Source organism: Lithobates pipiens, unplaced genomic scaffold (genome assembly GCF_037356315.1).
Source record: "Lithobates pipiens isolate NorthernLeopardFrog02 unplaced genomic scaffold, aLitPip1_a1.2 Scaffold_66, whole genome shotgun sequence".
In the NCBI taxonomy this organism is placed as follows: Eukaryota; Metazoa; Chordata; class Amphibia; order Anura; family Ranidae; genus Lithobates; species Lithobates pipiens.
The window spans coordinates 1,931,267-2,001,067 of record NW_027507888.1 but is presented as its reverse complement, the minus strand read 5'-3'; the positions used below and the strand labels follow the sequence as shown (position 1 = coordinate 2,001,067).

At 45.5% G+C, this 69,801-nt stretch overlaps 15 pseudogenes; all 15 read left to right on the top strand.

Moving 5' to 3' along the window:
- The first annotated feature begins 20,727 nt into the window (after positions 1-20,727).
- On the top strand, positions 20,728-20,846 carry LOC143959099 (5S ribosomal RNA; annotated as a pseudogene).
- Positions 20,847-21,182: 336 nt separating this feature from the next.
- Positions 21,183-21,301, top strand: LOC143959024 (5S ribosomal RNA; annotated as a pseudogene).
- A 106-nt stretch (positions 21,302-21,407) lies between these two features.
- LOC143959012 (5S ribosomal RNA) lies at positions 21,408-21,526 on the top strand (annotated as a pseudogene).
- A 545-nt stretch (positions 21,527-22,071) lies between these two features.
- LOC143959096 (5S ribosomal RNA) lies at positions 22,072-22,191 on the top strand (annotated as a pseudogene).
- A 348-nt stretch (positions 22,192-22,539) lies between these two features.
- On the top strand, positions 22,540-22,658 carry LOC143958998 (5S ribosomal RNA; annotated as a pseudogene).
- A 109-nt stretch (positions 22,659-22,767) lies between these two features.
- LOC143959052 (5S ribosomal RNA) lies at positions 22,768-22,886 on the top strand (annotated as a pseudogene).
- Positions 22,887-23,220: 334 nt separating this feature from the next.
- Positions 23,221-23,339, top strand: LOC143958983 (5S ribosomal RNA; annotated as a pseudogene).
- Positions 23,340-37,863: 14,524 nt separating this feature from the next.
- LOC143958967 (5S ribosomal RNA) lies at positions 37,864-37,982 on the top strand (annotated as a pseudogene).
- A 108-nt stretch (positions 37,983-38,090) lies between these two features.
- LOC143959046 (5S ribosomal RNA) lies at positions 38,091-38,209 on the top strand (annotated as a pseudogene).
- Positions 38,210-38,540: 331 nt separating this feature from the next.
- On the top strand, positions 38,541-38,659 carry LOC143959009 (5S ribosomal RNA; annotated as a pseudogene).
- A 311-nt stretch (positions 38,660-38,970) lies between these two features.
- Positions 38,971-39,089, top strand: LOC143959026 (5S ribosomal RNA; annotated as a pseudogene).
- A 341-nt stretch (positions 39,090-39,430) lies between these two features.
- Positions 39,431-39,550, top strand: LOC143959095 (5S ribosomal RNA; annotated as a pseudogene).
- A 109-nt stretch (positions 39,551-39,659) lies between these two features.
- Positions 39,660-39,788, top strand: LOC143959030 (5S ribosomal RNA; annotated as a pseudogene).
- A 108-nt stretch (positions 39,789-39,896) lies between these two features.
- LOC143959004 (5S ribosomal RNA) lies at positions 39,897-40,015 on the top strand (annotated as a pseudogene).
- A 109-nt stretch (positions 40,016-40,124) lies between these two features.
- Positions 40,125-40,243, top strand: LOC143959002 (5S ribosomal RNA; annotated as a pseudogene).
- Positions 40,244-69,801: the final 29,558 nt, after the last annotated feature.

Here is a 69,801-nt window from a genome sequence, read left to right as displayed (position 1 = left end):
CGCCCACATATGAAAACGGTGTTCAAACCACACATGTGAGGTATCGCTGCGAACGTTAGAGCGAGAGCAATAATTCTAGCCCTAGACCTCCTCTGTAACTCAAAACATATAACCAGTAAAAAAAATTGAAATCATCGTCTAAAGTAAGTGAAGGGTACACATTTTTTCTTAATTTTATACATTTATTTTTCTTTAAAGATGCATTTAGCTTTTAACTCCAGGGCACGTTAATCCCATTGGTGGTCAATGGGCAGCATGTCTCCCCTGGGTGGTCAATGATGGGCAGCATGTCTCCCCTTGGTGGTCAATGATGGGCAGCATGTCTCCCTTTGGTGGTCAATGATGGGCAGCACGTCTCCCCTTGGTGGTCAATGATGGGCAGCACGTCTCCCCTTGGTGGTCAATGATGGGCAGCACGTCTCCCCTTGGTGGTCAATGATGGACAGCACGTCTCCCCTTGGTGCTCAATGATGGGCAGCACGTCTCCCCTTGGTGGTCAATGAGGATTCACTATTGAGTTGGCCCACCCTTTTGCAGCTACAACAGCTTCAATTCTTCTGGGCAGGCTGACCACAAGGTTTAGGTGTGTGTCTTTGGGAATGTTTGACCATTCTTCCAGGAAGAGCATTTGTGAAGTCAGGCACTGATGTGGACGAGTAGGCTTGGCTCGGGATTCTCTGCTCTAATTCATCCCAAAGGTGTTCTATTGGGTTGAGGTCAAGAATCTGTCCAGCCCAGTAAAGCTCCTCCACCCCAAACTCGCTCATTCATGTCTTTTATGGATTATGCTTTGTACACTGGTGCACAGTCATGTTGGAACAGAAAGGGGCCTTCCTCAAACTTCCCACAAAGTTGAGAGCATGAAATTGTCCAACATTTCTTGGTATGCTGACACCTTAAGTGTTGCCTTCACTGGAATTTAGGGGCCAAGCCCAACCCCTGAAAAACAACACCACACCATAATCCCCCTCCACCAAGTGATTTGGACCAGTGCACAAAGCAAGATCCATAAAGACATGGATGAGCGTGTTTGGGGTGGAGGAACGTGACTGGAATGCAGAGTCCTGACCTTAACCCAATAGAACACCTTTGGGGGGAAATAGAGTGAAGGCTGCGAGATGGGCCTTTCTCGTGCAACATCAGTGCCTGACCTCACAAATGTACTATTGGAAGAATGGTCAAATATTCCCATAGACACACTCCTAAACCTTGTAGACAGCCTTCCCAGAATAGTTGAAGCTGTTATAACTGCAAAGAGTGTGGAAACTAAATATTGAACCCTATGGACGAAGACTGATATTCCATTAAAGTTTGTGTGTGTTCGTGTGTAAAGGCAGGTGTCCCAATACTTTTGACAATATAGTGTATGCCGAAGGGGGCACTCTGCCACACTCTGATGCAAGGGGGCGATACTCTGCTATAAAGTGGGACTCTGATGTAAGGTGTTGTGGGTGATGCAATGGGCTTTGGGGCGATTCGATGTTCTGGGGAGATGTGATTGGGCGATGGGATTCGATGTGTTGGGGCGAAGCGATTCGATGTGCTGATGCGATTCGATGTGATGCGACCTCAACCCAATAGAACACCTTTGGGATGAATTAGAGCAGAGAATCCCGAGCCAAGCCTACTCGTCCACATCAGTGCCTGACTTCACAAATGCTCTTCCTGGAAGAATGGTCAAACATTCCCAAAGACACACACCTAAACCTTGTGGTCAGCCTGCCCAGAAGAATTGAAGCTGTTGTAGCTGCAAAAGGGTGGGCCAACTCAATAGTGAATCCTCATTGACCACCAAGGGGAGACATGCTGCCCATCATTGAGCACCAAGGGGACGTGCTGCCCATCATTGACCACCAAGGGGAGACGTGCTGCCCATCATTGACCACCAAGGGGAGACGTGCTGCCCATCATTGACCACCAAGGGGAGACGTGCTGCCCATCATTGACCACCAAAGGGAGACATGCTGCCCATCATTGACCACCAAGGGGAGACATGCTGCCCATCATTGACCACCCAGGGGAGACATGCTGCCCATTGACCACCAATGGGATTAACGTGCCCTGGAGTTAAAAGCTAAATGCATCTTTAAAGAAAAATAAATGTATAAAATTAAGAAAAAATGTGTACCCTTCACTTACTTTAGACGATGATTTCAATTTTTTTTACTGGTTATATGTTTTGAGTTACAGAGGAGGTCTAGGGCTAGAATTATTGCTCTCGCTCTAACGTTCGCAGCGATACCTCACATGTGTGGTTTGAACACCGTTTTCATATGTGGGCGGGACTTATGTATGCGTTCGCTTCTGCATGCGAGCACATGGGGACAGGGGCGCTTTAAAAAAAAAAAATTCAATAAGACCCCGCATCTCACCTCTAAGCTGGGAAGCCTGAAAAAAAAAAAAAGATTCTGGCTTTGATCGTATTGGCGAGTCGGTAGAAGCACCAGAGGGCGGCGGGAGGGGGGGTGTCTATGGGTATCACCGACTATGGCTGGGTATGGCTGGGTATCTCTGAGTATGGCTGGGTATCTCTGAGTATGGCTGGGTATCTCTGAGTATGACTGGGTATCTCTGAGTATGACTGGGTATCTCCAAGTATGACTGGGTATCTCAGAGTATGACTGGATATCTCAGAGTATGGCGTTGCAGAGTATTGCATTGCAGAGCATTGCAGGGTATTGGTGGGTGTTGCAGAGCATTGCAGAATGTTGTAGGGTATTGGCGGGTGTTGCAGAGTATTGCAGAGTGTTGCAGGGTATTGGCAGGTGTTGCAGAACATTGCAGAGTGTTGTAGGGTATTGGTGGGTGTTGCAGAGTATTGCAGAGTGTTGCAGGGTATTGGCGGGTGTTGCAGAACATTGCAGAGTGTTGCAGGGTATTGCAGAGTGTTGCAGGGTATTGCAGGGTGTTGTAGGGTATTGGCGGGTGTTGCAGAGTGTTGCAGGGTATTGGCGGGTGTTGCAGAGCATTGCAGAGTGTTGCAGAGCATTGCAGAGTGTTGCAGAGCATTGCAGAGTGTTGCAGGGTATTGGCGGGTGTTGCAGGGTATTGCAGGGTGTTGCAGGATATTGGCGGGTGTTGCAGGGTATTGGCGGGTGTTGCAGAGCATTGCAGAGTGTTGTTGCAGGGTATTGCAGAGTGTTGTTGCAGGGTGTTGCAGGGTATTGCAGGGTGTTGCAGGGTATTGGCGGGTGTTGCAGAGTGTTGCAGGGTATTGGCGGGTGTTGCAGAGCATTGCAGAGTGTTGCAGAGTATTGGCGGGTGTTGCAGAGCATTGCAGATCATTTCAGGGTGTTGCAGAGCATTGCAGGGTGTTGCAGGGTATTGGCGGGTGTTGCAGGGTATTGGCGGGTGTCGCAGAGCATTGCAGAGTGTTGTTGCAGGGTATTGCAGAGTATTGCAGCAGAGTATTGTAGAGTATTGAAGCAGAGTATTGCAGAGTAATGGCAGGGTATGATGGGGTTAATTTTCGATGAGCAGCGATGCGGGCACTGCAGATGCAGCCCACAGCGCTGCTGACACCGATCTCTTCCCCCTCCGCTGTACCGATCGGTTTGTTTACAAGTGATCACTCCGTCATTTGATGGAGCGATCACGTGGACCCGACAGACAAGGATGCTCTCGAGTGCGCGCCCCAGGGGGCGCGCGAGAGCGGAATTCTGGGAGGACGTCATATGACGGCCTACCAGAGTTAAACAACCGCCCTGTAGCCGTCATTCGGTTATGGGCCGGTTGTTAAGTGGTTAAAGACTCATTAGCAGAGCTAATTCATACACCTCCCTCCCTGCAAGACACGCTTAGGGGTCAAACGTCAGAAATGACTAACCAGGGTCAATCATCCGCGGACCCAGCAGGCACTTCTTCAACCCCGCCTCCCTTATCTGCTGGGGACAGTGCCGAGTCGGAGGATTCCTCAGATGAATCAGAACCCTCGGGGTTTAATTTTTCATTAGTACAACCTTTTGTCTTGGCGGTTAAACCAGCTATCTGCTGGGAAGAGGTGGAAGAGCCTCCTAAAAAGACAAAAAACTTTTTTCCATTTCTGAAAATGAAATTCATTTTTTTCCCTTTCTAGAAGAATTAAAGGATTTAATAACTATTTGCACAAAGGTCCTTCTAAGGACTGGTAAGGTATAGCGTACTACAGTATATAGGGTTGAGTGAGGTACAGTCTGCTAATCCTTAAGGACTGGTATAGGTCCACAATATATAGGGTTGAGGTGCACTACTGCTGACTGCTGCCCAATTCTACAGCAGTCCTTTTATCAGTATAGGGACTGAGGTACAGTCTGCTAATCACAACCTACTAGTTCCACAAAGGTCCTTATAAGGACTAGTAAGGTATAGTGTACTACAGTATATAGGGTTCAGTGAGGTACAGTCTGCTAATCACAACCTAAAAAGCACACCGTACTATATGCTCGTACCCTCCTGTTTGAAGAGGTTGAGCGGTGTCATATTTTTGGGGCCCAGCAGCAAGTTGCTGGTATCAATGCTGCTGTTAGTGCTCTCTATCTCGGTGCTGGTGTCAGTGCACTCTATCACGGTGCAGGTGTCAGTGCTCTATATCACGGTGCTGGTGCTGGTGATCATCTCCTGCACCTCTTCTTTGCCTACCCTGACCTTCCCTCGACTCCATTGTCTCAAGAGTCCTGAATTGTCAGAATTTCACATATAAAAAAAGAATGCTTGTAGTTGTCGATCCCAGATTCACCTCATACATGTGTTATGTCATGGTGCTGGTGTCAGATCGCTCTATCACGGTGCAGGTGTCAGTGCTCTATATCACGGTGCTGGTGATCATCTCCTGCACCTTCTTCTTTGCCTACCCTGACCTTCCCTCGCCTCCATTGTCTCAAGAGTCCTGAATTGTCAGAATTTCACATATAAAAAAATTGAGTACTGTCCGTGATACTTTTTTTATTTGCACTAACATACAATTTTTCAGGACAAGCTTTCGGGTATGTCCCCTTCTTCAAGGTCCAAGCAGTACTGATTTACAAATTTTTAAGCAGAAAAGTAAAAACAAAACAAAAAAACAAAACAAAAAAAAACGAAAAAAAAAAAAAATACCTCTGAGGGAAAGAACAACAAAAAAAAACATACAAATCAATGGCAATAAAGATAAGAGAAGAGTTAGTGAGATAAGACAGAGGGAGAGCTATGGAATGGAGGGGGGGTTGCTAGTCACAGAGGGGGTTGTAAAACTTTAGTATAATGAGTAAGGAAACCTATATCTAAATTCAGGCCATTATTTTTTGTGTCAAAGAGAATTATCATTCTTAGTTCAAATGTTTTCCTTTCCTGGATAGTTCTGAAATTCCCTTTAAGAACTAAAACATTGAGGTCTTCTATAGTGTGGTCCGGTTGTGAGAAGTGATGTCCCACAGGTGTACATAAACTGTCTTCTTTATGTTCCTTGATGGTATGTCTGTGTAAATTCATCCTCGTTTGCAACTTCTGTCCTGTTTCACCAACATAAGATCCTTTGCTGCACCTTTTGCATTGGATGAGGTACACAACATTGCTGGAGGTACAGTTGTAAGATCCCTTGATATTGAAGGTCCCGTTTGTGTGTGTGACACTTTTGGATAGATTGATCTGGTTGCATAGTTTGCAGCGCTTTTTATTGCAGGGTTTGCTTCCATTATTTGTGTCATCATAATCAGAGTGAAGTTTCCTGCTGATTCGTTTGTGTCTGAGGTTGGGTGGTTGTCTGAAAGCCAATAATGGGGGTTGTTGGAATATTCCTTTCAGAGTGTCATCCTCTGTTATAATGGGTTGTAAATCTTTGATTATCTTTTTGATCCCTTCTAGTGTTGGGTTGTATGTGGTGACCATACTTCTTGTTTGATCACATAACTCTAGCAGTGACTGTTTACAAATGTTAACAGCCCCCAAGACCTCCTTCAGCGTCGGTTCTTCTTCACCAACTATTGAGGGCTCCTGCATGGGGTTTATCTCAGATCTTCCGGCTACACCCGTACTTTTGTTATTTGTATGTTTTGTACCCACTTGTGTTTCGACTGCCCTTGACTCTTTCTATCCATAGGAGGTTTCACTTGACTCCCCTGTCCCCCCTTAGTTGGCGTGTTATCGGGAGTATGAGCATGAGCATATTTTTCCAGCTTGGCTGCTGCTGATATCCCAGCTGTTGTTGCACTGTACTGGGGGTCTTTTTCCTTATCTTTGTCCTTGGTCGATCTCAGTGATTGTGCCCCAACATTTTCCTGCCTAACATGCTCCTCCCCTCTCCTCCTTGCAGACATAATTCAAATCCGCAAGTGTCCCGCGGGGACTCCCCTTCCCCCTTTATCTTACACTTTACCTACTCTCTTTAAGGAAAAAAAAAAGGGGGGGGTAATTTTTCCTGGGCCAGGGCAAGAGAAAAAAAAAAAAAAAAAACGGGAATTTTCACAAATTTCAGCTACTCCGCAGCTGCTCCACTGTATTAAAAATGAGCCGGTTCCTTCCTTTTACTCCTCTTCATCCCCTTTTTCCAGCAGTTACGAAAGATAGCCGTCATTAAATTACCATTTACATATATTTCTTATTATTGCACTTTTCCCAGAGATACTGCAACGTCCACAGCAACCCCCCCTCTGCTTCTCCTTTAATTCGGTTCAGTTAAGCTCAAAAAGCAGTAGTAAGGGATCTGGTTGTAGCTGTGACATTCTATCCCGTCTCAGTACTGCGGCTCATCTCGAACGGATTATACAGGATCTCACCGGGAGCTGAGAGTCCTCTCCTCCGCCCTCCGCACGCTGTCAATGGAGGACTCGAGGGACCCCACCGCTCCGCCGTGCTCCACCGTGCTCCGCCTGCGCACGCACACGCCACCACTCTCACCAGGCGTTCAGCACCGGCCTCCGTTAGATTCCACCGGTCCACCGATCTTTAAAAAGGCTAGCAGGTTTTAGATCACAAACTTTGTGCTGTCCCAGCTTCAGTCAAAAAAAAAAAAACCTTTAAGAAGGGGCAGTGACCCAACAGATCAGAAGGGTTCTGACAATAACAGCTACACTTGGGTTTGATATGTCCCGACAAAATACATACGAATAAGGTGAGCCAGCAACTCCTCCAGGAAACTAAAGAAAAAACAAAAAGCTCTACTTCTTTAAATTGTTACTTAAGCCATCCGCTTAATTATCTCCCTGGAGATGCAATAGATACTTCTCTTCACTCCCCTCAGCTGTTTCTCAATACTTTATTTCTGCTTATTTCACCAGTCTTATTTTTCTAAACAGTGGCTGTGCAGCAAGCTTAACATATACCAAATACCTCTCAGCCTTAGTGTTGCTCCGGTCTTAGTCCGCAATACAGCTACTTCACAGAGGGGGATAGGAGAGGGGGAGAGGAGAGTGTCCCTTCTTTAATGGTGCACCTGCTGCCATTTATGGTTATGAGTCCCACCGCAGGACGGAACAACCAGCATACAAAAAAGAGGAAGAATGTCCATTCGGCGTGAGGTCCATAGCGATCGTAGGTCCCACCACTCGAAAATCACCCTCCTAGCCACCGGAGGAGACGCCGCTCAGCGTGGAGGCGTAGGGGAGGTCAGCGAGAGAAGACGCCGTACAGCGTGGAGGCATAGGCGGGGGGGCCAGCGGGAAGAGACGCAGCTCAGTATAGCTCAGTGTAGAGTCATGGGGAGGGGAGCGAGACGCCACTCACTCACACACGCTCATCCTCCTCGCACAGCATCCGGTCACACCCCCGCATGCCGATTACATTTTTATCATTTTTTTCCCACAAATAGAGCTTTCTTTTGGTGGTATTTAATTACAGCTGGGAGTTTTATTTTTTGCTAAACAAACCAAAAAAAGATGCAAAAAAAAAAAAAAACATGTTTAATAGTTTGTTATAAAATTTTGCCAACAGGTCATTTTTCTCCTTAATTGAAGTGCACTGATGAGGCGGCACTGGTGGGCACTGATAGGCTGCACTGGTGGGCACTGATAGGCATAGTTAAGGCGGCACTAATAGGCACAGATAAAGTGGCACCGATAGGCACAGATAAGGCAGTACTGATGGGCACAGATAAGGCGGCACTGATGGGCACAGATATGATGGCACAGATGGGTGGCACTAATAGGTACCACTGATATATGGGACTGATGGGCACTGATAGGTGGCACTGATAGGTGGCACTGCTGGGCACTGATGGGCGGCACTGATGGGCACTGGTAGATGACACTGATTGGCACGGATATGTGGCACTGGGGTGCAGCACCGTTGTTGAGGCAGATTGTGGGCACTGATGGGTGGCACTGTGGGCACTGCTGGGTGGCACTATGGGCACTGCTGGGTGGCACTGATGGGGGGCACTTTTTTATTACAGAGGTGGCACTGGCAGGGGGCAGGTGGGTACTGGTAAGCTGGCCGTGATCGGGACTGTTGTCCCGATCACGGCCGCGGTGATCGGCTCTTTTTTTTCTCCTCGCGCTGTCAACGCGAGGAGGAAAAATAGCCGATTACCGGCTCCATTGTATCACATGATCATCTGTCATTGGCTGACAGCTGATCACGTGGTAAGGGGTCGGGATCAACCCCTTGCTTGGATCTGTGATCAGGCGAGTCTCGTAGACGCTGTCTATTGACGTCGTCCCGGCAAAGGGGGTCCGCGCTGTAGCCGTCATTTGGCTATAGCACAGGTCTCTACTGGTTAAACTGAGCCGCAGATCTAAACCATTCTGCAGAAACTCCAAAACTACTGAGGTGGACGGAGTGGTGGGGTCCCACTGCTTACTTTCTGCAAATGTTTTAAATGTATTCCATATTTTAGAATAGATAAAGTTCGTGGAAGGTTTCCTAGCCTTCAGGAGAGTAGAAATCACCCCCACTGAGAATCCTAATGAAATTCTGCCGCTCAAGATCCAAAGATGTAGATTCAGTTTGTGAGGAGCTGGGTGCACCAATTTCCCCTGTGAGAAAAGCTGCGGGAACACTGGGATCTTGAACGGCGGGGCATACGCTGAGGAAACGCATATGCGGTCTCGCATCGCCACAGACTCGAGAGGGCATCTACTGTTTCTGCACGGGGATGAGGCAGACGGGATGGAAATCTCGGCAGCTTCGCATTCATTGGAGAAGCAAAGAGATCTATTTCTGGTGGCTTCTGCAGACTCATGATCCAACTGAACTCTGATTGGTGCACTGCCCACTCGTTGCTGTCTGGAAAACAACGTGATGGGCGATCCGCCTGCTGATTCAAACGGCCCGAAAGGTAAACTGCCTTTAAATCCAACAAATTTCTTTCCGCCCATAACATAATGGGCTCTACTTCCTTTAATAATGTGATGCTGTGCTTTCACCCCTGCCGTTATACTCAAAACATATAACCAGTAAAAAAAAAATTAAATCATCGCCTATGGGGATTTTTAAGTAGAGGCGCCATTCCACAAGCGTGTGCAATTTTGAAGAGTGACATGTTAGGTATCTATTTACTCAGCGTAACTTCATCTTTCACATTATGCAAAAATTGGGCTAACTTTACTGTGTTTTTTTTTTTTTTAAGCACAAAACAGTTTTTTTTCCAAAAAAAAAGCATTTGAAAAATTGCTGTGCAAATACCGTGCAAGATAAAAAGTTGCAACGACCACCTTTGTATTCTCCAGGGTGTTTGCTAAAAAAACATATATAATGTTTTGGGATTCTATGTAATTTTCTAGCAAATAAATGATGATTTTTACATGTAGAAGAGAAATATCAGAATTGTCCTGGGTGCTCCAGAACGCCTGATGGCGCTCCCTGCATGTTGGGCCTCTGTATGTGGCCACACTGTGTAAAAGTCTCACACATGTGGTATTGCCATACTCGGGAGTAATAGCAGAATGTGTTTTGGGGTGTAATTTGTGGTATGCATATGCTGTGTTTGAGAAATAAACTGATAATATGACAATTTTGTGAGAAAAAAAAGTAAAAAAAATCTTGATTTTGCAAAGAATTGTGGGAAAAAATGACAACTTAAAAAAACTCATCATGCCTCTTACTACATACCTTGGAAGGTCTTCTTTCTAAAAAGGGGCCATTTGGGGGGTATTTGTACTTTTCTGGCATGTTAGGGTCTCAAGAATTCAAATAGGCCGTCAGTACTTCAGGTGTGATAAATTTTCAGATATTGGCACCATAGCTTGTGGACTCTATAACTTTCACAAAGACCAAATAATATCCACCAATTTGTACTTATTTTTACCAAAGATATGCAGTAGTATAAATTTTGGCCAAAATTTATGAAGAAAAAATTACTAATCTGCTAATTTTTTTTTTTTTTCCATTCAAGAAGAAGTTTATTTGCAAATTAAGATACAAATTACATGGGTAAACAATCGACACTACAAAATCAATACAGATCTTAACAAGGCCAGAATCGTGTCAACACTGTCTTTCAAACAGCAACAGAGGTGTTATATATTAAGAACCAGTTTCCTCCATTATGGGCCCATCAAGGCCCTGGAGGGTAAATCATTGTCTAACACCCCGAGTCTGAGTATATCCATTTGTTCCCAGTAGATGGTAAGAAAACAGATTGGAGAAGAGTAGCAGTCTATAGAAAAAGCAAAATTAAAGGGATAGGTAAAGAAAGAGAAGGAAAGTAAAGAGAGTGCCTATTCCAAAAGGTCCAAGAAAGTAGCACAAGAACTGTCAGTGTGGTACTGAGATGAAAGAGAACACAACCCCTAAGACACGTTTAAAAAAGCTAAAGTATCCCATCCAAGATACAGATCCAGGTCCGACCTCCGATCTCTGGACCTAAATTCCTCCTGGACTCATCTGATCCCTGAAGGTCTGGGAGTACCTAAAAACGAACCACGGAGACCAGGTCTTATGATAGCTATCCACTTGTTCATTGGATTGGGCCACCGTATCCTCCATCTCACATATAAAGGCGACTTTAATCAACCATTCCTTCAGGGTGGGGATTGTTTTAGATTTCCAGTAAAGTGGAATGAGAGAATTGGCTGCATTTAGCATATGCCTGGAGAGTGAGTTCTTGTATTTCCTGAAGGAGGTGTTAGAAATATGTAGCAGACAACACGCGGCATCTATCCTAAGGCTGGTCTCCGTGATCTGAACGATCAAATCCCGTACCCCTGACCAGTATGGTTGCAGTTGCTCACACTGCCACCAAATGTGGAGCAGCGTACCCTCCTCTTTATCACATCTCCAACATCTGTCGGACGAGTGTGGATACCATTTGTGGATCTTCTCTGGAGTAGCGTACCGATGAGTCAACAATTTGTAGGACGTTTCTTGCATTCTCGTGCTCAAAGAACATTTGTGTGAGAGAACGCAAGCCCTGTTCCACTGGTCATCTGAAATCGGTGTTCCCAGAGCCTGAGTCCACCTCTCCCTGAGTCTGTGGTCCTCAAGCGGACCTAGAGTTTATAGCCAGGCATATGAAAGCGCAGTGGTTTTCGGGGTGGGTTCCCCCTTTAAGCACACTGATTCGAATTCTGTTAGGTCTCTTGCAAAGTGTAATCGACGTGTAGCATCGTTGCAATAGCTTCGTAGCTGAAAGTATGTCCACCTTGGCATATGTGGCAATTCACAGTCTAGTTTAAGGTCCGAAAAATCTTTCATCAGTTTGTTGAGGAAACAGTCAACCGCCAGGAGTGGCCTTCTCGGCCTCAGCGGTTTGAGGAAGGGGTTCCCCAATCCCGGGGGAAAGTCAGGGTTGTTTCGAATAGGGGTGAGGGGGCTCAGAGGAGTGGAGAATTCGGGTTGTTTGGCTAGAACATGAAATACGCTGAGGGAAGTACCAATGGTAGGGTGAGAAAGCATGGATATGGGGTATCTAGTTCGTGGGATCCAGGGTGAAAACCTGAGGGGGATTGTGCTCGCCTCTTCCTCTAGGAAAACCAATCTTTAATTTGGGAATGGCAATGCCAGTCGATAATACGTGCAACATGTGTAGCGTAGTAGTAGTATTTGTAGTCAGGGACGCCCAAGCCTCCCCTGTCCTTAGGTTTGGTCAGTAGGGCCTTCTTCAGTCGAGGTGGCTTGTGTGCCCAGATAAAGTTCATCTGGAGGCAATGTAGGGATTTAAAAAAGCTCATAGGTATCCTAATAGGTAAGGTACATAGCAGGTAGAGCACCTTTGGCAGAATGACCATTTTACAGATGGCAGCCCTGCCAAACCACGAAAAGTACCCCGAGCCCCACTTCTGAAGATCCTGTGCTATGCTTTTAAGGAGGGGGGGAAGTTTTGCGCAAAGGTCAGTGAAAGTCTAGGAGTCAGCCAGATCCCCAAATATTTAATAGCTGACGCCGTCCACTTAAAGGGGCTACTGGCTTGGGCCGTTGACAACCGGGCATTGGGAAGTGAAATATTCATGGCCATTGATTTAGAATAGTTTATTTTGAAGTTAGATATATAACCAAAATGAGCGAATTCATTTAAAAGAGAGGGAATAGAAATATGAGGATCTGTCAAAAAGAACAATAGATCGTCGGCATAAGCCGCTACTTTGAAGACCTTCCCATTTAATTGGAAACCCTTGATTGAGGAATCCATGAGGGTGTGTCTTATGAATGGTTCTAGGGCGATGATAAAAAGTAGGGGCGACAATGGACACCCCTGTCTAGTACCGTTTTTAATAAACACTATGTCTGAAAGTGACCCATTTACCTTAAGCCTGGCCGAAGGATTCTGGTACAATGCCGAAATCCATGCCATCATGCCAGGGCCCAAACCAGTGCATTTGCATGTCTCTAACATGTAATCCCAAGCTACTCGATCGAAGGCCTTCTCCGTGTCAGTCGACAGGAGAAAGCCCTCGATCTTTCGCTGGTGTGCTAAATGGATCAAATTCAGGAACTTCGTCACGTTATCTCTTGCCTCCCTACCAGGCATGAATCCGGCCTGAACGGGTCCAATCAGATCATGAAGTAGGGGTCTCAACCTGTTGGCCAGAACTTTTGCTATAAGTTTGACGTCAATATTCAGGAGGGAGATGGGCCTATAGCTGGAGCAGCTGAGCGGATCCTTCCCCTCCTTAGGTAGGATAGTAATAAAAGCAGACAAAAAGTCATTAGAAGTCGAACCCTGAGTTGTCAACGAATTCATAGCGTCTTTGAAAGGGGTAAGTAAAATGTCCATGAATGTCTTATAGTAGATGGCACTAAGCCCGTCAGGCCCAGGACTTTTGCCCGTTTTCAACTCCCTAATAATCTTGATTTCCGCATCATCGAAGGGCCTGTCTAGCTGAATACAGTCCCCCTCATCTAGCTTGGGAAGGTCCGCTGCGTCTAGGTAGGCCTGTATCGCCTGAGCCCGATCACCCTGTATATCTGATGGTTTGTGCATAGTCGGGAGGTTATAGAGGGCCGTGTAATAATTTTGGAAATGTCGGGCAATCTTCTCAGTTTCACTGTCAATTCGTCCACCCATAGCAGTAATGCCCTTAATGTGGTTGTGGGTTGTCCGGGTTTTCAGGGCTCTCGCCAAGATCTTGCCCGTTTTATCCCCGTGCTCATAGTATATTTTCTTCTTAAAAAATAAAAATCTCCTGGTGGTATTATCTAATATCTGTTTTAGAGTTTTCCTGGCTTCAAGTAATGCCCCCGCTGAGTCAACAGCAAGGGAGCGTTTATGTAGCGATTCTAATGATCGAATTTTTGTGGTCAGATCCATAATCATTTTGTCTCTCTCCCTTTTTTTACGGGTGCCCATACGTATCAGCTCACCCCTAATATGACATTTGTGGGTTTCCCAAATCACAAGGGGGCTCATCCCGGGTGTATTATTCAGCTTAAAAAATTCAGTCAAGGAGGAAACTAGATCAGGGAGCAAGGTGGGATCCGTCAGTAGAGATGAGTTTAATCTCCACATATTATGTTTGGTAGGGGTGCTCATCAAGTCCAATGATACGGAGATTGGGGCATGATCTGAAATAGTTTGCAGACCGATGTGAGCAGCGCTCAGCAGTGGTAGGCCCCTCTGTGTGATGAAGATATAATCTATTCGTGAGTGGTGGTTGTGTGGGATAGAGAAGAAGGAATAGTCCCTTCCCTCCGGGTTCAGGTGGCGCCAGGTATCGACCAAGTTCATAGATTGTAAGAGCTTCTTAATGCTTTTAAGGACTTTGTAAGTGATAGTAGTCTTACCATTGGAGGTGTCTTCAGTTGGTATGAGGGGGATGTTAAAATCCCCGCCTAAAATCAATCTACCTGAGCTGAAGCACAGCAGCTCGGTGGTTAGTTTCCGACAAAAAGTAAGCTGGGCTGAATTGGGAAAGTACACGTTAGCTAGTGTCAGGGGGGCCCCCCTGCATGTCCCTTTTAGGAAGAGAAATCTCCCATCTGGGTCAACTAGTTTGTCGGTTACCTCAAAGGCAGCATCCCTGCCTACCAGTATCGAGACCCCTTTTGACTCCCGGGACTGGTAGCGTGATGCGCCTCAGTGAAGTACGAGTCAGTGAGCATTGGTACGTGGCCTGTCTTAAAATGGGTCTCTTGTAGAAATATAAAACTAGGCCTACCTTTTTTAAGTTCTCTCATTAAGGTGGATCTCTTTTCAGGGATGTTAAGCCCCTTAACATTGTGGGAGATCACCGTAGGATTACGACCCAAATCGGAATATGCCATGGTTCAGACTCAGGGAGGTGCGGAGTTCAGTACCTGCAATTATAGTCCTAGCAATACACACAAAAAGGTAGATTTTTAGTTGCAATCAGTAGAGAACAATAAATCTTCACCAACGCGTGCGTCGTGATAAGGCAAAAGAGAGAGCTAAAGAGCAGCAAAGAGAATGAGAGAAATGAGAAAGAAATAAAGAAGGAGTTGTAGGTTACACCCCCTTTAGACGGACTGACCGTCCCGGGGGGTTAATTTTAGTGCACGTGAACAGGTCCTAAAAGAACCCGTCTGGAACACTATTGAGGGGTCCGGGGAGGCTCTCCCCGGAGACAGCAACACTCACCGTGCAAAGCACCTCAGGTTATCTAACCAGGTGCCCGCACCGTGAGAAGAAATAACAAACAGTACCTATCACTAAATCAACAGTGGGTACTCAACTTATTCAAGTAGGAACCGTCGTGCGCGGCCCTAGAAAGCATATGAAAAGTATTAAACGGTCTGTTATAACGACGCACGTTTAAAGCAAACCAATGACTAATAAATAGCAATGAGCATGCTTGACAGATTACGAGCATAATATCTGAGCATATTTAACCTTTTAGGACAGTAGGCACACCACCCGCCAAAATCTGAACAGAGGAAATCAACCCCTTATAAGCAACCCCCACCACCATCATAGAATGACCCACGGGGTACTCTCATCCCACGATCACTTCGGAGTCCATGCCTCTCCCCGGTCCAGACCATACAAACAAAACCACATATGTTCGGGACTCAGGGAATCAGCAATTCTCCAGCAGAGTATTAGTCCCACAATTAACAACTGCCAAAACACTCGAACTATAGCTCCAATGAGTTATGGTCAAAATCCCAAAAGCTGTCTTTGTACACTGTGCTTCCATAAGGCTCCATGTCGGGAGTATGTGAACAAACATGTAGAAGCACTCCACCCCAGACGGCAGTGGAGCAGCGTGGTCGTGGTAAGTAAGCGATGGTCGAGTGGAAAGAGAATTGCGTTAACAAAGCAAAATAGCAAAAAAGACAAAAAAGGAAAAAAAAAAGAAAAGCAAAAAGGGGGATCCCAAAATTGCAGGCGGGTATTGGTGCGTCATATGCTTTAGGCTTCCATCAGGTTCCTAGAAGAGTGTGGACGACTTCGGTGTGTTCCCCTTGGCGGTGTTTCATTGCGTCCCTGTCTCTGCCTCTTGGTGAGATGTTTCTCTGGCGAAGCCATCGGAGAAAAAGGTGGGCTTCTATCCTTAGGTGGCAATGAAAACTCCTGATACCAATCAGGTAAGGTAATCAGCTCGATCTGGAGGGCCGCACAGAACTCTGGAAGGTCCGCAGGCGTGCGTAGAATGTGTTGCTTACCACCGTGGGTAACTAACAGGGCGAAAGGGAAACGCCATGAGTAACGCAGGTCTTTCTCTCTGAGTTGGTCCAGAAGAGGACACAGGGCCCTTCGGTTTTTCAAAGTAATTTGGGATAGATCCTGAAAAAGTTTAATGTTCTCCCCATTGAATACAATCTGATCATTCCTGCGTGCCCTGGACATTATATCCTCTTTAAGAGTAAAGCTCTGTAAGCAGCAAATTATATCCCGGGGAGCTAATGTGTCAGGACCTCTGGCTCTGAGCGCCCTATGCGCCCTCACAAAGTCTATAGCGGTATCTTCTGGCCGTTCAAGAAGGGTGTTGAAAACTCTCTGCAGAACTGGGGTGATTTGGTCTGCCGCGACAGACTCCGGTATGCCTTGCACCCTGATATTATTACGCCTCCCCCTATTGTCTAAATCCTCTAAATGTCTATTCATTTCAATGAAATGGAGGGAGTGTGCGGTGACAGCCTCGTCTAGTCTGCTTATGGACTTGTCCCTCAGTTTCCCTGCAGTCTCCACGACCGCCATTTTCTCCTGCAGAACCAGGAAACTGGTCTTCAGATCCGTAATGGCTGCAGAAAACAAAGCCTTAATGTCAGCCGCAAAGCCTGACATGTCCTCATAGGTGAGTGGGTGAGTAGTGCGAACACTGCGCCTACCGTTGTCCTCCGCGGCTGACTGCGAATCCTCGCTGTAGTCCTCGTCCGCATGGACCGGCGCCATCTTGCCTTCCTCCGATACCTTCAGTGCTGAGGCCTGTGTTTTAAAGATATCCGAGATGTCGCGTCCAGAATTAGCTGCCGCTGAACGGCAGGGACGGGTCTGATGCTGATGCCTATTCTGCTTGCTCATTTTGTTTCGTTCGCCGGTGAAAACAGATGAGCTGGGGCCACTAACCGACATAGCTCTCTTTCTAGGCTGCCATCTCTGTTGCGTGCCAAGCCACGCCCCCCGATCTGCTAAATTTTATAACAGAAACAAATAAAAATTCATTTTTTTACAGAATTTTCTGTATTTTTTCTTTTATAGCACAAAAACTAAAAAACCGAGCGGTGATTAAATACCACCAAAAGAAAGCTCTTATTGTGTGAAAAAAAAGGAAAAAAATTTCATATAGGTCCAGTGTTGCATGACTGAGTACTTGTCATTCAAAATGTGAGAGCACCGAAAGCTGAAAATTGGTCTGGTTATTAAGGGTGTTTAAGTGCCCAGTGGTGAAGTGGTTAACCACTCTTTTGATCAACTCTGTAACTTGTTCCACCTCTGCCTTTTCGCGATCCGTGCAGGCTTGAAAACAGTCTTTACAGATCAGTTTATCTGTCATCGGGGGGTGCACATCACGCCCTACATTCCCTCTTTACCTGCCTGGGAGGGCTAGCTGACCGATGCCTTTTGGATCTTGCTCTTTCCTTAGAATGATGAGCGCTAGTTGAGCGGCTGTGCGCCGAACTTGGGCATGTGCGTCCGTTGTGATGACCAGATGTCTGATTAGACGTTCTCTTGTGTATAGGGCTGAAAACGAAAGTAATAGTGCAAGGCACTCTTTTAGTCTGGGATAAACACAAAAAAAACGGAAAAAAAAAACCATGAGGTACAAACCCTTACCTAAGAAAGCAAGGGTATTGGTCTAGCAGCGGCTGACTCATAATCGCAGGGCAGGCAAGGGCAGAAAGCGACTGGACAGAATACTAAAAAAAGCACAATAGAATCCCATGAAACCCCCTGGCCATACACCCCCCGATTTTATATTATATAATATATATATATATATATATATATATATATATATATATATATATATATAATCATAGTTGCCAACTGTCCCGGGATTAGGACATTTGTCCCGAATTAATTTTGTCCTGGGAAATGTCCCGGGAAATTCGTTTTTTCCCGGAAATAGAATTTCCCGTTTTTTTGCCGCCGGCCGCTAGAGGTCTATGGGAGGACATTGTCTCCGCCGGCCGCCATTTTTAAGAAGACCAGAAGTTGGTCTACACCTGTGGCGCCGCCCACCCCCGCTGCCAGTGTGTGTGTGTGTCAGTGTAAAGTGCAGTGGGCGGCGCCACAGTTAAATGTCTCCGCACGGCAACGGCGGCATGTCGGGGGCCAGTCTGTCACTGTGGATGTCGGGGCGGGGGCCAGTCAGATGTCGGGGGCCAGTCATGGTATGTGGATGTTGGGGGCCAGTCTGTGGATGTCGGGGGCCTCCAGATGTAAGGAGGGGCTCCGCTGATGGACACAGATGTGAGAAAGGTACCTCTGATGGGGCACCTGATGTTAGGACAGACTCCGCTTAGGATACCTGATGGCATCTGGTGGCAGGCAACATGGCTAGTGACGCGCTCATGGCTCCCACTGATTCTGCATTATGGTGAGTTGAATGATTTAATTTCATGTTACAATGTAATAATAGAAATAATGCGCTTCAATCATCCTGACACCATAACAATCATGGCGCCGGGATGATTGAAGCGCCAACACCAGGTATTTGGAGTATCTTTATCTGCTGATTGTCAAACTCTGGAAAACACATATTGCTATTGTGGTGTAGGATCGGGGGGCTGCTGTCCCTCCTTTCCCTCTCCCCCCCCCCCCGTTCCCTCTCCATCCCCCTCCTTTCCCTCTCCATCCAGCATTCATCTCAGACTCTAACCACACCCATTTGAGCCACGCCCTATGTAAGCCAAGTCCACTATTTACGTAAACCACACCCCTGTTTGCATGCCCCACCCCCTGATTATACCACGGCTCCGCCTACTGCCAAAAAAAGTGTCCCGATTTTTTTTTACAATGTTGGAAACTATGATATATATATATATATATATATATATATATATATATATATATAAGCAGAACCGAATTCCAATATAGGAAGTGGCTGCTGCCCCAAAAGACCCCCAGAAGTGGCTCCCCTCTTATAAGCGCTAGTTAGCAACCCAAGACCGGGGACTGCATCTGGGAGAGGCCAGAACCCAGACGGAAAACTGCCCAGGGCAGAGGTAAGATACGTCCAAACACTATCCGTTAGGTATGAGGAAAAAAAGGAGAATGCTGGGGAGGTAGGGTTGTCATTTTTATAAGCTATTAACTATCCTGAGGGGAGGACTTCGGGGCGGAGCTATCACAGGTATGCTGCCATGGTGGCACCAGGAAAGTTTTATTTGTGGGGAAAAAATAAAAAAATAAAGGAAAAGGACAATATTTGGGCACGACGTCGCTCTTACTGTATGCAAATTTGCGTTCGTGGCTTGAAGGTGTTACTTCTTTTTTTTTTTAGAACTGTTGGCTTTTTAGTGATAACAACCAAGGCGGCTAAAAGCCGTTCGAGAGGGGACGTCCAACCCCCCCTCCAGCCGCTCTTCCTGTCCCACTGGTAGACCTGAGCCACCAGTCGGCATGTCCGCCCCCCAAGCTGAGACCTGAACAAAGCCAGATTTGGTTTGTATCGGGTCTCCGATGTAAAATCCCAACAGCACCGATTTATTAAAAAAAATAACAGTATTCAGAATCGCTGATTTTGGCGATCTGAATACTTGTAAGTGCAAAAGGAGGGTCTTTTAGACCCCTTATACCTCCATAAAGAGTACCATTCACATGCCTATTACTGCCACATTCCTTGTGACAGCAATAAAAGTGATCAGATTTTTTATTTTATTTTTAAAGGGACAATGCAAAAAAAGAAAAAAAAATAAGATTTTTTTTTTTAAAGCACCCCCCTCCCATCATAGCATCACCTTACCAATCCTTAGAAGGACCTTTGAAGGACCTTTGTGCAAATAGTAGGTTGTGATTAGCAGACTGTACCTCAGTCCCTATAATCATAAAGGACTACTGCAGCAGAAGGGCAGCAGTCAAGTATAATATTCTTTCTATATTTGGAAGAAAGAATATTATACGTGTACAAGCCTATTACCATACCAGTCCTGAAAAGAACCTTTGTGGACCTAACAGTAACAGCTACTGATTAAACTGACTGTCCCTCACTGCCTGTCCCTATTTAAACTGACAAAACACAGGCTCCTGCAACAATAACTTGAATAGCACTCAAAACTATATCTTGTACTACTTTACCATATCAGTTCTGAAAAGGACTTTTGTGGACCTAATAGTAACAGCTAATGATTAAACTGACTGTCCCTGCTGCACACAGCATCCTGTCCCTCTCTCAGCCCTGACAAAAGACAATCTGCAGCAACAATGACTTGAATAGCAGTGCCTCAAACCTATATCCTGAACTACCCCTATACCATACCAGTCCTTAATAGAACTTTTGTGGACCTAATAGCTAGTGATTTGGGTCACTGCAGTCTCTCCCTGCTCCACACAGCAACCTCTCCCTATAGTGACAGAAGAAAGAATGTAAAATGGCCACCGGATCGGGTCTATTAATAAGTTAGGTGGAATGTCCAAGTGTCCATGTGCTGTAATGTCTCAATTGGCTGTCCTGTACCCCATGATGGATGTGTCATCATAGGTCAAAGTTCTTTTACACAGTAAACACGTAAGTCCACCGGGCAAACAGCGGCTATAGTCGGCCGAACGGGCGGACCGCGAACAGCCGAAATTCGCCGCGACACGACCGCTGGGCGAACAGTTCGGCCATCCCTACTGGTTAGTACCTTGATGGGAGACCGCTTGGGAATACCAGGTGCCGTAGGCTTTTTGTTTAATATGTTGTTGGCGTCAACGACCTGTTTTATTTTTCTGCTTGTTTACCGAAGTGACCATCTTGGCGTTTGTCAAGAGGGTTTAGAGTGACCAGCAAGTTTGCCTAAGGCCACATCACCCTGAATGCGCCCAATCTCGTCTGATCTCGGATGCTAAGCAGGGTCGGGCCTTGTTAGTACCTGAATGGGTGCCTGCCTGGGAATATCAGGTGCCGTAGGCTTTTTTTTAATATGTTGTTGACGTCGACAACCTGCTTTATTTTTCTGCTTGTTTGCCGAGGTGACCATCTTGGCGTTTGTCAAGAGGGTTGAGAGTTGCCACCAAGCTGGCCTACTGCTACATTACTCTGAATGCGCCTGATCTCGTCTGATCTCTGGATGCTAAGCAGGGTCAGGACTGGTTAGTACCTGGATGGGAGACTGCCTGGAAATACCTGGTTCCGTAGGCTTTTTTTTAATATGTTGTTGGCATCGACGACCTGTTTAATTTTTCTGCTTGTTTGCCGAGGTGACCATCTTGGCGTTTGTCAAGAGGGTTGAGAGTGGCCAGCAACTTCCCCTATGGCCACATCACCCTGAATGAGCCTGATACCATCTGATATCAGATGCTAAGCAGGGTCGGGCCTGGTTAGTACCTGGATGGGAGACCGCCTCGGAATACTAGGTTCCATAGATTTTTTTTTAATATGTTGTTGGCGTCGACGACGTCTTGTTTTTCTGCTTGTTTGCAGAGGTGACCATCTTTGCATTTGTCAAGAGGGTTGAGAGTGGCCAGCAAGATCACCTACGGCCACATCACCCTGAATGCGCCTGATCTTGTCTATTCTTGGATGATAAGCAGGGTTGGGCCTGGTTAATACCTGGATGGGAGACCACCTGTGAATACCGGGTGCCGTAGGCTTTTTTTTTTAATATGCTGTTGGCGTCGATGACCCGTTTTATTTTTCTGCTTGTTTGCCGAGGTGACCATCTTGGTGTTTATCAAGAGGGTTGAGAGGGGCCAGCAAGATCACTTTTGGTCACATTACCCTGCATGTGCCCGATCTCGTCTGTTCTCGGATGCTAAGCAGGATCAGGCCTTGGATATACCATGTGCCACAGGCTTCTTTTTAATATGTTGTTGGGGTCGACGACCTGTTTTATTTTTCTGCTTGTTTGCTGAGGTGACGATCTTGGCGTTTGTCAAGAGGATTGAGAGTGGCCAGCAAGATCGCCTACGGCCACATCACCCTGAATGCTCCCGATCTTGTCTTATCTCGTCTGATCTCAGATGCTAAGCAGGATCGGGCCTGATTAGTACCTGGATGGGAAACCGCCTGGTAATAACAGGTGCCATAGTTTTTTTTTAATATGTTGTTGGCGTCGACAAAGTTTTATTTTTCTGCTTGTTTGCCGAGGTGAATATCTTAGCGTTTGTCAAGAGGGTTGAGAGTGGCCAGCAAGATCGCCAAAGGCCATATCACCCTGAATGCGCACAATCTCGTCTGATCTTGGATGCTAAGCAGGGTCGGGCCTGCTTAGGTGCCTGGATGGGAGACCTCCTGGGAATACCAGGTGCTGTAGGCTTTTTTTTTTATATGTTGTTGGTGTAGACGACCTGTTTTTATTTTTCTGCTTGTTTGCCGAGGTGGTCATCTTGACGTTTGTCAAGAGGGTTGAGAGTGACCAGCAAGATCGCCTACAGCTACATCACCCTGAATGCTCCCGATCTTATCTTATCTCGTCTGATCTCGAATGCTAAGCAGTGTCGGGCCTGGTTAGTACCTGGATGGGAGACAGCTTGGGAATACCAGGTGCCATAGGCTTTTTTTTTATTATGTTGTTGGCGTCGACAACCTGTTATATTTTTCTACTAATTTGCCGAAGTGACCATCTTGGTGTTTGTCAAGAGGGTTGAGAGTGACCAGCAAGGTCGCCTACAGCCACATCACCCTGAATGCTCTTGATCTTGTCTGATCTCGGATGCAAAGCAGGGTCGGCCTTGGTTAGTACCTGGATGGGAGACCACCTGGGAATAACAGGTGCCATAGGCTTTTTTGTAATATGTTGTTTGTGTAGACGACCAGATTTAATTTTTCTGCTTGTTTGCCGAGGTGATCATCTTGACGTTTGTCAAGAGGGTTGAGAGTGGACAGCAAGATTGCTTACAGCAACATCACCCTGAATGCGCTCTGTTTCGTTTGATTTCGGAAGCTAAGCAGTGTCGGGCCTGGTTAGTACCTGGATGGGAGACCGTCAGGGAATAACAGGTGCTATAGGCTTTTTTTAATATGTTGTTGGCGTCGACGACCTGTTTTCTTTTTCTGCTTGTTTGCCAAGGTGACCATCTTGGCCTTTGTCAAGAGGGTTGAGAGAGATAATGAAGAACCCCTAAGGCCTCATCACCCTGAATGCGCCCAATCTCGTCTGATTTCGGATGATAAGCAGGGTCGGGCCTGGTTAGTACCTGGGTTGGAGACTGCTTGGGAGTACCAGGTGCCATAACCTTTTTTTTAATATGTTGTTGGCGTCGACGAACTGTTTTATTTTTCTTCTTGTTTGCCGAGGTGACCATCTTGGCGTTTGTCAAGAGGGTTGAGAGTGGTCAGCAAACTCGCCTTCGGCCTCATCACCCTGAATGTGCCCAATCTCCTCTGATCTCGGATGCTAAGTAGGTTTGGGCCTGGTTAGTACCTGGATGGGAGACCTTCTGGGAATACCAGGTGCGGTAGGCTTTAATTTAATATGTTGTTGGCGTGGACGACCTGTTTTAATTAAGCCTGGTTGCTAGGTTTACAAAAAGTTGTCACTAAATGATATATTGCTCACAAATGCCATAGTCATATGTGGAATTGCACCCCAAAATATATTCTGCTGCTTCTCCTGAGTACGAGGATACCACATATGTGGGACTTTTTGGGAGCCTAGCCACGTACGGGACCCTGAAACCAAGCACTGCCTTCCGAATTTAAATATAAAACGCTACCAAAAAAAACTGTTAGCAATCGCAGGGATCAGGCCTGACTCTGCGAACGCTGCAGTTATGTGTTTAGTGTTTTGTAAGTGACAATGATCGATCGATACTGCATTTGGGTGGGCTGGGCGGAGGGGCAAAACGCAGGTGCTAGCAGGTATCTGGGCTGATCCCGCTAACAATATGTTTTTTTGGAACCCTAAACTGCTGGGGACGTTAGTATAGATCTGATCAGTCAGATATTGATCTGTTCAGATTCTATACCACTACGGGAGGTTTATGCTGTGCGCGTGGGTGTTAGCGGTACTGGCACTAACCTAGCGCTACCTGGGGCGACGCAGACCCTGACCCTAAAACCTAATTGATATCACCCGCCGGGTGATCAAGGGCTTAAACCTTTATTAGGTAATAAATGGTGGGTGCCTTGATGCTATAAAAAGCAAACTAACTAACCAGAGTCACCCATAACACTTATACGGAGATCACTGGTGAAAGGGTTAACTAGCGGCAACCAGGGGGTTAAAATCTTTATTAGGTAGTATATGGGGGTCCATGGCGCTATATAAAAACCTGACGGGGAACCTAAATAAGTAACTGGCTAACCAGTGTCACCAGTGACACTTATACGGTGATCGCTGGTGAAAGGGTTAACTAGGGGCAATCAGGGGGTTAAAACCGTTATTGGGTAGTATATCGGGGTACCTAGCGCTATAAAAACCTGGCGGTGAACCTAAAAAAATAACTAGCTACTTAGCGGCACCAGTGACACTAATGCAGCGATCAGAAAAACGATTGCTTAGTGACACTGGCAAAAGGGGGTGAAAGGGTTAACTCTAGGGGCAATCAGGGGGTTAAACCTTTATTGGGGGGTTAGGGGGCTACCCTGGACCTAACATTAACTGCCCTGACAGCTTTTACTGTCACAACTGACACTAAATGCAGTGATCAATAAATAAATGATCACTGCAATCAGTGACACTGTGACTGGGAGGGGGAGGGGGGGTTTGTGCGTCTATGTGTGCCTACATGTCAGTGTAGTGTTGGTGCACACTTACTTTCACTGTTCTCCTCGTAGTCCGGTCAATAAGACCGCCCCGAGGAGAATGAGATCCCTGCCTGTGTTTACTATACACAGCGGGGGAAGCTTCTCATTTGCCAGGAGCGATCGAGAGGGGATGGCCAGAAACCAACGGCCATCCCCTCATCCCGGATCGCTCCTGAAGCGAAACGGACCGCCGCATCCAGCGGGAGGGGGGTCCGATCGGACCCCCTACCCGCTGGAAGGGGAGCATGTACATGTACGTGCTTTCATAGTTTCATAGTTAGTTAGGTTAAAAAAAAGACACCAGTCCATCCAGTTCAATCTGAGTGAATGTCTACAATTGTCCCTATTCCTGGACATTGCACACTCACATTGGTCCCTACCCTCAAGGAGCCCACAATCCAAGGTCCCTATGCATATACTAGGGCCAATTTTGAACAGAGGCCAATTAACCTACCTGCATGTCTTTGGATTGTGGGAGGAAACTGGAGTACCCGGAGGAAACCCACATAGGCACAGGGAGAACATGCAAACTCCAGGCAGGTAGTGTTGTGGTTGGGATTTGAACCAGTGACCCTTCTTACTGCTAGGTGAGAGTGCTAACCACTACACCACTGTGCTGCCCTTGTGCCTGTCGGTGCCATTGCACCGATGTACATTGCCATGCGGCAGTCCTTAAGTGGTTAAGGATGATAAAATAAATTGTCTAACATGCTATAGAAGCAGTGTCAGAGTTATGAGCTTTAATCATAACTCATTGCTTGGGTTCATCACTGAATTTTGTGGACCCAAAAATATTGCTTGACTGCGTTAGGAATGAAAAAGTATATAGCTCAATCAACTGCCTGAGTTATGAGCTTTTTTTTTTTTTTTTTTTTTTTTTTTTTTTTTTTAGCTACTTCAGCGAATTATTCATGAGGTCCAATCAGATTAACGTTCATATACGTTATCCTCATCTCCACATCATTGTAGCATTTATTTTCTAATTGAAATCTCAAACATAGATTTCCCTTTTTTTTTTTTTTTCCCCCTCCACATACAAAAAAGAAAAAACTACTTTTATCCAGAGGGAAAGGTATACCAACAGAACAAAGCAAACAAAGGGAAAACATTATGTAATTCAACCCTACCATTTCTCCCCTTCTTCACTCTCTTACACCCCACCCCCCCCTCTCCCCCCACCCTCCCTCTCCCACCACCTATGCGTAGAAGATCCAACCTTCTCAGAATCTAATATGCTCTGCGTAGCTCCATGATTTTTTGAATTTTTTCCACTCATGCCATAGCTCTACTCCTGTCTGTCCCCTATCCTCCTGGCTTTCCCTTCGCCTAGTCATCCGGTAAGTCTCTTCCACAGTATTGATCCATTCCCATGTTGCTGGGCTTTCCACATTTTGCCAATTCTTTGGTATCAGTCTCTTGGCTGCATTTAAAAGATGTGGCACCAAAGAATTCTGATATTTTTTCGTTTCCTCCCTCGTACCATGAAATAGGACCACCCATGGATCCTCGGGGATTGAGATATTTGTAATTTCTCTTATATGGTATAATATTCTTTTCCAATATTCCTTTATTTTGGGGCATTTCCACCACAGGTGGGCCATTGTTCCTACTTCCCCACATCCTCTCCAACAATCCCCGGATTTACTTGGATCTATTTTATGTATTTTATCTGGGGTAGCGTACCATCTAGAAATAAGTTTATAATTCATTTCTACTGTTCTGCTATCAACTGCAGATTTATGTATAAGTTTAAAAATTTTCCTCTTAGTGCTATTATCACATAGTGTTCCCATATCCATTTCCCATTTCTGCATATAGGGTAGACTCTCCAGCTCCCCTTCCTCAGCCAGGAGCCCATACAGCTTAGAGATCGTTCCCCTGGAGTCTTCCGCTAAGCAAAGCTTCTCCAGGGGTGACCACTCCTCTTCTGTTTTTAATGGCTGCGGTAGGCTTCTGACAAAGTGAGCCAGCTGGAGATATCTCCACTCTTCTATTTTACCTAGATCCCCTTTATGTTTCATCTTGTGTAGTGTCAAAATTTTTCCCCCTTTTATAATATCCCGCACCTGTGCCTTTTCTTTCAACCAATTTCCGCTATTTATTTTTAACCCTGGCGGGAAATATTCATTTTCTTTTAATTCTAAAAGTGGCGAATTGTATTGCTTATTTAAATGCTTATAAACCCTATCCCAAACCCTAAGTGTGTTTTGTGTTAATATACTAGTGCCAATATCCAATGTCCTGTGTTTAGGCGGATTCCAAACTATTTTATTTAACTGTGTTTTACTCAGCCCATTCTCTATGTTAACCCATCTTTTTTCCTCATTATTAACTTTTACCCACTCTATTAATCTCGACAGTACGATAGCATTGTAATACTGTTGTATATCTGGTACCGCAAGTCCCCCTTTAAGTTTACTTCGCTTCAGGATATTGAAGGAGACTCTAGGCTTTTTTTTATTCCAAATGAATCCCCCTAACAGGGTCTTGATCTTCGAAAAAAAGAACTTCGGTATCTCTATGGGGATCATTTGGAATTTATAAAGAATCTTAGGAACAATGAACATCTTTAGACTAGTAATACGTCCTAACCAAGTCAAGGGTCTATTAACCAACCTATTACATTCTTTTTTAATTTCATCTAGTAATGGAACAAAATTTAATTTAAATAAATTCTCTAATGGGATTGTAAGTTTTATTCCCAAGTAATTTATCGCCTTTCGCCAGGGAAAACAGAATTTTTTTTGGAGCCCCCTTTTTTCCAGTTCGCCCGTATTGATATTAAGTACCTCTGATTTGGCTATATTAATTTTAAAATTCGAAAGTTGGCCATAATGTGCTAGAGCTTCCATTAATTTAGGCATCGTATTACTTGGCTCCCTAATATAAAATAGCACATCGTCAGCAAACGCGGCCAATTTATGCTCTTCTTGTCCTATTAAGATTCCTCTGATCCGTGGATCATTACGAATCGAGGCAAGAAGAGGTTCTAGGGATAGCACAAACAGCAGGGGTGAAAGAGGACACCCCTGCCTTGTGCCATTTTTCATCTCAAAGGGTAAAGAAAGCGTACCGTTGATCTTAATCCTGGAAATTGGGTGATAGTAAAGCGTCTTAATCCTTTGGATCATTTTGGGTCCCCCGCCCATTATCTCCAGGGTTCTAAACATAAACCCCCAGTCCACCCTGTCGAAGGCCTTCTGGGCATCTATCGACAGGAGTAGACTCGGGGCCCCTCCCCCCTCACCCCTGGACATAAGGAGCAATGTTCTCACTCCATTATCCCTCCCTTCCCTTCCGGATACAAAACCCACTTGGTCTGGATGGACTAATGACTTCATTAAAATCTTCATTCTACTGGCCAAAATTTTTGCAAACAGCTTTGTATCGGCATTCAATAACGAAATAGGCCTGAAATTAGAGCACAAAGTCTCTTCTTTCCCTTCCTTCCGTAAAACCGTTATAGTAGCGGTCCTCGCCTCTTCACTCAGTTCATACTCGACCCCTAGATTATTCAGATAATTACATAGATGGGGAATTAGTAGTTTCTTGAATTTCTTGAAATAGAATACAGAAAACCCGTCTGGTCCTGGACTTTTACCAGATGCTGAATCCATCAGAGCCTTATTTAATTCCTCCTCTGAGATGGGTTTCTCTAAGATTTCCATTTCTATTTCTGAAATTTTTGTCAATCGGGCTCTCTCCAAGTATTCCTCTATTTTTAGTTCCTTTTCTTCAACCTTGAGTCCTATAGGCGGGTCAACTGCATATAACTTTTCATAATATCCCCTAAATATTTCCGCGATCTCACTTGTTCCATAAACCATATCCCCTTTACTTGACTGAATTTTCCCTATGTAGTTCCTGGATTTAGCCCTCTGTAGTCTTCTTGCTAAATATTTAGTGGGTTTGTTATCCCCATAGTACCTATCCCTAGCTAATTGATTAAACGTTTTTTGAGTTTCCTGTTCCATCAAGGTTCTTAATTCCTCCCGTTTGATTACTAATTTTTGAAAAATTTCCTTGTCCTGATTCGGGTGTTTTTTATGTTGCTGCTCTATTCTAAATATTTCTTCTATCAATGTTTTAATTTTTTCCGATCTCTCTTTTTTTCTTCTAGCCCCCATTGATATTAAGATCCCCCTAATGTAGGCTTTATGGGCTTCCCATAAATTCTGACTTGAAATATGTCCGGTATTATTGATCGAAAAATATTGTTCTAATTCTTTACTGATCTTCTCCTCTCCCTCTGCATCCTGAATCAAACCTTCATTTAGCCTCCAGGTGAAGAGCTTACGCTCTCCTCCCCTTAATTGCAGCTTCATCTTAACGGGAGCATGGTCGGAGAGTGAGGCCACCCCAATCGAGGTCTCTACCACCATTTCTAGAATTCTATGGTCTACAAGGATATAGTCAATCCGGGAATACGTCCTGTGCACAGGGGAGTAGAACGTGAAATCTTTCTCATTTGGATGCTGTACTCTCCAAACGTCTATTAATTGAGAATTATGAAATTTTTGTTTTATTCTTTTTAATTGTACCTTACTAGTCCCCTGTGCCCTGGACGTACTATCCAATCCCGGATCGACACAAAAATTCAGGTCCCCCATCAAGATTACTGGCCCTCTCCCAAAATCTCTTAGTTTCCCCAGGAGGCCCTCTAAATATTTTGTAGGGTCCCTATTAGGGGCATAGATATTAATCAGTGTACATTCCGTATCTCTTAATTTACCCTTCAAAATTAGGTACCTACCCTCCGGGTCAACCATTCTATCTTCTAAATTAAACTGTATCTTCTTTGAGAAACCAATAGCTACTCCCCTTCCTCTACTTGTTATCGCATCACCGTAGTACCACACAGGAAACTCCCTTGAATATAGCTTAATATTAGCCCTATGAGAGAAATGGGTTTCCTGTAAAAAAATTACCTCTGCTTTATAAAACCTCAATTCCTTCAATATCTTATGCCTCTTACTAGGCGAGTTTAACCCTTTGACGTTATATGACATAAAGTTTATGGCTTGCATTATTAAGATTCTAGATTACCTAATGAAAGTATCTTTCTTGCCTCCTCTACCATAGGTTTTCCTTCCCTCCCCTCCCCCTGTCCCTCCCTTCCCCTGCCCCTCCCCCTCCCTCCCCCCCCCATCCCTCCCCTCCACCCACCCCTCCCCCCGCCTCCTCCCACTCTGTCCCCCCACCCCCGTCCCCCGGCCTAGATCTGGCCCTTGGCTCACCGAGTGATCCGGTAATCCCGACCCTCGATAAGTCCCATAGATTCTAGGGTACAGAACAGTTTTCGGCCTCCCCATCCCCTCCTCCCCCCCCAAGGTATTTCCAAGGGGGGGGGGAGGGGTGGCCAGACCAGCCCCCCCCCGCCACACAGATACTTAGACATACTTTCACGTACTTCTCTCCCCTCCTCCCAGCCACCCCCCTCCTCCCCCCAACACCCCCGGGTCTCCTTCTATCCAGCCTGGCAAAGCCGGTGCCTGAATACCCAAACTCTCACAGAAATCCAGCAACTCGTCTGGAAAGCGCAGCCTAGCTGTCTTGCCATCCTTAAATCCTATAAGACAGGCCGGGAACCCCCAACTATAACGAATGTTCTGCATTTTCATCAGCTCCAACAGCGGTTTCAAAAGCCGCTTTCTAGTCAAAGTCTCTGCGGCTAAGTCAGGGAAAATTTGTAGATCTGCCCCTGCATAATTTAAGATCTCTCTCCCCTTTAATTTTGACCATATCTCATCTTTGTCTTCAGAGAATCTGAATTTTACAATAATGTCCCGAGGCTTATTTGATCCTCCGTTCCTTAATCTACCTACACGATGGACCCTTTCAATTTTGGGGAATCCATCCTCTCCTCTGCCCAGGAGTGGATTAAATATATTTTTGACAATCTCTCTCAGGTCTTCTTGCTTGCTTTCAGGAACTGCACGTATCCTTAGATTTTGTCTGCGATTTCTATTTTCTTGATCTTCTAATTGATACAAGATTTTCCTCTGATTCTGATTGATTAATTTAATATGGTCTTTTACTCTTTCTATTTCTAGGGCTTGCTTTTCCATATTAGACTCCACTTCTTCCACTCTGTTTAATAGGTGGCCCAGATCTCCTCGCAATAAAGCAATTTCTGATTTAATTGCGATTTCAAGATTAGATAGCATTTCTCTCAGGACTTGCTGAGTTAGAGGCAAGTCTACTCCCTGGTGCTCACCATCTCTACTCAATTCCATTTCGCTTTCGGTTGTTAGATCATCCCTTGAGTGTTCCCTACTTTTCTCCTGTTTTTTATCTTGACCCTTCTTTTTTCCTGTATTCGAGGGTATTTCTTCCGCCCCCTCTCCTTTTGGGCTTCCTCCTTGGGTCAAATATTGCTTAATTGTGCTGTCAGTTGTACTTTTTGGGGTTTTAAGGCCCCCTCTCCGCCCATTCTGTTTGGAGGATTTATTCATTTTATTGCACAAAGATTAAGGATTTTAAATTATCTCCCGATACGTGAGATGGGACCCCCACCACGTTGTGCCCTCCTTAGATAACACCTTCCACCCTCTCCTGTACTCCTAGGTTTTAAGGGGGGGTCTTTTAAGACTGCACAATTAGGGTATAGGACTCCACCGCACTTATTGAAGCGAACATACAGGATAATTTGCTTTTTAGCCGGGCCAATAAGACCAAAAGAGCACACAGAGAGAGACACACACCAGCGGAGCCCCCTAGCCCGTTTTTACCACCTCATGTCCACCTCATATCAGATCATCAGATATTGAAGATAAAGGGAAACAAAAAAAAAAAAAAAGAAACATTGAATTAGATATCCCCCTCAGCCGCCGTGTCTTATTCTTTTTAGGGTCTGAGAAGAGTTTGCACTCCATATATTTAGTATAGTCCCCCACAGTGTTGCCCAAACAGGCTGGGATTTCAATTAAAGCCTCAAGTGAGATGTCATTACCATTGCAACTTTCCACAGATCCGCACTTAGGTTTTGCATAATCACACAGCTATTTTTGGAATGCTCATTCACTCCCCTGACCCAGCACCTCAAGCAATGGCCACTCAAATACTTTTAAAACCTTCAGCACAACTGCATGATCAAAACTACAAAATCCCAAAATCATCATTGCTTATCTGCTCCACGCTGCCATTTGGTTTCGATCTTCTCCTTCGTTTAGGGTTACGATGGTTAGGAGCCCTTCTCACCGCTATATACTAGCGGTGTCCCGAACGGCGAGGGGGGGAGAGAGAAAAGACAGCAGGGACACGGGGAGCCTGGATTATATCTTCGTCCTGCTTGTTTCCCATGCGGCTTCCAGCGGGGGGGGAGGGGGCCGGTCTCCGGAGCGGTGGCGTCTAAGATGAAGCCGGGATGGATGTTTCCTCCAGCTGGAGCCTCTCACTACTCCAGCTGTCCCTCGCACAGCACGCCATCCTCTCGCTCCGACCGGCTTCTAACTGCTTCCTCCCCCAGAACCTGCGTCCTACGTCATGACGCTAGCTCGCCCCCTGAGTTATGAGCTTTAATCAGAACTCATTGCTTGGGTTTACCCACTGAATTTTGTGGATCCAAAAATATTGCTGGATGGAGTTAGGAATAAGAAAGAGAGCAGGGATTTCAGTCTGATCCCTCTTGGGAAAGTCTACAGAGAGCCCCCGCTCTCTGGAAGTAAAGGGCGGCTGTTGGAAGACCATCTTACATTTCAATTGTAAGCTATAATTAAGCCTCTAGTCTGGTTGCTAGGTTGTTCTGAAGTAGAAGGCTGAGGGACTGGGTCAATCTCAGTTCGTGCTGGACTTGCGGAAGAGTGCTCATTCCTCTGAGAAGGCCGGGCTAGATCTGATTCAGTCTCTCTCTCTCTTCCAACTGCTTCTAGGGCAACATGGCAGGCAGTCCAAATGTTTGGTTATGGCCTATAAAGTGAATGGCAGATCCTATTCTAACTGTTTATCCTTTCTTCCTGGGAATTCGGTGTTTTGATCTTGGAATGGTTCTTAGCTTTTCTTGGTTAGAGTATGAGGGCACCATACTACAGCCAACAAACTTTGGCCAGGCCAAAATCAATGTGCCCTATTCTTGGTTCAGACTTTAGGGACTGGGTCAAGATGTCTTCTCCCCATAGGGGAAAAGGTATGACACATGCCATTCCCACACAAATAGGTTTAAACGTCCATAATTTAAACCATATGATGAGTAGGGTTCAGGCACAATGCACGTAGATATCACTTGCTGCCCATTTGCTAGAGCAGGATTTAGACAGGACCCCTTCCCAAGCCCACTGTAGCATTGTTTGTATATAATGCTGTTAACTACCCGTTTGCTGCTCATTAGTATGCCCACCTTGGAGCAGTGTAGAATGCATTGCCAGTGATTTCCCCTTGCGCATATGCTCTGTGGTCCCAACAGAGCACATTTCATAGGCAATGTAAATAGTAAATGGCTGCTCTACTAGAGCCGACCTTTGGTTTATATGAAATTCAAATGATGTGTTGTGCAATCAAGCCCACTGAAGCATTGTTTGTTTACAATGCCATTAATTCCCCTCCACTACACATTTATATGCCCAACTTGGAGCAGTGTAGAATGCATTACAAATGATTTCACCTTGCGCATATGCTTTTTGTGGTCCCAACAAAGCAGCATTCATAAGCAATGCAGATAGTGATTGGCTGCTCTAGGGGAGCCAGTTATATGAAATGCAAATGATGTGTTGCACAATCAAGCCCACTGTAGCATTGGTTTTATACAATGCCATTAATTCGGCCTTTGTTGCTGATTCATACCCAGTCTGGCGCAGCATAGAATGTATTGCGACTGATTTCCCGTTTCAGGCTCTCTGTGGTCCCAACAGAGCAGTGTTCAGATGCAATGCACATAGATTTCTTGCTGCCCATTTGTTGCAGCTAGGCTTTCGACAGGACCCCCTCCCAAGCCCACGGTAGCATTGTTTGTATACAATGCCATTAATTTGCCCTTTGCTGCTGATTCATGCCCAGCCTGGCACAGCATAGAATGCATTGTGATTGATTTCCCATTGGTTTCCAGCTCTTTGTGGTCCCAACAGAGCAGTATTCAGACACAATGCACATCATTGATTTATTTTTATTTTTTTGTTAGGCTTTAGTGCGGTTATTAGTTAGCATTAGAACCATATTGTTTAATGTGAAAATTATGTATATTTTTTACTGCTGAATGCTTTATTTTTTTGGAAGCCAGGAAAGCATTTTATTGTTTTAAAATGCCTAGCTTGTCAATATTACAATTGAGTGCAGTGTGTTTTAAAGGTTGTTAATGCAATAATTGGGGCCTAAAACCCCATATCATCCTCCTTGTGTTTTTTAATGTTACCAATATCTCGTTGCAGATGACTGGAATGAGCACAAGATGTATGTGTGAAATGCGTCCACATGACCATAGTTTGGTGTCTTTGGTGTTATCTTTGTGAAACAATATAAAAGGCAATCGGAAGTTCTGGATCTGCAGTCATTTCTTTCTTCCTTCTGACTGGAATGATCCAGTATGGCTGGGCTGCTGTTCAATCTAAAGTAAGTGAAGGGTACACATTTTTTCTTCATTTTATACATTTATTTTTCTTTAAAGATGCATTTAGCCTTTAACTCCAGGGCACGTTCATCCCATTGGTGGTCAATGGGCAGCATGTCTCCCCTTGGTGGTCAATGATGGGCAGCATGTCTCCCCTTGGTGGTCAATGATGGGCAGCATGTCTCCCTTTGGTGTGTCAATGATGGGCAGCACGTCTCCCCTTGGTGGTCAATGATGGGCAGCACGTCTCCCCTTGGTGGTCAATGATGGGCAGCACGTCTCCCCTTGGTGGTCAATGATGGGCAGCACGTCTCCCCTTGGTGCTCAGTGATGGGCAGCACGTCTCCCCTTGGTGGTCAATGAGGATTCACTATTGAGTTGGCCCACCCTTTTGCAGCTACAACAGCTTCAATTCTTCTGGGCAGGCTGACCACAAGGTTTAGGTGTGTGTCTTTGGGAATGTTTGACAATTCTTCCAGGAAGAGCATTTGTGAAGTCAGGCACTGATTTGGACGAGTAGGCTTGGCTTGGGATTCTCTGCTCTAATTCATCCCAAAGGTGTTCTATTGGGTTGAGGTCAAGAATCTGTCCAGCCCAGTAAAGCTCCTCCACCCCAAACTCGCTCATCCATGTCTTTTATGGATTATGCTTTGTACACTGGTGCACAGTCATGTTGGAACAGAAAGGGGCCTTCCTCAAACTTCCCACAAAGTTGAGAGCATGAAATTGTCCAACATTTCTTGGTATGCTGACACCTTAAGTGTTGCCTTCACTGGAATTTAGGGGCCAAGCCCAACCCCTGAAAAACAACACCACACCATAATCCCCCCTCCACCAAGTGATTTGGACCAGTGCACAAAGCAAGATCCATAAAGACATGGATGAGTGTGTTTGGGGTGAAGGAACGTGACTGGAATGCAGAGTCCTGACCTCAACCCAATAGAATACCTTTGGGGTGAAATAGAGTGAAGGCTGAGAGATGGGCCTTTCTCGTCCAACATCAGTGCCTGACCTCACAAATGTACTATTGGAAGAATGGTCAAATATTCCCATAGACACACTCCTAAACCTTGTAGACAGCCTTCCCAGAATAGTTGAAGCTGTTAGAACTGCAAAGAGTGTGCCAACTAAATATTGAACCCTATGGACGAAGACTGATATTCCATTAAAGTTTGTGTGTGTTCGTGTGTAAAGGCAGGTGTCCCAATACTTTTGACAATATAGTGTATGTGTAAGGGGGCACTCTGCCACACTCTGATGCAAGGGGGCGATACTCTGCTATAAAGTGGGACTCTGATGTAAGGTGTTGTGGGTGATGCAATGGGCTTTGGGGAGATTCGATGTTCTGGGGAGATGCGATTGGGCGATGGGATTCGATGTGTTGGGGCGAAGCGATTCGATGTGCTGATGTGATTCGATGTGATGCGATGTGCTGCGATGTGCTGGGGGCGATGCGATGTGATGTGCTGGGGGCAATTTGAAGTTCTGGGGATATGTGATGCGATTGGGCGATGGGATTCTAGGTGTTGGGGTGAAGCGATTCGATGTGCTGATGCAATTCGATGTGTTGGGGGTGATGCAATGTGCTTTGGGCGATGCGATGTGCTGGGGGTGATTCGATGTGCTGGGGAGATGTGATTCGATGTGCTGGGGGAGATGCAATTCCACGGCTCCACCTACTGCCAAAAAAAGTGTCCCGATTTTTTTTTACAATGTTGGAAACTATGAGATATATATATATATATATATATATATATATATATATATATATATATATATATAAAAGCAGAACCGAATTCCAATATAGGAAGTGGCTGCTGCCCCAAAAGACCCCCAGAAGTGGCTCCCCTCTTATAAGCGCTAGTTAGCAACCCAAGACCAGGGACTGCATCTGGGAGAGGCCAGAACCCAGACGGAAAACTGCCCAGGGCAGAGGTAAGATACGTCCAAACACTATCCGTTAGGTATGAGGAAAAAAAGGAGAATGCTGGGGAGGTAGGGTTGTCATTTTTATAAGCTATTAACTATCCTGAGGGGAGGACAGGTATGCTGCCATGGTGGCACCAGGAAAGTTTTATTTGTGAGGAAAAAATAAAAAAATAAAGGAAAAGGACAATATTTGGGCACGACGTCGCTCTTACTGTATGCAAATTTGCGTTCGTGGCTTGAAGGTGTTACTTTTTTTTTTTTTTAGAACGGTTGGCTTTTTAGTGATAACAACCAAGGCGGCTAAAAGCCGTTCGAGAGAGGACGTCCAACCCCCCCTCCAGCCGCTCTTCCTGTCCCACTGGTAGACCTGAGCCACCAGTCGGCATGTCCGCCCCCCAAGCTGAGACCTGAACAAAGCCAGATTTGGTTTGTATCGGGTCTCCGATGTAAAATCCCAACAGCACCAATTTATTTAAAAAAATAACAGTATTCAGAATCGCTGATTTTGGCGATCTGAATACTTGTAAGTGCAAAAGGAGGGTCTTTTAGACTCCTTATACCTCCATAAAGAGTACCATTCACATGCCTATTACTGTCACATTATTTGTGACAGCAATAAAAGTGATCAGATTTTTTATTTTATTTTTAAAGGGACAGTGCAAAAAAAGAAAAATAAATAAGATTTTTTTTTTAAAGCACCCCCCTCCCATCATAGCATCACCTTACCAATCCTTAGAAGGACCGTTGAAGGACCTTTGTGCAAATAGTAGGTTGTGATTAGCAGACTGTACCTCAGTCCCTATAATCATAAAGGACTACTGCAGCAGAAGGGCAGCAGTCAAGTATAATATTCTTTCTATATTTGGAAGAAAGAATATTATACGTGTACAAGCCTATTACCATACCAGTCCTGAAAAGAACCTTTGTGGACCTAACAGTAACAGCTACTGATTAAACTGACTGTCCCTCACTGCCACACACAGCTTCCTGCCTGTCCCTATTTAAACTGACAAAACACAGGCTCCTGCAACAATCACTTGAATAGCACTCAAAACTATATCCTGTACTACTTTACCATATCAGTTCTGAAAAGGACTTTTGTGGACCTAATAGTAACAGCTAATGATTAAACTGACTGTCCCTGCTGCACACAGCGTCCTGTCCCTCTCTCAGCCCTGACAAAAGACAATCTGCAGCAACAATGACTTGAATAGCAGTGCCTCAAACCTATATCCTGAACTACACCTATACCATACCAGTCCTTAATAGAACTTTTGTGGACCTAATAGCTAGTGATTTGGGTCACTGCAGTCTCTCCCTTCTCCACACAGCAACCTCTTCCTATAGTGACAGAAGAAAGAATGTAAAATGGCCACCGGATCGGGTCTATTAATAAGTTAGGGGGAATGTCCAAGTGTCCATGTGCTATAATGTCTCAATTGGCTGTCCTGTACACCATGATGGATGTGTCATCATAGGTCAAAGTTCTTTTACACAGTACACACGTAAGTCCGCCGGGCGAACAGCGGCAATAGTCGGCCGAACGGGCGGACCGCGAACAGCCGAAATTCGCCGCGACACGACCGCTGGGCGAACAGTTCGGCCATCCCTACTGGTTAGTACCTTGATGGGAGACCGCTTGGGAATACCAGGTGCCGTATGCTTTTTGTTTAATATGTTGTTGGCGTCAACGACCTGTTTTATTTTTCTGCTTGTTTTCCGAGGTGACCATCTTGGCGTTTGTCAAGAGGGTTTAGAGTAACCAGCAAGTTTGCCTAAGGCCACATCACCCTGAATGCGCCCAATCTTGTCTGATCTCGGATGCTAAGCAGGGTCGGGCCTTGTTAGTACCTGAATGGGTGCCCGCCTGGGAATATCAGGTGCCGTAGGCTTTTTTTTAATATGTTGTTGACGTCGACAACCTGCTTTATTTTTCTGCTTGTTTGCCGAGGTGACCATCTTGGCGTTTGTCAAGAGGGTTGAGAGTTGCCACCAAGATGGCCTACTGCTACATCACTCTGAATGCGCCTGATCTCGTCTGATCTCGGATGCTAAGCAGGGTCAGGACTGGTTAGTACCTGGATGGGAGACTGCCTGGAAATACCTGGTTCCGTAGGCTTTTTTTAAAATGTTGTTGGCATCGACGACCTGTTTAATTTTTCTGCTTGTTTGCCGAGGTGACCATCTTGGCGTTTGTCATGAGGGTTGAGAGTGGCCAGCAAGTTCCCCTACGGCCACATCACCCTGAATGAGCCTGATAACATATGATATCAGATGCTAAGCAGGGTCGGGCCTGGTTAGTACCTGGATGGGAGACCGCCTCGGAATACTAGGTTCCATAGATTTTTTTTAATATGTTGTTGGCGTCGACGACGTCTTGTTTTTCTGCTTGTTTGCAGAGGTGACCATCTTTGCATTTGTCAAGAGGGTTGAGAGTGGCCAGCAAGATCACCTACGGCCACATCACCCTGAATGCGCCTGATCTTGTCTATTCTTGGATGATAAGCAGGGTTGGGCCAGGTTAATACCTGGATGGGAGACCACCTGTGAATACCGGGTGCCGTAGGCTTTTTTTTTTAATATGCTGTTGGCGTCGATGACCCGTTTTATTTTTCTGCTTGTTTGCCGAGGTGACCATCTTGGTGTTTATCAAGAGGGTTGAGAGGGGCCAGCAAGATCACTTTTGGTCACATCACCCTGCATGTGCCCCATCTCGTCTGTTCTCGGATGCTAAGCAGGATCAGGCCTTGGATATACTATGTGCCATACGCTTCTTTTTAATATGTTGTTGGCGTCGACGACCTGTTTTATTTTTCTGCTTGTTTGCCGAGCTGACCATCTTGCCGTTTGTCAAGAGGGTTGAGAGTGGCCAGCAAGATCTCTTACAGCCACATCACCCTGAATGCACCCAATCTCGTCTGATCTCGTATACTAAGCAGGGACGGGCCTGGTTAGTACCTGGGTGGGAGACTGCTTGGGAATACCAGGTGCCGTAGCCTTTTTTTAATATGTTGTTGGCATCGACGACCTGTTTTATTTTTCTGCTTGTTTGCCGAGGTGACGATCTTGGCGTTTGTCAAGAGGATTGAGAGTGGCCAGCAAGATCGCCTACGGCCACATCACCCTGAATGCTCCCGATCTTGTCTTATCTCGTCTGATCTCGGATGCTAAGCAGGGTCAGGCCTGATTAGTACCTGGATGGGAAACCGCCTGGTAATAACAGGTACCATCGTTTTTTTTTTATATGTTGTTGACGTCGACAAAGGTTTATTTTTCTGCTTGTTTGCCGAGGTGAATATCTTAGCGTTTGTCAAGAGGGTTGAGAGTGGCCAGCAAGATTGCCAAAGGCCATATCACCCTGAATGCGCACAATCTCGTCTGATCTTGGATGCTAAGCAGGGTCGGGCCTGCTTAGGTGCCTGGATGGGAGACCTCCTGGGAATACCAGGTGCTGTAGGCTTTTTTTTTTATATGTTGTTGGTGTAGACGACCTGTTTTATTTTTCTGCTTGTTTGCCGAGGTGATCATCTTCACGTTTGTCAAGAGGGTTGAGAGTGGCCAGCAAGATCGCCTACAGCTACATCACCCTGAATGCTCCCGATCTTATCTTATCTCGTCTGATCTCGAATGCTAAGCAGTGTCGGGCCTGGTTAGTACCTGGATGGGAGACAGCTTGGGAATACCAGGTGCCGTAGGCTTTTTTTTATTATGTTGTTGGCGTCGACAACCTGTTATATTTTTCTACTAATTTGCCGAAGTGACCATCTTGATGTTTGTCAAGAGGGTTGAGAGTGACCAGCAAGGTCGCCTACAGCCACATCACCCTGAATGCTCTTGATCTTGTCTGATCTCGGATGCAAAGCAGGGTCGGGCTTGGTTAGTACCTGGATGGGAGACCACCTGGGAATAACAGATGCCATAGGCTTTTTTGTAATATGTTGTTTGTGTAGACGACCAGATTTAATTTTTCTGCTTGTTTGCCGAGGTGATCATCTTGATGTTTGTCAAGAGGGTTGAGAGTGGACAGCAAGATTGCTTACAGCCACATCACCCTGAATGCGCTCTGTTTCGTTTGATTTCGGAAGCTAAGCAGTGTCGGGCCTGGTTAGTACCTGGATGGGAGACCGTCAGGGAATAACAGGTGCTGTAGGCTTTTTTTAATACGTTGTTGGCGTCGACGACCTGTTTTCTTTTTCTGCTTGTTTGCCAAGGTGACCATCTTGGCCTTTGTCAAGAGGGTTGAGAGAGATAATGAAGAACCCCTAAGGCCTCATCACCCTGAATGCGCCCAATCTCGTCTGATTTTGGATGATAAGCAGGGTCGGGCCTGGTTAGTGCCTGGGTTGGAGACTGCTTGGGAGTACCAGGTGCCATAACCTTTTTTTTGTTGTTGGCGTCGACGAACTGTTTTATTTTTCTTCTTGTTTGCCGAGGTGACCATCTTGGCGTTTGTCAAGAGGGTTGAGAGTGGTCAGCAAAATCGCCTTCGGCCTCATCACCCTGAATGTGCCCAATCTCCTCTGATCTCGGATGCTAAGCAGGTTTGTGAAAGGTTATGTTAAGCATCCATCTTGTTTCTGTCAGCCATCTTAATATTCACAAACTTCCATTTTACAATATGTACAGTTTGAACACCCCTTTAACTTCTCAGATAACTGTCTCAACATGAGATTCTTCTAACTCATGTGTTCTCACACACTTATCTATAACCTTCACACTGTTTCTCAGCATTCTTTTAGCTACAGAAGGAATTATGTATCTTTTTCTTATATTAATTCAGCTAGCTTAGAACAAAGAACAATAGTGTTTTGTCTTGACCAGCTGTAATCGTCTTGATGTCTACTGCGCATGTCTTATTCTGTATGACGTGAAATTTACTATATCAATCGCTTTGTAATAACTCAATACAATTAGTTCTTGAAGGACGCCATGGTGTGTGTGTGGTTTTATTTGTCCTTCGAGAATTGATTCCAGATATATCTGAATTTATACAATACATTGGATCTAAGGTCTGAGAGGTTGAAGGGACCACCCTAGACACAGGATTAACCCTTTCAGAACTGGGGGCTTGTCCCGGGATGGATGTTTATTTACCCTTAACGGACGTGGAAAGCTACTTTTAACGCTCGGTAAGTGAATTCTATTCTTATTGAGTGAAATTGACTTGCCGGGGTCCGGGTGTCAGGTGTGTGACTTGGCTTCCATCCCACAGAGATTGCTGTTGGGTTATAGAACCTCTCATAAGTATACATAAGTTGACCGGTCATGACCTTGGTTGTCATATAGTGTTTTGGGGACACTTGTAAAGATCTTGGCGATCTTAGAAGAATAGGTTTTGGGGACCTTAGAAAAATTTACAGAGTACTCTAGAGTTTTAGTTATGTTGGGGACAGAACTGGTGACTGATGATCAATGTATTGTGTAAACTTTGTGTATGATTGTATAATTGCTTTTGCTTTAAAAGTATAACGCTGAAAGAATTGCGCTGAGTGTGTATATGTGGACTGCTATTTTGTTTCCAGAACCAAAAGGCATACTTGGTGAGTAGTATTCCCGGAGGTTATAAAGTTACAATTTGGGTAAAGCTATTTTGGAAAAGGTAAACAGATTCATGTACATTGCAAAGTTAATTTCATAGGTGATTTAAATTTGTCTGAAACAAAACAGCAGCTCCATGAGCAAAATTGTGTGTTTATTGTATCTGAAATACTCTTGAACTTGTTCCAAATTTATTCTGTTACAGTCTTGAAGTGATTGTAGCTGTATTAGTACAAAAAAGTATCACGGACCGTACCATATTTTTTGTTAAAGGAATCTAAGTTGAGGTATTGCCTAATTGTCTGATTCACACCGTTGTCTGTTTTGTTTTCATAGGAAAATTAAATGTACGGAGCAATACCTAGTTAACCCTTAGGTGGATCATATGGCAGGAGGGACAGAAAGCCGGTTTGGGTATTCTGACAATTTTGGATCCATTATTGATCCAGACTTTCCTGAGTAATCTCAAACCCCATTTAGTGGTCCCAGTCAAACAAATGATTACTGAATGGTCCCAGCTTTTCCTTTTGTCTCAGGTGATTTCACTGACAGTCCAATGGTTGCTATTTCAATAAATGGGAGACTCCTCCCCTATCTCATTGATAGCGGGGCCACTAGGAGTACTATTTGTGAAGATCATTTCAGAGGCAAATGGGAACCAGCGGAACCCTCTTTGGGAATTAATGGGATACTGACAAAAACATATAGGACTCCACCCCTACCAATAGAAGATGATGAAGGGTACACCATATGCACACATTCTTTCAGGATAATACCAAGGTGTCCTGTAAATTTGTTGGGAAGAGACTTGTTTGGGCCACTAGGAATCACAATTAGAACCAACTCAGAAGGAGGTCTAGACATTTCCTCAGATAAAATCACTATAGTAGCATGCAAACCAGGTTTATTGATGCTGTCACAACAAAATAGTGAAGAAGATTTTGAGGATATAGACCCCCAGGTCTGGTCTACATCAGATCTGGATGTAGGACTTGTTTCATGCACACCATACAAGGCCACTCTCAAAGAAGGTGCATTTCCTATCTATCATAAACAGTATCCACTTTCTAAAGAAAAGATGGATGGCATAGTGCCAATGGTGAAGAAGTTTCTGCAGGATGGAATCCTTGAGGAAATTATTTCTCCATACAACACACCTGTTAACCCTGTAAAGAAGCCGGATGGCTCCTTCAGATTTGTACAGGACTTGAGGGCCATAAATGACCTCATAGTCCCAATAGCACCCATTGTACCTGATGTTCCATCTCTACTGTCCTCCATTCCAGCAACAGCCAAATGTTTTACTTTAATTGATTTAAAGAATGCTTTTTTCTCTGTCCTTGTAGACAAGGAGACAAGGCCACTCTTTGCTTTTACTGTGTCGATTGACCAACACAATCGCCAGTTTACCTGGTGTAGAATGCCCCAGGGATATATAGACTCACCTGTGGTCTATTCTATAGTACTCCAAGCCACCCTCAGGCCTTGGACTGCCCCTCATGGTTCTGTACTGTTGCAATATGTTGATGATCTTTTGATTTGTAGTTCTTCGGAGGAGGACTGCTGAGCTGATAGCCTATCCTTATTGAAATGGTTACATACGTGTGGTCACAAAGTGTCTAAGAAAAAATTACAATGGTGTAAACAGGAGGTTGAGTACCTAGGGTTTGTGCTGTCTCCGGGAGTTAGGAAAGTCAGTCACAAAAGAACTGTTGCTATAGTGGGTCTGCCCCGCCCACTTACCAAGAAAGACCTGCTAACCTTTCTTGGAATGATTGGTTACTGCCGCCAATGGATACCTGACTGTTCTTTCTATGACAATATATTGAGACAAGCAACACTCTCTGAAATGTCTGACATTGTAAAATGGTCTGATGAAATGTTAAATGCTTTTACCATGTTGAAAAGTGCAATGGTTACCAGCCCGAGCCTCGGCCTCCCTGATTTTTGCAAAATGTTTCACTTGTTTGCTAGGGAAAATTGCAGAAACATGGCAGGAGTACTGGCCCAGGAACATGGTGGGAGACTGCGCCCTGTAGCTTTTTTCTCAAAGGTGGTTCCAGTACAGGTGCAAGGCATGCCTGCTTGTCTCGTTGAAGCTTGAAGCGTTGGCTTCTTGTTCTATGGTTGCAGAGTTGGCAGCACCATTTACCTTGGGCCATAACACTACTTTACACACCTCACACAACGTTACCACACTCCTCAAAACTTTACATACTCAGCATATGTCAGCACAAAGATTGAGTGGGTATGAAGTCATCCTCCTGTCCAATCCAAACCTGAAAATAAAAAGTTCAAACATAAACTCTGGCCCAGCTCCAATTTTGAATGCCTTATTAGGTCTTAAAGGAGAACAGGATGACTTACCACCACCTCATGACTGTACACAATCAATACATCAGGACACTTCACCTAGAGCAGATATGCTTTCAGTACCAATTCCTACCGCACAAACAGTTTTTGTTGATGGCTCTTGCAGCAGACCAAGTGATAATGTCTATCATGCAGGATATGCTGTTGTCCAACTGCCGGATACTGTCCTCGAGGCCAATCCAATACCCTATCAGTCTGCACAAGCTGCTGAATTGATAGCATTAACCCGTGCATGCCAGCTGTTTGCAGGAAAAGAGGTAAACATTTACACTGATTCTAGGTATGCTCATGGTGTGGTTTGGGACCATGGTGTAATATGGCTTTGCAGAGGATATGTGGCAGCAGATGGAAGGAGCATCTCACACTCTGACCTAGTCACAGCATTACTGGATGCAATTCAGTTGCCTTCAAAACTAGCTATCATGCACTGTAAGGCACATACAGGCCAAATGACTGATATAGCCAAAGGTAATGCACTAGCTGACAGAATAGCTAAAGAAGCTGCATCTACACAAAAGGCAAACATTCAAATGCCCATGCTAACACCTCAGCCATGTTCCCTGAAAGAGACACATTGGCTCACGGAACTACAGGCTTTTGCCACCCCTGATGATATTGCGCAATGGAACTGTGATGGGATGGTACAAAAGGATCCTAAAACAGGATTAATCTGCAAAGAGGGGAAGCCGTGTATTCCTGTTGCTAGCGCCCCCCTGTTCATTGCACAATACCATGGACTGGGTCACAAGGGATGGCAGGCCACATGTGAACTTCTAGATGCAGATTTTTTCATTGCAGGATTACCTAATCTAGTCAAAGCTTTTGTAAGGAGATGTGTCACTTGCATTAGGAACAATCCAACAAACCCAAAGAAATCAAAGCATGAACATCTTGAGTACCCAACAACACCGTTTACCCATTTACAGATAGACTTTACACATATGCCCAAAGAAGGAAAGAAACAACAATACCTTTTGGTCATAGTGATCATGATGTCACGCTGGCCCGAAATTTTTGTCAAAAACAATGAAAACGCACAAACTGTAGTGAAGATCCTCACACAGGAAATTATTCCTAGATGGGGGTGTCCATTGCAAATAAATTCAGACAATGGCCCAGCTTTCACAGCTAAAATCTGCCAAGATCTTGTAAAAGTACTAAAAATAGACTGGAAATTTCACCTCCCCTACCATCCACAGAGTTCAGGAATTGTAGAGAGAATGAATAGAACAATTAAAGACAGGAGAAGGAAAGCTACGGGGGGAATTTTGGCAAGTGGAAAAAAGTTCTCCCAGCTGTATTAGCCGAAATCAGAATGACCCCTCACAGTGTGACGGGTTATTCCCCCTTCGAGGTACTCATGGGTAGGCCATTCCCCACACCGTGGGCTAATCATCCCTTGATGGTAGAGAAAGGTGATTTGGAACAAATACAGGAGGAATATGTAAAAAAACTGATTGAAACTCTTGATATTGTTGAAAGAAGAGTTGCTCGCACCTCTCCTTCTTCTTCACAGGTACCAACCCACCCGTTCCAGGTCGGTGATCAAGTTGTGGTCCAGAGGCTTCAGAAAGGTCGAAAGCCGCAAGAGGTTCCATTCGGACCAGTGACCAAAGTGGTAGCCGTCACCAGGACTGCCATCCTTACAGAGGAAAGTCCTACTTGGATCCATGCCAGCAGAGTAAAGAAGGTTGATCTAAGCCCAGGAATTCAAGAAAGGCTGAAAAGAGGTGAAGCAGGTGTTTTAAGTCCTCAAAAGACAAGCACAGACATAAAGGACAGTGATGTCACTCATATCACCACAGACTTCTGGGAAGGCCTTTTGCCTTCTGGACATTTCTACTTCTGATCTTTGTCCCAGTGTGGATAATAACTAACTGTATCTTTCATCCTGACGACTTAGGTGCCTTAAAACTCATATGTGGTAAAAGCGAAATACACACCAACCATACTGACTTTCACCTCAGAAATCGCAGTAAAAGAGATGTCTCTAATGAATTGATCAAAGAAACAAGTTTTTCTGGAAAAATTTTACTGTTAAAATTTAAATATGCTTATGCTAGAAAGTCAGGATATGAAAAATGCTGGATTTGTAGTAAGTTGCACTCAGAAACTGCTAAAATCCCACTTTTAGCTGTCCCTCTAAACCTCAAGTCATTATTGGAAAATACTCTAGTCTTAAGTATTAAGAATGTCTCGGAAGGGTACCGCAATCAGAGTATTATGTTTTACACTTTAGGAAAGACACATGAACCTGAGTGGTGTGTTCAGCTAGGCAATACATCCAACGGAATAGGTATGTGTTCCAAGTCTGTATTTAACATTTCAAAGGGTATTCCCTTCCACACCAGTAACATTATCATGGGTCATATGTGTAGTTACAAAAATCAATCCCTTAACAGCACCATTAGTGAACTTACTACATACAGGAACACAACCTCTGGGATACTTGTGAGTAAACTTGTTAGTGCTGCATTTGAGGCTGGAACTGAGCCCCAACGTAGTTCTCTAAGAAGATTTTCATTGGGAAACAATACATATGTATGCTGTGCTAAAATTTGTTACCCATGGATCCCCGCAGGAGTGAAAGGATGGTGTTATTTAGCACAGTTGGTACCAGTCATGTCAGCCCTAGGCCAGAATCAGGAACATCACATACAAGTGACTTCAAGTCCAGTACATAGGTTAACTTATAAATACAAGAGAGAAACCCCACCTATGTTTTCTACTTCAGATAAGTCATGGACATGGTTTCCATCCTGGACAGGATGGGGCATAACCATGATGGACAAATTAAATAACTACACTAGTTTAATAAATGATGTTATGGAAAAAAACTCCCAAGATATAGGACTACTCAATGTCGAGCTCAAAGCAATTAGAAGACAACTAGAGTTACACGAATTGGCTATTGAAAGCATGAGTGCAGCTCTGACAGGTTTATGCGAAATGACCCAAGATTATGAATGTTGTACATGGTTTCACAATACCAGCCTGGAAATCCCAGACTACTATGATGTTATTAGTCAACACCGAACACAGGTAAATGAATTAATGAAACAAGCAAGGGACATAGGTAATTATGGATGGAACCCCTTTTCTAGTTTGGGTTTAGGTGGAATATTTTCATGGTTAAAGGACATAGTGATTATGATTATCATAGTACTATTGTTAGGATTGATAGGCTACCTGATTTTCAAGCTTATTCTACTTTGTATTAGCAAATGTACTACACCAGACCAACCTTCTCACGCATATACACAATATCTGCAGCTTTATGTAAATGAATATAACAAACGTAGCAAGAACCGTAGATTTCAGGAGGCTGCGGATCTGTAGAAGTCATTCCATGACTTAAGAGGGGGTTGAAAGGTTATGTTAAGCATCCATCTTGTTTCTGTCAGCCATCTTAATATTCACAAACTTCCATTTTACAATATGTACAGTTTGAACACCCCTTTAACTTCTCAGATAACTGTCTCAACATGAGATTCTTCTAACTCATGTGTTCTCACACACTTATCTATAACCTTCACACTGTTTCTCAGCATTCTTTTAGCTACAGAAGGAATTATGTATCTTTTTCTTATATTAATTCAGCTAGCTTAGAACAAAGAACAATAGCGTTTTGTCTTGACCAGCTGTAATCGTCTTGATGTCTACTGCGCATGTCTTATTCTGTATGACGTGAAATTTACTATATCAATCACTTTGTAATAACTCAATACAATTAGTTCTTGAAGGACACCATGGTGTGTGTGTGGTTTTATTTGTCCTTCGAGAATTGATTCCAGATATATCAGAATTTATACAATACATTGGATCTAAGGTCTGAGAGGTTGAAGGGACCACCCTAGACACAGGATTAACCCTTTCAGTTTGGGCCTGGTTAGTACCTGGATGGGAGACCTTCTGGGAATACCAGGCGCCGTAGGCTTTATTTTAATATGTTGTTGGCGTGGACGACCTGTTTTAATTAAGCCTGGTTGCTAGGTTTACAAAAAGTTGCCACTAAATGATATATTGCTCACAAAAGCCATAGTTATATGTGGAATTTCACCCCAAAATATATTCTGCTGCTTCTCCTGAGTACGGGGATACCACATATGTGGGACTTTTTGGGAGTCTAGCCGTGTACGGCACCCCGAAATCCAATCACTGCCTTCAGGATTTCTAAGGGTGCAAATTTTTGATTTCACTCCTCACTACCTATAACAGTTCCGAAGGCCATAAAATGCCAAAATAACACAACCCTCCCCCCCAAATGACCCCATTTTGGAAAGTAGACACCCCAAGGAAATTGCTGAGGGGCATGTTGAGCCCTTTGAAAAAAAAAATTTTGTCCCAAGTGATTGAATAATGATACAAAAAAAAAAAGTTTCCAAAAAAGTTGTCACTAAATGATATATTGCTCACACATGCCATAGTTATATGTAGAATTGCACCCCAAATATATATTCTGCTGCTTCTCCTGAGTACGGGGATACCACATATGTGGGACTCTTTGGGAGCCTAGCCACGTACGGGACCCTGAAAACCAAGCACTGCCTTTCCGAATTTAAATATAAAACGCTACCAAAAAAAACTGTTAGCAATCGCAGGGATCAGGCCTGACTCTGCGAACACTGCAGTTATGTGTTTAGTGTTTTGTAAGTGACAATGATCGATCGATACTGCACTTGGGTGGGCTGGGCGGAGGGGCAAAACGCAGGTGCTAGCAGGTATCTGGGCTGATCCCGCTAACAATATGTTTTTTTGGAACCCTAAACTGCTGGGGACGTTAGTATAGATCTGATCAGTCAGATATTGATCTGTTCAGATTCTATACCACTACGGGAGGTTTATGCTGTGCGCGTGGGTGTTAGCGGTACTGGCACTAAACTAGCGCTAAATGGGGCGACGCAGACCCTGACCCTAAAACCTAATTGATATCACCCGCCGGGTGATCAGGGGCTTAAACCTTTATTAGGTAATAAATGGTGGGTGCCCTGATGCTATGAAAAGCAAACTAACTAACCAGATTCACCCATAACACTTATACGGAGATCACTGGTGAAAGGGTTAACTAGCGGCAACCAGGTGGTTAAAATCTTTATTAGGTAGTATATGGGGGTCCCTGGCGCTATATAAAAACCTGACGGGGAACCTAAATAAGTAACTGGCTAACCAGCGTCACCAGTGACACTTATACGGTGATCTCTGGTGAAAGGGTTAACTAGGGGCAATCAGGGGGTTAAAACCGTTATTGGGTAGTATATCGGGGTACCTAGCGCTATAAAAACCTGGCGGTGAACCTAAAAAAATAACTAGCTACTTAGCGGCACCAGTGACACTAATGCAGCGATCAGAAAAACGATTGCTTAGTGACACTGGCAAAAGGGGGTGAAAGGGTTAACTCTAGGGGCAATCAGGGGGTTAAACCTTTATTGGGGGGGTAGGGGGCTACCCTGGACCTAACATTAACTGCCCTGACAGCTTTTACTGTCACAACTGACACCAAATGCAGTGATCAATAAATAAATGATCACTGCAATCAGTGACACTGTGACTGGGAGGGGGAGGGGGGGTTTGTGCGTCTATGTGTGCCTACATGTCAGTGTAGTGTTGGTGCACACTTACTTTCACTGTTCTCCTCGTAGTCCGGTCAATAAGACCGCCCCGAGGAGAATGACATCCCTGCCTTTGTTTACTATACACAGCGGGGGAAGCTTCTCATTCGCCAGGAGCGATCGAGAGGGGATGGGGACCAACGGCCATCCCCTCATCCCGGATCGCTCCTGAAGCGAAACGGACCGCCGCATCCAGCAGGAGGGGGGTCCCATCGGACCCCCCACCCGCTGGAAGGCGAGCATGTACATGTACGTGCTTTCATAGTTTCATAGTTAGTTAGGTTAAAAAAAGACACCAGTCCATCCAGTTCAATCTGAGTGAGTGTCTACAATTGTCCCTATTCCTGTACATTGCACACTCACATTGGTCCCTACCCTCAAGGAGCCCACAATCCAAGGTCCATATGCATATACTAGGGCCAATTTTGAACAGAGGCCAATTAACCTACCTGCATGTCTTTGGATTGTAGGAGGAAACTGGAGTACCCGGAGGAAACCCACGTAGGCACAGGGAGAACATGCAAACTCCAGGCAGGTAGTGTTGTGGTTGGGATTTGAACCAGTGACCCTTCTTACTGCTAGGTGAGAGTGCTAACCACTACACCACTGTGCTGCCCTTGTGCCTGTTGGTGCCATTGCACCGATGTACATTGCCATGCGGCGGTCCTTAAGTGGTTAAGGATGATAAAATAAATTGTCTAACATGCTATAGAAGCAGTGTCAGAGTTATGAGCTTTAATCATAACTCATTGCTTGGGTTCATCACTGAATTTTGTGGACCCAAAAATATTGCTTGACTGCGTTAGGAATGAAAAAGTATATAGCTCAATCAACTGCCTGAGTTATGAGCTTTAATCAGAACTCATTGCTTGGGTTTACCCACTGAATTTTGTGGATCCAAAAATATTGCTGGATGGAGTTAGGAATAAGAAAGAGAGCAGGGATTTCAGTCTGATCCCTCTTGGGAAAGTCTACAGAGAGCCCCCGCTCTCTGGAAGTAAAGGGCGGCTGTTGGAAGACCATCTTACATTTCAATTGTAAGCTATAATTAAGCCTCTAGTCTGGTTGCTAGGTTGTTCTGAAGTAGAAGGCTGAGGGACTGGGTCAATCTCAGTTCGTGCTGGACTTGCGGAAGAGTGCTCATTCCTCTGAGAAGGCCGGGCTAGATCTGATTCAGTCTCTCTCTCTCTTCCAACTGCTTCTAGGGCAACATGGCAGGCAGTCCAAATGTTTGGTTATGGCCTATAAAGTGAATGGCAGATCCTATTCTAACTGTTTATCCTTTCTTCCTGGGAATTCAGTGTTTTGATCTTGGAATGGTTCTTAGCTTTTCTTGGTTAGAGTATGAGGGCACCATACTACAGCCAACAAACTTTGGCCAGGCCAAAATCAACGTGCCCTATTCTTGGTTCAGACTTTAGGGACTGGGTCAAAATGTCTTCTCCCCATAGGGGAAAAGGTATGACACATGCCATTCCCACACAAATAGGTTTAAACCTCCATAATTTAAACCATATGAAAGTTTTCAATGAAAGACAGGATAGACAGGACCCCCTCCCAAGCCCACTGTAGCATTGTTTGTATATAATGCTGTTAACTACCCGTTTGCTGCTCATTAGTATGCCCACCTTGGAGCAGTGTAGAATGCATTGCCAGTGATTTCCCCTTGCGCATATGCTCTGTGGTCCCAACAGAGCACATTTCATAGGCAATGTAAATAGTAAATGGCTGCTCTACTAGAGCCGACCTTTGGTTTATATGAAATTCAAATGATGTGTTGTGCAATCAAGCCCACTGAAGCATTGTTTGTTTACAATGCCATTAATTCCCCTCCACTACACATTTATATGCCCAACTTGGAGCAGTGTAGAATGCATTGCAAATGATTTCACCTTGCGCATATGCTTTTTGTGGTCCCAACAAAGCAGCATTCATAAGCAATGCAGATAGTGATTGGCTGCTCTAGGGGAGCCAGTTATACGAAATGCAAATGATGTGTTGCACAATCAAGCCCACTGTAGCATTGGTTTTATACAATGCCATTCATTCGGCCTTTGCTGCTGATTCATACCCAGTCTGGCGCAGCATAGAATGTATTGCGACTGATTTCCCGTTTCAGGCTCTCTGTGGTCCCAACAGAGCAGTGTTCAGATGCAATGCACATAGATTTCTTGCTGCCCATTTGTTGCAGCTAGGCTTTCGACAGGACCCTCTCCCAAGCCCACGGTAGCATTGTTTGTATACAATGCCATTAATTTTCCCTTTGCTGCTGATTCATGCCCAGCCTGGCACAGCATAGAATGCATTGTGATTGATTTCCCATTGGTTTCCAGCTCTTTGTGGTCCCAACAGAGCAGTATTCAGACACAATGCACATCATTGATTTATTTTAATTTTTTTGTTAGGCTTTAGTGCGGTTATTAGTTAGCATTAGAACCACATTGTTTAATGTGAAAATTATGTATATTTTTTACTGCTGAATGCTTTATTTTTTTAGAAGCCGGGAAAGCATTTCATTGTTTTAAAATGCCTAGCTTGTCAATATTACAATTGAGTGCAGTGTGTTTTAAAGGTTGTTAATGCAATAATTGGGGCCTAAAACCCCATATCATCCTCCTTGTGTTTTTTAATGTTACCAATATCTCGTTGCAGATGACTGGAATGAGCACAAGATGTATGTGTGAAATGCATCCACATGATCATAGTTTGGTGTCTTTGGTGTTATCTTTGTGAAACAATATAAAAGGCAATCGGAAGTTCTGGATCTGCAGTCATTTCTTTCTTCCTTCTGACTGGAATGATCCAGTATGGCTGGGCTGCTGTTCAATCTAAAGTAAGTGAAGGGTACACATTTTTTCTTCATTTTATACATTTATTTTTCTTTAAAGATGCATTTAGCCTTTAACTCCAGGGCACGTTCATCCCCTTGGTGGTCAATGATGGGCAGCATGTCTCCCCTTGGTGGTCAATGATGGGCAGCATGTCTCCCTTTGGTGTGTCAATGATGGGCAGCACGTCTCCCCTTGGTGGTCAATGATGGGCAGCACGTCTCCCCTTGGTGGTCAATGATGGGCAGCACGTCTCCCCTTGGTGCTCAGTGATGGGCAGCACGTCTCCCCTTGGTGGTCAATGAGGATTCACTATTGAGTTGGCCCACCCTTTTGCAGCTACAACAGCTTCAATTCTTCTGGGCAGGCTGACCACAAGGTTTAGGTGTGTGTCTTTGGGAATGTTTGACCATTCTTCCAGGAAGAGCATCTGTGAAGTCAGGCACTGATGTGGACGAGTAGGCTTGGCTCGGGATTCTCTGCTCTAATTCATCCCAAAGGTGTTCTATTGGGTTGAGGTCAAGAATCTGTCCAGCCCAGTAAAGCTCCTCCACCCCAAACTCGCTCATCCATGTCTTTTATGGATTATGCTTTGTACACTGGTGCACAGTCATGTTGGAACAGAAAGGGGCCTTCCTCAAACTTCCCACAAAGTTGAGAGCATGAAATTGTCCAACATTTCTTGGTATGCTGACACCTTAAGTGTTGCCTTCACTGGAATTTAGGGGCCAAGCCCAACCCCTGAAAAACAACACCACACCATAATCCCCCCTCCACCAAGTGATTTGGACCAGTGCACAAAGCAAGATCCATAAAGACATGGCTGAGTGTGTTTGGGGTGAAGGAACGTGACTGGAATGCAGAGTCCTGACCTCAACCCAATAAAATACCTTTGGGGTGAAATAGAGTGAAGGCTGAGAGATGGGCCTTTCTCATCCAACATCAGTGCCTGACCTCACAAATGTACTATTGGAAGAATGGTCAAATATTCCCATAGACACACTCCTAAAACTTGTAGACAGCCTTCCCAGAATAGTTGAAGCTGTTAGAACTGCAAAGAGTGTGCCAACTAAATATTGAACCCTATGGACGAAGACTGATATTCCATTAAAGTTTGTGTGTGTTCGTGTGTAAAGGCAGGTGTCCCAATACTTTTGACAATATAGTGTATGTGTAAGGGGGCACTCTGCCACACTCTGATGCAAGGGGGCGATACTCTGCTATAAAGTGGGACTCTGATGTAAGGTGTTGTGGGTGATGCAATGGGCTTTGGGGAGATTCGATATTCTGGGGAGATGCGATTGGGCGATGGGATTCGATGTGTTGGGGCGAAGCGATTCGATGTGCTGATGTGATTCGATGTGATGCGATGTGCTGCGATGTGCTGGGGGCGATGCGATGTGATGTGCTGGGGGCGATTTGAAGTTCTGGGGATATGTGATGCGATTGGGCGATGGGATTCTAGGTGTTGGGGTGAAGCGATTTGATGTGCTGATGCAATTCGATGTGTTGGGGGTGATGCATCATGCAATGTGCTTTGGGCGATGAGATGTGCTGGGGGTGATTCGATGTTCGTGGGAGATGTGATTCGATGTGCTGGGGGAGATGCAATTCGATGTGCTGAGGGTGATGCGATTCGATGTGCTGGGGAGATGCGATCCTATGTGCTGGGAGCAATGTGGTGCGATGTGCTGGGGGCGATGCGATGTGCTGGGGCGATGCAATTCGATGTGATGTGCTGGGGGCGATGTGATTCGATGTGTTGCGGGTGATGCAATGTGCTTTGGGCGATGCAATGTGCTTTGGGCGATGCATTGTGCTGGGGGTGATTCAATGTGCTGGGGGAGTTGCGATTCGATGTGCTGGGGGAGATGCGATTCTATGTGCTGGGGGAGATGCGATTCTATGTGCTGGGGGCAATGTGATGTAATATGCTGGGGGCGATGCGATGTGATTTGATGTGATGTGCTGTGGGCGATGCGATTCGATGTGTTGCGGGTGATGCAATGTGCTTTGGGGAGAGTCGATGTTCTGGGGAGATGCGATGCGATTGGGCGATGGGATTCGATGTGTTGGGGCGAAGCGATTCGATGTGCTGATGCAATTCAATGTTTTGGGGGTGATGCAATGTGCTTTGGGCGATGCGATGTGCTGGGGAGATGCGATTCGATGTGCTGGGGCCAATATGATGTGCTGGGGGCGAATCGATGTGCTGGGGTGATGCAATGTGCTGGGGGTTATGCGATTCGATGTTCTGGGGAGATGCGATTCGATGTGCTGGGGCGATGCGATGTGCTTGGGTGATGTGTTTCGATGCGATGTGGTGGGGCAAAGCGATTTGATGTGCTGATGTGATTCGATGTGTTGGGGGTGATGCAATGTGCTTTGGGCGATTTGATGCGCTGGGGCGATTCGATGTGCTGGGGGAGATGCAATGTGCTGGGAGAGATGCGAATCGATTTGCTGGGGAGATGTGATGTGCTGGGGGCGATGAGATGTGCTGGGGCTAAGCGATTCGATGTGCTGATGCAATTCGAAGTGTTGGGGGTGATACAATGTACTGGGGTGATGCGATTCAATTTTCTGGGTGAGATGCAATTCGATGTGCTGGGGCGATTCAATGCGATGTGCTTGGGTGATGCGATTCGATGCGATGGGTGATGCGATTTGATGTGCTGGGGCGATGCGATGTGCTTGGGCAATGCGTTTTGATGCTATGTGGTGGGGCAAAGCGATTTGATGTGCTGATGCGATTCGATGTGCTGCAAGATGCAATGTGCTGGGGGAGATGCGATTCGATTTGCTGGGGCAATGTGATGTGCTGGGGCGATGCGATTCGATGTGATGATGCAATTCGAAGTGTTGGGGTGATGCAATGTGCTGGGGTGATGTGATTCGATGTTCTGGGGGAGATGCGATTCGATGTGCTGGGGCGATTCAATGCGATGTGCTTGGGTGATGTGATTCGATGCGATGTGTTGGGGGTGGCGCGATTCGATGTTCTGATGCGATTTGATGTGTTGGGGTGATGCAATGTGCTTTGGGCGATGCAATTTGCTGGGGGCTATTCAATGCGATGGGTGATACGATTTGATGTGCTGGGGCGATGCGATGTGCTTGGGCAATGCGTTTTGATGCTATGTGGTGGGGCAAAGCGATTTGATGTGCTGATGCGATTTGATGTGCTGCGAGATGCAATGTGCTGGGGGAGATGCGATTCGATTTGCTGGGGCGATGAGATGTTCTGGGGTGATGCGATTCGATGTACTGATACAATTCGAAGTGTTGAGGGTGATGCAATGTGCTGGGGGTGATGCGATTCGATGTTCTGGGGGAGATGCGATGCGATGTGCTTGGGTGTTGCGATTTGATGTTCTGGGAGAGATGCGATTCAATGTGCTGGGGCGATTCAATGCGATGTTCTTGGGTGATGCGATTTGATGCAATCTGTTGGGGGCGACGCGATTCGATGTTCTGATGCGATTTGATGTGTCGGGGTGATGCAATGTGCTTTGGGCGATGCGATGAGAAGTGTTGGGGGAGATGCGATTCGATGTGCTGGGGGCGTTGTGATGCAATGTGCTGGGGCAATGCGATTTTACGGGGGGGGGGGGGGTGATGCGATGTGCTGGGGGAATATTTTCTTATTTTTAACCCGATTATCTATGTAACATAGAGAAAGTTGTTTGTGCAAATAGTTGTAAATAAGAAGTTTTTTTAAATACTCCCACCATCCCATCTAAGTCCACTTCCGCAATTGTCCGATTCTGCAGACGGAGGAAAATCCTATTTTTCTATTCGTCTGCAGAGCGGATCGGATGAACACGGACAGACGATCCCCCATAGAGGAGAGCGGAGAGCTGACAGGGCGGTCCATGCACAGTGTACTGGGACCGCCCTGTTATCCTCCGGCTCAGCGGGGACAACAGAGCGATCCCCGCTGAGCAAGCGGATCATCACGGGGTGGATCATTACTAAAACATCCCGTGTGAAAGGGGCCTAACACCAAAACACAAGCACAATTTTTCAAAATTAATATGCACAGTTTGAACTTCATAAAGTCGTCTTCAATACGTCTAGATGCATAAATGAATTGTGTTGCTGACATTATTATTTTTTTAATTATTTTTTTTTCTTTTTAAATGAAAAGCTGTACAGAAAAAAGTATCAGCTGAGTGTAGATATGTGTGTGTGTGTGTATATGTACAGAACACGATATATATATATATATATATATATATATATATATATATAGTGTGTGTGTGTGTTTCTTGAATAATATTTCTTGTACATGCAGTATATTTACTGGTTCCTGGAGGGAGGAGGGGTTTGCATAGATATGGGTGGCAACTTCCTCTAACACTGCCGTTGCCATGGAAACCTGACCTGAAACTTATTACACTGCTTGTGCAGCATTGAGCATGTGCGAGATCTGCAAGGCTGAAATCCAGGAAGAAATACAGTCTGGCTTCAGATGCCCACACTTAAGATGGCCACAGTCTGCTGCTAGTTTATAAACTTTCAAAATGCTATAATAACCTAACAAAACGGACCTTAGTTTACAGACCAACTTTACTGAATACATTAAGCTTGTGTATTATAGGGGTATTTTTATTTAAAAAGTGTAATTTTGTCCTGAGCACCACTTTAATCACTTGCTTACTGGGCACTTAAAGCGGAGGTCCACCCTAAAGTGGACCTCCACTCATCGGAACCCTCCCCCCCTCCGGCGCCACAATTGGCACCTTTCAGGGGGGAGGGGGTGCAGATACCTGTACAGTACAGGTATTCTGCACCCACTTCCGGGATAGCTCTCTGCGGAAACGGGCCTAGATTACGCCCCTTTCCGCAAGTGCCCCGCTGCCTGCTGGGAAACACACAGATCCCAGAGGCAGCGGGGACCATCCTTATTGCGCAGCGCGATTCGCGCATGCGCAGTAGGGAACCGGGAAATGAAGCCGAAAGGCTCCATTTCCTGATCCCCATACCCAAGATGGCGGCGGCAGCACCCGACAAGACGATCTAGAGATCGGCTTCGGGTGCCGACATCGCGGGCGCGCTGGGCAGGTAAGTGTCCTTATTTTAAAAGTCAGCAGCTGCAGTATTTGTAGCTTCTGGCTTTAAAAAAAAAAAAAAAACGTGGAGTCCCGGCGGACTCCCGCTTTGAACCCCCCTCCTGCCCAGACCAATTTTCAGCTTTCAGCGCTGATGAACTTTGAATGACAATTGCGCGGTCATACAACACAGTACCCAAATGGAATTTTTATCATTTTTTTCCCACAAATAGAGCTTTCTTTTGGTGGTATTTAATTACAGCTGGGAGTTTTATTTTTTGCTAAACAAACAACAAAAGATGCAAAAAAATAAAAAAATCATGTTTAATAGTTTGTTATAAAATTTTGCAAACAGGTCATTTTACTCCTTCATTGAAGTGCACTGATGAGGCGGCACTGGTGGGCACTGATAGGCATAGTTAAGGCGACACTAATAGGCACAGATAAAGTGGCACCGATAGGCACAGATAAAGTGGCACCGATAGGCACAGATAAGGCAGTACTGATGGGCACAGATAAGGCGGCAGTGATGGGCAAAGATGGGCACAGATAAGATGGCACGGATGGTTGGCACTAATAGGTACCACTGATAGATGGGACTGATGGGCACTGATAGGTGGCACTGATAGGTGGCATTGCTGGGCACTGATGTGCGGCACTGATGGGCACTGGTAGATGACACTGATGGGCACGGATATGTGGCACTGGGGTGCAGCACCGTTGTTGAGGCAGATTGTGGGCACTGATGGGTGGCACTGTGGGCACTGATGTGTGGCACGGTGGGTACTGATGTGTGGCACTGTGGGCACTGCTGGGTGGCACTGTGGGCACTGCTGGGTGGCACTGTGGGCACTGCTGGGTGGCACTGATGGAGGGCCCCTTTTTTATTACAGAGGTGGCACTGGCAGGGGGCAGGTGGGTACTGGTAAGCTGGCCGTGATCAGGACTAATGTCCCGATCACGGCCACCGGTGATCGGCTCTTTTTTTTCTCTTCGCGCTGTCAGCGCGAGGAAGAAAAATAGCCGATTACCGGCTCCGTTGTATCACATGATCAGCTGTCATTGGCTGACAGCTGATCACGTGGTAAGGGGTCGGGATCGACCCCTTGCTCGGATCCGTGATCAGGCGAGTCTTGTAGACTCGCCGATCACAGAGCGCGCCGCGTGCGCCCCTCAGGCTGCTCGTGCAGGGGACGACGTCAATAGACGTCGTCCCAGCAAAGGAGGTCCACGCTGTAGCCGTCATTTGGCTATAGCATGGGTCTCTACTGGTTAAACTGAGCCGCAGATCTAAACCATTGTGCAGAAACTCCAAAACTACTGAGGTGGACGGATTGGTGGGGTCCCACTGCTTACTTTCTGCAAATGTTTTAAATGTATCCCATATTTTAGAATAGATAAAGTTCGTGGAAGGTTTCCTAGCCTTTAGGAGAGTAGAAATCACCCCCACTGAGAATCCTAATGACTGGAAATTCTGCCGCTCAAGATCCAAAGATGTAGATTCAGTTTGTGAGGAGCTGGGTGCACCAATTTCCCCTGTGAGAGAAGCTGCGGGAACACTGGGATCTTGAACGGCGGGGCATACGCTGAGGTTCACTGCCCAAGGAAACCACGGCCTCTTCGGCCAGTACGGCAGAATAGCTATCACTCTGACTGGCTCCATTGATAATCTGACTAAAAACTTTGCGATCAAGGGTCTGGGGGGAAACGCATATCCGGTCTCGCATCGCCACGGACTCGAGAGGGCATCTACTGCTTCTGCACGGGGATGAGGCAGACGGGATGGAAATCTCGGCAGCTTCGCATTCATTGGAGAAGCAAAGAGATCTATTTCTGGTGGCTTCTGCAGACTCATGATCCAACTGAACTCTGATGGGTGCACTGCCCACTCGTTGCTGTCTGAAATGAGGTCTTCCTTTGACCCCCAGAGGAGACTTCTCTTCATAGAAGCTGAAATTGATATTCTCTGACATAGGGACTTCTTCCTCCACTGCGTCAAAAAGCCCCATTGAAAAGTCCTCAGATGCCAATGAGCCCAAGGTAACATTGGAAGGCAAGCCGCCATGGTCCCGATTAAACTCAAGCAATTCGAGGCTGACAGGTGGGAGAGAGATCTGACGTGGACCATCTTCTGAACAATCGCCTTCACCTTCTGGGGAGGGAGGCGCACTGTACCAGCCTTGGTGCTGAATAGAGCACCCAGGTAAATCATCACCTGAGTAGGGGTTAGGAGGCTCTTCTCTGTATTTACTAACCATCCAAACTCTCTCAGAGTCCTCAGAAGAATCTCCTTGTGGTCCCGTAGCTGGGCTTGATCGGACGCTAGCAGTAGATTGTCATCCAAAAAGTGAAAGACTCGAAGGTGCCAGGGCTGAAATTAGAACTTTTGAGAATATCCTTGGTGATGTGCATAGGCCAAAAGGCAGCCATTGAAACTGGAGATGTGTTGAGCCTATTGCCACTCTCAAAAATCTTTGGAACGCTGGTAACACGGGAACATGGAAATAAGCATCTTGCGAGTCTACCTATACCATCCAGTCTCCTGGTTGGACCATCTGGATGATCGTCTGCAAGGATTCCATCTTGAACGAGTCGAGCTGTATGAAACGATTTAACCTCTTCAGATCCACCACTGGTCTCCACTCTCCACTCTTCTTGGGGATGAATGCCATGAATCTCTCGAAGGGAGGGACCGGTAAAACTGCCTGTTGTACTACAAGAATGTGAAGATATTTCTGCAGAGCTTCCGCTTTCTGCTGTGAAGTTGGACTTTTTGTTAGAACTAACGAGTCCTGTGGGGGCACATCTTGGAAGGTCCAAAAATGGGTAAAACGGACTGTAGAAACCACCCACGGATCTTCGCAACGACTGCCCGATACCTCCGCAAACCTCTTCAACCTGGCTGCAGTGGCCTTTTGTCAAATGGACTTTGTCCCCTCCTGATTATTGGAGAGGCTTCTCTATTTGCCTTTAGAAACGTGGCCTGAGTACTCCTCCAATTCTTTTTGGGGTCTCTGCCTTGTCTAAAGTTGGAGAAATTCCTATTCCTGGAAGCTTGGAATTTTGTTGATACCACGTGTGAATGCCTCACCCTTCTATCCTGGGGAAGTAGCCCCAACTTCCCTCCTGTCACTAATCCATAAAAGACATGGATGAGCGAGTTTGGGATGGAGGAGATTTACTGGGCTGGACAGATTCTTGACCTCAACCCAATAGAACACCTTTGGTTTGAATTAGAGCAGAGAATCCCGAGCCAAGCCTACTCGTCCACATCAGTGCCTGACTTCACAAATGCTCTCCCTGGAAGAATGGTCAAACATTCCCAAAGACACACACCTAAACCTTGTGGTCAGCCTGCCCAGAAGAATTGAAGCTGTTGTAGCTGCAAAAGGGTGGGCCAACTCAATAGTGAATCCTCATTGACCACCAAGGGGAGACGTGCTGCCCATCATTGAGCATCAAGGGGAGACGTGCTGCCCATCATTGACCACCAAGGGGAGACGTGCTGCCTATCATTGACCACCAAGGGGAGATGTGCTGCCCATCATTGACCACCAAGGGGAGACATGCTGCCCATCATTGACCACCAAGGGGAGACATGCTGCCCATTGACCACCAAGGGGAGACATGCTGCCCATTGACCACCAATGGGATGAACGTGCCCTGGAGTTAAAGGCTAAATGCATCTGCCCAGACCAATTTTCAGCTTTCAGCGCTGATGCACTTTGAATGACAATTGCGCGGTCATACAACACAGTACCCAAATTACATTTTTATCATTTTTTTCCCACAAATAGAGCTTTCTTTTGGTGGTATTTAATTACAGCTGGGAGTTTTATTTTTTGCTAAACAAACAAAAAAAAGATGCAAAAAAAAAAAACATGTTTAATAGTTTGTTATAAAATGTTGCCAACAGGTCATTTTTATCCTTAATTGAAGTGCACTGATGAGGCGGCACTGGTGGGCACTGATAGGCTGCACTGGTGGGCACTGATAGGCATAGTTAAGGCGGCACTAATAGGCACAGATAAAGTGGCACCGATAGGCACAGATAAAGTGGCACCGATAGGCACAGATAAGGCAGTACTGTTGGGCACAGATAAGGCGGCACTGATGGGCACAGATATGATGGCACAGATGGGTGGCACTAATAGGTACCACTGATATATGGGATTGATGGGCACTGATAGGTGGCACTGATAGGTGGCACTGATGGGCGGCACTGATGGGCACTGGTAGATGACACTGATTGGCATGGATATGTGGCACTGGGGTGCAGCACCGTTGTTGAGGCAGATTGTGGGCACTGATGGGTGGCACTGTGGGCACTGCTGGGTGGCACTGTGGGCACTGCTGGGTGGCACTATGGGCATTGCTGGGTGGCACTGATGGGGGGCACTTTTTTATTACAGTGGTGGCACTGGCAGGGGGCAGGTGGGTACTGGTAAGCTGGCCGTGATCGGGACTGTTGTCCCGGTCACGGCCGCTGGTGATCGGCTCTTTTTTTTCTCCTCGCGCTGTCAGCGCGAGGAGGAAAAATAGCCGATTACCGGCTCCATTGTATCACATGATCAGCTGTCATTGGCTGACAGCTGATCACGTGGTAGGGGGTCGGGATCGACCCCTTGCTTGGAACTGTGATCAGGCGAGTCTCGTAGACGCGCAGGCCGCTCGTGCACGGGACGACGTCAATAGACGTCGTCCCGGCAAAGGGGGTCCGCGCTGTAGCCATCATTTGGCTATAGCACGGGTCTCTACTGGTTAAACTGAGCTGCAGATCTAAACCATTCTGCAGAAACTCCAAAACTACTGAGGTGGACGGAGTGGTGGGGTCCCACTGCTTACTTTCTGCAAATGTTTTAAATGTATTCCATATTTTAGAATAGATAAAGTTTGTGGAAGGTTTCCTAGCCTTCAGGAGAGTAGAAATCACCCCCACTGAGAATCCTAATGAAATTCTGCCGCTCAAGATCCAAAGATGTAGATTCAGTTTGTGAGGAGCTGGGTGCACCAATTTCCCCTGTGAGAGAAGCTGCAGGAACACTGGGATCTTGAACGGCGGGGCATACGCTGAGGTTCACTGCCCAAGGGAACCACGGCCTCTTCGGCCAGTAAGGCAGAACAGCTATCACTCTGACTGGCTCCATCGATAATCTGATTAAAAACTTTGCGATCAAGGGTCTGGCGGGAAATGCATATGCGGTCTCGCATCGCCACAGACTCGAGAGGGCATCTACTGCTTCTGCACATGGATGAGGCAGACGGGATGGAAATCTCGGCAGCTTCGCATTCATTAGAGAAGCAAAGAGATCTATTTCTGGTGGCTTCTGCAGACTCATGATCCAACTGAACTCTGATTGGTGCACTGCCCACTCGTTGCTGTCTGGAAAACAACGTGATGGGCGATCCGCCTGCTGATTCAAACGGCCCGAAAGGTAAACTGCCTTTAAATCCAACAAATTTCTTTCCGCCCATAACATAATGGGCTCTACTTCCTTTAATAATGTGATGCTGTGCTTTCACCCCTGCCGTTATACTCAAAACATATAACCAGTAAAAATACATTTAAATCATCGCCTATGGGGATTTTTAAGTAGAGGCGCCATTCCACGAGCGTGTGCAATTTTGAAGAGTGACATGTTAGGTATCTATTTACTCAGCGTAACTTCATCTTTCACATTATGCAAAAATTGGGCTAACTTTACTGTGTTTTTTTTTTTTTTTAAGCACAAAACAGTTTTTTTTTCCAAAAAAAAGCATTTGAAAAATTGGTGTGCAAATACCGTGCGAGATAAAAAGTTGCAACGACCACCATTGTATTCTCCAGGGTGTTTGCTAAAAAAACATATATAATGTTTTGGGATTCTATGTAATTTTCTAGCAAATAAATGATGATTTTTACATGTAGAAGAGAAATGTCAGAATTGTCCTGGGTGCTCCAGAACGCCTGATGGCGCTCCCTGCATGTTGGGCCTCTGTATGTGGCCACACTGTGTAAAAGTCTCACACATGTGGTGTTGCCGTACTCGGGAGTAATAGCAGAATGTGTTTTGGGGTGTAATTTGTGGTATGCATATGCTGTGTGTGAGAAATAAACTGATAATATGACAATTTTGTGAGAAAAAAAAAGTAAAAAAAATCTTGATTTTGCAAAGAATTGTGGGAAAAAATGACAACTTAAAAAAACTCATCATGCCTCTTACTACATACCTTGGAAGGTCTTCTTTCTAAAAAGGGGCCATTTGGGGGGTATTTGTACTTTTCTGGCATGTTAGGGTCTCAAGAATTCAAATAGGCCGATAGGCCGTCAGTACTTCAGGTGTGATCAATTTTCAGATATTGGCACCATAGTTTGTGGACTCTATAACTTTCACAAAGACCAAATAATATCCACCAATTTGTACTTATTTTTACCAAAGATATGCAGTAGTATACATTTTGGCCAAAATTTATGAAGAAAAAATTACTAATCTGCTAATTTTTTATTTTTTTTTACATTCAAGAAGAAGTTTATTTGCAAATTAAGATACAAATTACATGGGTAAACAATCGACACTACAAAATCAATACAGATCTTAACAAGGCCAGAATCGTGTCAACACTGTCTTTCAAACAGCAACATAGGTGTTATATATTAAGAACCAGTTTCCTCCATTATGGGCCCATCAAGGCCCTGGAGGGTAAATCATTGTCTAACACCCCGAGTCTGAGTATATCCATTTGTTCCCAGTAGATGGTAAGAAAACAGATTGGAGAAGAGTAGCAGTCTATAGAAAAAGCAAAATTAAAGGGATAGGTAAAGAAAGAGAAGGAAAGTAAAGAGAGTGCCTATTCCAAAAGGTCCAAGAAAGTAGCACAAGAACTGTCAGTGTGGTACTGAGATGAAAGAGAACACAACCCCTAAGACACGTTTAAAAAAGCTAAAGTATCCCATCCAAGATACAGATCCAGGTCCGACCTCCGATCTCTGGACCTAAATTCCTCCTGGACTCATCTGATCCCTGAAGGTCTGGGAGTACCTAAAAACGAACCACGGAGACCAGGTCTTATGATAGCTATCCACTCGTTCATTGGATTGGGCCGCCGTATCCTCCATCTCACATATAAAGGCGACTTTAATCAACCATTCCTTCAGGGTGGGGATTGTTTTAGATTTCCAGTAAAGTGGAATGAGAGAATTGGCTGCATTTAGCATATGTCTGGAGAGTGAGTTCTTGTATTTCCTGAAGGAGGTGTTAGAAATATGTAGCAGACAACACGCGGCATCTATCCTAAGGCTGGTCTCCGTGATCTGAACGATCAAATCCCGTACCCCTGACCAGTATGGTTGCAGTTGCTCACACTGCCACCAAATGTGGAGCAGCGTACCCTCCTCTTTATCACATCTCCAACATCTGTCGGACGAGTGTGGATACCATTTGTGGATCTTCTCTGGAGTAGCGTACCGATGAGTCAACAATTTGTAGGACGTTTCTTGCATTCTCGTGCTCAAAGAACATTTGTGTGAGAGAACGCAAGCCCTGTCCCACTGGTCATCTGAAATCGGTGTTCCCAGAGCCTGAGTCCACCGCTCCCTGAGTCTGTGGTCCTCAAGCGGACCTAGAGTTTATAGCCAGGCATATGAAAGCGCAGTGGTTCCCCCTTTAAGCACACTGATTCAAATTCCGTTAGGTCTCTTGCAAAGTGTAATCGACGTGTAGCGTCGTTGCAATAGCTTCGTAGCTGAAAGTATGTCCACCTTGGCATATGTGGCAATTCACAGTCTAGTTTAAGGTCCGAAAAATCTTTCATCAATTTGTTGAGGAAACAGTCAACCGCCAGGAGTGGCCTTCTCGGCCTCAGCGGTTTGAGGAAGGGGTTCCCCAATCCCGGGGGAAAGTCAGGGTTGTTTCGAATAGGGGTGAGGGGGCTCAGAGGAGTGGAGAATTCGGGTTGTTTGGCTAGAACATGAAATACGCTGAGGGAAGTACCAATGGTAGGGTGAGAAAGTATGGATATGGGGTATCTAGTTCGTGGGATCCAGGGCGAAAACCTGAGGGGGATTGTGCTCGCCTCTTCCTCTAGGAAAACCCAATCTTTAATTTGGGAATGGCAATGCCAGTCGATAATACGTGCAACGTGTGTAGCGTAGTAGTAGTATTTGTAGTCAGAGACGCCCAAGCCTCCCCTGTCCTTAGGTTTGGTCAGTAGGGCCTTCTTCAGTCGAGGTGGCTTGTGTGCCCAGATAAAGTTCATCTGGAGGGAATGTAGGGATTTAAAAAAGCTCATAGGTATCCTAATAGGTAAGGTACATAGCAGGTAGAGCACCTTTGGCAGAATGACCATTTTACAGATGGCAGCCCTGCCAAACCACAAAAAGTACCCCGAGCCCCACTTCTGAAGATCCTGTGCTATGCTTTTAAGGAGGGGGGGAAGTTCTGCGCAAAGGTCAGTGAAAGTCTAGGAGTCAGCCAGATCCCCAAATATTTAATAGCTGACGCCGTCCACTTAAAGGGGCTACTGGCTTGGGCCGTTGACAACCGGGCATTGGGAAGTGAAATATTCATGGCCATCGATTTAGAATAGTTTATTTTGAAGTTAGATATATAACCAAAATGAGCGAATTCATTTAAAAGAGAGGGAATAGAAATATGAGGATCTGTCAAAAAGAACAATAGATCGTCGGCATAAGCCGCTACTTTGAAGACCTTCCCATTTAATTGGAAACCCTTGATTGAGGAATCCATGAGGGTGTGTCTTATGAATGGTTCTAGGGCGATGATAAAAAGTAGGGGCGACAATGGACACCCCTGTCTAGTACCGTTTTTAATAAACACTATGTCTGAAAGTGACCCATTTACCTTAAGCCTGGCCGAAGGATTCTGGTACAATGCCGAAATCCATGCCATCATGCCAGGGCCCAAACCAGTGCATTTGCATGTCTCTAACATGTAATCCCAAGCTACTCGATCGAAGGCCTTCTCCGCGTCAGTCGACAGGAGAAAGCCCTCGATCTTTCGCTGGTGTGCTAAATGGATCAAATTCAGGGACTTCGTCACGTTATCTCTTGCCTCCCTACCAGGCATGAATCCGGCCTGAACGGGTCCAATCAGATCATGAAGTAGGGGTCTCAACCTGTTGGCCAGAACTTTTGCTATAAGTTTGACGTCAATATTCAGGAGGGAGATGGGCCTATAGCTGGAGCAGCTGAGCGGATCCTTCCCCTCCTTAGGTAGGATAGTAATAAAAGCAGACAAAAAGTCATTAGAAGTCGAACCCTGAGTTGTCAACGAATTCATAGCGTCTTTGAAAGGGGTAAGTAAAATGTCCATGAATGTCTTATAGTAGATGGCGCTAAGCCCGTCAGGCCCAGGACTTTTGCCCGTTTTCAACTCCCTAATAATCTTGATTTCCGCATCATCGAAGGGCCTGTCTAGCTGAATACAGTCCCCCTCATCTAGCTTGGGAAGGTCCGCTGCGTCTAGGTAGGCCTGTATCGCCTGAGCCCGATCACCCTGTATATCTGATGGTTTGTGCATAGTCGGGAGGTTATAGAGGGCCGTGTAATAATTTTGGAAATGTCGGGCAATCTTCTCAGTTTCACTGTCAATTCGTCCACCCATATCAGTAATGCCCTTAATGTGGTTGTGGGTTGTCCGGGTTTTCAGGGCTCTCGCCAAGATCTTGCCCGTTTTATCCCCGTGCTCATAGTATATTTTCTTCTTAAAAAATAAAAATCTCCTGGTGGTATTATCTAATATCTGTTTTAGAGTTTTCCTGGCTTCAAGTAATGCCCCCGCTAATCGCGTTTATGTAGCGATTCTAATGATCGAATTTTTGTGGTCAGATCCATAATCATTTTGTCTCTCTCCCTTTTTTTACGGGTGCCCATACGTATCAGCTCACCCCTAATATGACATTTGTGGGTTTCCCAAATCACAAGGGGGCTCATCCCGGGTGTATTATTCAGCTTAAAAAATTCAGTCAAGGAGGAAACTAGATCAGGGAGCAAGGTGGGATCCGTCAGTAGAGATGAGTTTAATCTCCACATATTATGTTTGGTAGGGGTGCTCATCAAGTCCAATGATACGGAGATTGGGGCATGATCTGAAATAGTTTGCAGACCGATGTGAGCAGCGCTCAGCAGTGGTAGGTCCCTCTGTGTGATGAAGATATAATCTGTTCGTGAGTGGTGGTTGTGTGGGATAGAGAAGAAGGAATAGTCCCTTCCCTCCGGGTTCAGGTGGCTCCAGGTATCTACCAAGTTCATAGATTGTAAGAGCTTCTTAATGCTTTTAAGGACTTTGTAAGTGATAGTAGTCTTACCATTGGAGGTGTCTTCAGTTGGTATGAGGGGGATGTTAAAATCCCCGCCTAAAATCAATCTACCCGAGCTGAAGCACAGCAGCTCGGTGGTTAGTTTCCGACAAAAAGTAAGCTGGGCTGAATTGGGAAAGTACACGTTAGCTAGTGTCAGGGGGGCCCCCCTGCATGTCCCTTTTAGGAAGAGAAATCTCCCATCTGGGTCAACTAGTTTGTCGGTTACCTCAAAGGCAGCATCCCTGCCTACCAGTATCGAGACCCCTTTTGACTTGGTCCCGAGACTGGTAGCGTGATGCGCCTCAGTGAAGTACGAGTCAGTGAGCATTGGTACGTGGCCTGTCTTAAAATGGGTCTCTTGTAGAAATATAAAACTAGGCCTACCTTTTTTAAGTTCTCTCATTAAGGTGGATCTCTTTTCAGGGATGTTAAGCCCCTTAACATTGTGGGAGATCACCGTAGGATTACGACCCAAATCGGAATATGCCATGGTTCAGACTCAGGGAGGTGCGGAGTTCAGTACCTGCAATTATAGTCCCAGCAATACACACAAAAAGGTAGATTTTTAGTTGCAATCAGTAGAGAACAATAAATCTTCACCAACACATGCGTCGTGATAAGGCAAAAGGGAGAGTTAAAGAGCAGCAAAGAGAATGAGAGAAATGAGAAAGAAATAAAGAAGGAGTTGTAGGTTACACCCCCTTTAGACGGACTGACCGTCCCGGGGGGTTAATTTTAGTGCACGTGAACAGGTCCTAAAAGAACCCGTCTGGAACACTATTGAGGGGTCCGGGGAGGCTCTCCCCGGAGACAGCAACACTCACCGTGCGAAGCACCTCAGGTTATCTAACCAGGTGCCCGCACCGTGAGAAGAAATAACAAACAGTACCGAACTATCACTAAATCAACAGTGGGTACTCAACTTATTCAAGTAGGAACCGTCGTGCGCGGCCCTAGAAAGCATATGAAAAGTATTAAACGGTCTGTTATAACGACGCACGTTTAAAGCAAACCAATGACTAATAAATAGCAATGAGCATGCTTGACAGATTACGAGCATAATATCTGAGCATATTTAACCTTTTAGGACAGTAGGCACACCACCCGCCAAAATCTGAACAGAGGAAATCAACCCCTTATAAGCAACCCCCACCACCATCATAGAATGACCCACGGGGTACTCTCATCCCACGATCACTTCGGAGTCCATGTCTCTCCCCGGTCCAGACCATACAAACAAAACCACATATGTTCGGGACTCAGGGAATCAGCAATTCTCCAGCAGAGTATTAGTCCCACAATTAACAACTGCCAAAACACTCGAACTATAGCTCCAATGAGTTATGGTCAAAATCCCAAAAGCTGTCTTTGTACACTGTGCTTCCATAAGGCTCCATGTCGGGAGTATGTGAACAAACATGTAGAAGCACTCCACCCCAGACGGCAGTGGAGCAGCGTGGTCGTGGTAAGTAAGCGATGGTCGAGTGGAAAGAGAATTGCGTTAACAAAGCAAAATAGCAAAAAAGACAAAAAAGGAAAAAAAAAAGAAAAGCAAAAAGGGGATCCCAAAATTGCAGGCGGGTATAGGTGCGTCATATGCTTTAGGCTTCCATCAGGTTCCTAGAAGAGTGTGGACGACTTCGGGGTGTTCCCCTTGGCGGTGTTTCATTGCGTCCCTGTCTCTGCCTCTTGGTGAGATATTTCTCTGGCGAAGCCATCGGAGAAAAAGGTGGGCTTCTATCCTTAGGTGGCAATGAAAACTCCTGATACCAATCAGGTAAGGTAATCAGCTCGATCTGGAGGGCCGCACAGAACTCTGGAAGGTCCGCAGGTGTGCGTAGAATGTGTTGCTTACCACCGTGGGTAACTAACAGGGCGAAAGGGAAACGCCATGAGTAACGCAGGTCTTTCTCTCTCAGTTGGTCCAGAAGAGGACGCAGGGCCCTTCGGTTTTTCAAAGTAATTTGGGATAGATCCTGAAAAAGTTTAATGTTCTCCCCATTGAATACA